Raw genomic sequence first — 65,905 nt, 5'->3', positions numbered from 1 at the left:
CCAGCGCTGGGAGCTCCCAGCGCTGTACGTTATTCCCCACAGGGAGGTGGAGTACGGACAGCGCTGGGAGAGCTTTCTCCCAGCGCTGGCGCACTTTGACTACACTTAGTGCTTCAAAGCGCTGCCGCGGCCGCGCTTTGAAGTGTAAGTGTAGCCAAAGCCTAGGATGGAAGAGTCCTATGCACCGCTACAGGCTGGGGACAGACTGGCTAAGTGGCAGTTCTGCAGAAAAGGAGCTGGGGATTACAGTGGACAAGAAGCTGGATATGAGTCAATAATGTGCCCTTGTTGCACAGGAAGGTTTTACAGCATGATTGGGCTAGCATTAGTGGGGAATGTTAGAAGCAGATCATGATGGAAGTGATTAGTCGTCCTTCTATTTTGGCACTGATGTGGCCACCTCTGGAGTACTGCATCCAGTCTCCCCTCACCCCCCCCCCCCCTCCCCCCCCCCCAACCCCCCCCCCCCCCCCCCCCCCCCCCCCTCGCTGCGGGCCCCCCCTACCCCCACGCTTTACAGAAAGGATGTGGACAAATTGGAGAGTGTTCAGCGGAGGACAACAAAAATTATTAGGAGACCTGGCATTTGATTTATGAAGAGAGGGTGAGGGAACTGGAGTTATTTAGTCTGCAGAAGAGAAGAGTGAGGTGGGGATTTGAGGGCAGCCTTCAACTACCTGAAGGGGGTTCCAAAGAGGATGGAGCTCGGCTGTTCTCAGTGGTGGCAGATGACAGAACAAGGATCAATGGTCTCAAGTTGCAGTGGGGGAGGTTTAGGTTGGATATTTGGAGAAACTTTTTAACTAGGAGGATGGTGAAGCACTGGAATGGGTTCCCTAGGGAGGTGGTGGAATCTCCATACCTTAGAGGTTTGTAAGACCCGGCTTGACAGAGCCCTGACTGGGATGATTTAGTTGGGGATTGGTCCTGCTTTGAGTAGGGGGTTGGACTAGATGACCTCCTGAGGTTTCTTTCAACCCTATTATTCTCTGATTCTAAGTAGCTGCAAGTGTCTCTTTGTGTTCACATCTGTAAAGACGCTAGGAATGGGCAACGGGATGGATCACTTCATGATTACGTGTTCTGTTAATTCCATCTAAATGCATCTGGCTTTGACACTCTTGGGAGATAGGACACTTGGCAGGATGGACCATTGGTCTGACTTAGTCTGGTTGTTCTTATGTTTTATGTACAGAAATGAGGCTCTTACAAAGCCGAAATTGGGGGAGGGGCTCTAAATTTATATCAGAGTTAGAGAGAAATATCTTCAAACACAGTGAGACTCGATGTACGGAAGAAATAACACGTGATCCCCCATCTCCTTCCCCAAAGCCTTAGGTGGGGATTAGCTGCCAACTGCTGCGGCTGCTGCTCTGAGGGGAGCGGTATAAGTTGTCTGCCTGTGGGTGCAGCCCACCAGCTGGTTCTGCTGGGGCAGATGGTGAGTTGCTGGGCAGGAATGGTGCATCAGCTGGAGTATGAAATATGAACAGGGATCTAAAGACTCTACACTGGCCTCCAGTGGGGGTTGAGGATGCTGAGGCAGTGGAATTTCAGCATCAGAGTCATCAAGATTCAAAGCTGCTTGGGGGTGGAGAGGAGGGGGATGACGCCACTGGATTTTTAGTGCATCCCTCTAACTACTCGGCCCATGACAGCCTGGCTTTGTCATTGCTCTGTGGTTCTCCTGTTGCTCATTCCCAGCTTCTGGAAAACAATGGCTGGGGACACCATTCCTGCCCATCCTGGCTGATAGCCATCGATGAACCTATCCTCTGTGCACTTCTCTAGTTCTTTTTTTGAACTCTGTTCTAGTCTTGGCTTTCACAACATCTTCTGGTAAAGGGTTCCCCAGGTTAACTGTGCGTTGTGCGAAGAAATACTTCGTTTCAAACCTGTAGCCTATTCATTTCATTTGGTGACTCCTCCTAGTTCTTGTGTTATAAGAAGGAGTAAATAACACTCCCTTCCTTGGTCCTTTGAAAGATGATATGTGAGCCCCCACCTCTCATGTCCAGGGAACAACAGGGATAAAACAACACGGCAAACAACAAGGTTCAAAGTCAATGCACCTGGGAGAATGTATCATGCTGTTTCATTCCTTACATTCCTGTCCCACTGCATGGCCATTTCCTTTCCCCTCCTTTCTCTGTAAAAGCTTTTGTGTTTTGCACAGAAACATTATTTCCACAGGAGACACCCAGGAGTGGGGGCTGCATTCCTGTGCCAAAACAGTCACTAGAAGGAGCAGACAAAGGCCTTTAAGATGAGGTGTCCATCACTGTCAAAATATCATCTCCCTCCTTCAGCTCACTGGCAGCCTGAATTTCTTCCTTATCCTACCAGAGTCTTGTCTGGACTCAGCGCTATCCAGCCCCTCTGTATGTAGTGGGCAAAACCCACAAACCTTGTCTTTAAAAACAAGCCGTCCCCTTCCTTCTTAGGGAAGATTTTTCTATGATTGAAGTTGAGCTTCAGTTCCCCTCTCCTAGGGGCAGGTTGGGTGTGGGGCCAGCTCCCAATGAGATCTGTTTTCAATCTTTGCCCCCTAACTCTGCCCCCAGCTGTCAGGAGGCTTCCAGCCCATCCACCCTGCTTACTAGCTCCACGGTCACGTGTAACCCCCTTTGCCAGCACACGTAGCCTGCAGGAAAGCTGCTCCCGCCAGCTGTGTTGGTGGTATAGTGGTGAGCATAGCTGCCTTCCAAACAGTTGACCTGGCTTCAATTCCCAGCCAAGGCAATAATGGCTTTTCTCTTTTGTTGGTTCCTTGTCTGGAAATTTCAGTCACGCTGTGTTTACAATCACATTATCAATAGAATGAGACAATAAATGTGTCAAAGCCCAGCAGGTCACACAGGAGGGAGGAATACAAGGGGCTGGAATGTGTCATCTGAGAAGACAGAACACTTGGAAACCTGCATCTCCCATCCCCTGGCTTCTGTGTGATGATTCCAAGCTGCGTGAGCTGTTTGTACCATGTTCCTGCATGATGGGGAAATAAAGTTTGGAGTCAGTTTTTGCTCCTATAGATTCCTTTGCTGTTACAATTATATTGATAAGAACAAAAGGGAAGCAAAAAACCAAAAAAACCACCCAAATTGCAATACAGTTAGGGAAAGAGAAGATCAGGGGTAAGCCAAACATTTCAAAATAAAAATTAATACTAAAATGGGAGCCGGGGGAGTGAGATCAGGTATGTGGAGATCCCCTTGATATTTGAAACCTACATCTACCCAGCCTTCTGAACACCTGTGAGGAGCAAGATGGAGTTGGGACATCTTCAATCATTGATTGTCTCTCTGTGTTCTCTGTCTCTTTCTTCTCCCCCCATTATTCTTCTCCAGTGTCTCTGCCTTTCTCTTCTTGCTCCCTGTCCCCCTGCCCTTTCCCAGGAACTCACAGTCTTCAGCATTCAGGAAAAGCCAGAGTTTCATAGATTCATAGACTCTAGGACGGGAAGGGACCTCGAGAGGTCATCGAGTCCAGTCCCCTGCCCTCATGGCAGGACCAAATACTGTCTAGACCATCCCTGATAGATATTTAAATATTTTACTGGCTGCAGCCACAAAGCGAGAAAAATTACACTTCTGGTTCAGAGGCAGTGCACACACGTAAGAATCAATGGGCTTTTAATTCCTTAGGTTCTGCCACCATATGCTGCTTCCATTTCATTTCAATCTTTCCCCAAGATTTCTCATTGTGCACAGCAACATTACACCCTTGGGAGAGAGTGGACCAGAGACTGAATTAATTTAACCTACAAAAACCAAACAAATAGAAATGTAGATCAGAAATGTACTCTCCAGGTTCCTCCAGCCCAGGGGTTGGCAACCTTTCAGAAGTGGTGTGCCAAGTCTTCATTTATTCACTCTAATTTAAGGTTTCAGGTGCCAGTAATACATTTTAATGTTTTTTAGAAGGTCTCTCTCTACAAGTCTATATATTATATAACTAAATTAGTGTATTGTAAAATAAACAAGGTTTTCAAAATGTTTAAGAAGTTTCATTTAAAATTAAATTAAAATGTTGCTCTTACACCGCTGGCCCGCTCAGCCTGCTGCTGGTCTGGGGTTCTGTTCACCTAGGCCGGCAGTGGGCTGAGTGGGGCCTGCGGCCGGGACCCCAGCTGGGAAGGGTCTGGCAGCCAGAACCCCAGACCGGCAGTGGCTCAGCCCACTGCCGCTCAGGGGTTCCATCCTCCAGCTCCTGCCAGCCGGAATCCCGGCTGCCGACCCGCTCAGCCCGCTGTCAGTCTGGGGTCCCGGCCCTGCCCACGTACAGTGGGTACCTACCTTCTCCCTGGTTCTGGCCATTCTCTTCCTCTCTCTGCACTGAGCTGAGGGTGAGAGTGGACCGAGCACAGGGCTGGGGGTGAAGGGTCTGGCCAGGGGCTAGAATGAGGGAGGGGGCTCAGGGTTGGGGCAGGAGGTTTGGGTGTGAGGGCACTTACCTGGGGAGCTCCCATTTGCGTGAGGGGTGCAGGTGGGAATGTGCGGAGGGGTGCAGGAGCTCCCGTTTGGTGCTTAGAGTGGGGGGTGGGGATGTGCGGGGTGCATGGGATATGGGGAGGCTGGGGATGTGGGGATGCAAGAGTCAGGGCTGGGGGCATGAGAGGGGGTGCAGGTGTCAGAGTAGGGGGGCTGGGTATGTGTGGGGGTGCCAGAGTCAGGGCTGGGGGCGTGGGGGGGGGTGGAGGGGTGAAGGAGTTAACAAAGGGCTGGGTGGTACAGGGCTCAGGGCAGGGGCCTGGGGGGGGTGGAGGGGGTCAGGGCTCCGGGCAGAGGGCTGGGTGACGGCCCCCCCGAACCCCCATCCCCCCGCTCCTTGTCCCGACTACCCCCTCCTGGGACCCCACTCCCTATCTAAGCCTCCCTGCCCCGTATCCCCTGACTGCCCCCCTAGGACCCTACCTGTCCCCTGACTGCCCCAACCCTTATCCACACCCCCGCACCCAGACAGAACACCCCAGACTCCCATGCCTATCTAACCGCTCCCTGTCCCCTGACAGGACCCCCCGAACTCTGGACCCATAAAACCCCCCAGCTCTCTGCCTGCCCCAACCTCTCCACACCCCTACCTCCTGACAGCCCCCCCAGAACTCCCGACTCATCCAACCCCCCCAGCTCCTTGTTCTCTGCCCCCCCCAACACCCCTCCACCCTAACTGTGCCCCCAGGACCCTGTTCCCTGACTACCCTGTCTCCTATCCACCCCCCACCCGCTAACAGACCCCGGGACTCCCATGCCCCATCCACCCCCCCGCTCCCTGACTACCCCCTCCAGAGACCCCCACCCAACCACCCCCCCAGGATCCCACTCCCAATCCAACCCACCCTGCTCCCTGTCCCCTGATTGCCCCCCGCTTATCCCAACCTCCCCCAGCCCCGGACCCCTTACCATGAGGCTTCCTGCTCATTCGGAGCCCTGCCCACACGCGCGCAGCCCCGCCCCGCCCCTCCAAGTGCTGCACGCAAGACAGCAGGGCACTGGATGAGCGGGAAGCGTCTTTCACTCCCCGCAGAGCCAAACGCTGCCCCGTGGGAGTGCGGAGCCCTGGCCCCCAGAGCGCTGTGCGCACGGTGGCAGGGCTCCGGGGGAAGGCGGGGGAGGGGCCAGTGGGTTCCCGCGCCGGCAGGATTTTTAATGGCACACTGGAGTCCCGGCAGGCCCCAGCGTGCCATTAAAAATTGGCTCGCGTGCCATCTTTGGCACACGTGCCATAGGTTGCCGACCCCTGCTGCAGCCCAACCTTCTGCTGATGCACCTCAACGCACGGCTATAAAGAGTTTGAAGCTTTCATTGCTTAAGTTCCAGGACCCTGAGGGATTTCAGCTCCCCTTTGTCCAGAGGAAACCTTCACCCCACTAACAACCAGGTTCTTGTCCATGGATCACTGTAGGGGGCTGGGTCCCTCGGTGTCTAGTCTCTCTATCTAGGACAAGCCAGGGCGCCTCTACAGAAATCCATGGCACACCCACATCTTGAACACTGTGTGCAGATGTGGTCACCCCACCTGATAAAAGAAATATTGTAATTGGAAAAGGTTCAGAAAAGGGCAACAAAAATGATTAGGGGTCTGGAGCAGCTTTCATATGACGAGTGATTAATAAGACTGAGACTTTTCAGCTTGGAAAAGAGATGATAGAGGTCTATAAAGCAATGACTGGGTTGGAGAAAGTAAACAAGGAAGTGTTACTTACTCCTCTAGACACAAGAACTAGGGGTCACCAAACGAAGAGGCAGCAGGTTTAAACCAAACAAAAGGAAATATTTCTTCACATAACACACAGTCAACTTGTGGAACCCTGGGGCACCTAGGATGGGCCACTGTAAGAAGACAGGATACTAGGCTAGATGGACCGTTGATCTGACCCAGTGTGGCCATTCTTATGTTGTGTGCTTGTGAACTGGGGTGTATGAGCACCCAGGGCCCTCTGTGGAGCTGCCCTTCTCCTTCTATGCTCTCATGTTTCGTTGACTCCAGCCTTTTCTTCTATTCATCATCAGCATCATTGTAAACAAGCTGCCCTCACCTCCTGTCCCCTCTGAGAACCAGTGTCCCGTGTAAATCACTGACCTCTCTCAGCACTGACTGCCCCTCCATGGCCTTGTCCCTCCCTCTGTGCTGATGGGACCCTTCTCTCCAGTCCTTCCTCATCAAGCAGCTCAGTGGATGGGAATCTTAGCGTCACCCTGGGGCTTTAGGAGCAGAAACCCCCTCAGAGCTTCCATGCAATTGGCACTTTGCCATCACTGCTCAGGACTGACACTTGTGCAGGGAGACTGGCGGGGCCACATGCCAGCTGGGCATGAGCAAAGCAGCAGAGGTGAAAGGCAAACGTGGGGAGCGAACCCAGGGCCTTATACGTGCAAAGCAGGCACTGTACCACTGAGCCACATCCCCAAACAGGCCTTCTTTGCTGACTGTTACGCTCAGAGCCGGCCTCTTTCCAAGGCATCCAGTGGCTTATAAGCTTCATGGGAAACCCTTTCCCCCCAGTCATGCTCTCGTGCAGGTTGCTGGTTCTTAGGGGTCACTTTGCAGCAGGGCCAGATTTGATGTGTGGGGCGGAGAGAGTGTGCGCGCCCTGGACTCAAGGTAAGCTCAAAAAAAAAAAAGGCAAGGGAAAAACTGCTGGCTGGGAGCTAAATATGCAGGACAATGGGTTGGGATTCTTCTACGCTCAGATTTGTTATGTAGCTGGCAGTCTCCCAAATGATGGTCTGTTCCTTCCCTGAAAATGCCGGCTAAGCCTCTCCTTTTCAATTTAAAGCTCCATGAAAGGGAAAAAATAATGAGGAAGAAAGCATAGAAGCTATGGATGTAGTTCAGAAAGGACCTGGAGAGATAAAAGACCAAAGGAAGGAAAGTATCAACATTTCTGCCTGGTTTTAAACCAGGGATCTTTTGCAAGTTAGGCAAATGTGATAACCACTACACTACAGAAACCAGCTGCTGTCAATTTGGGGCCCTTTTCTAAGGCTTTCTCAGTAGCTGCTACACCAGCTGATTTGCCTTTGAAGAACAGGGAAACAAAGGGCACCAAGAACTTATGTTTTTTGGATGAGCCAAGAAAAGGGAGTAGCATTGTCTCCCTTGGGTAGCCCCTGTTCAATTCCAGGTCAGAAAGCAAAACTCTTCTGCAAAAATATCCAAAAAATATTGTGTTTCACTTCACTTCATAAGTACAGTTGTGTGGCAATGAAATGATGACTCTAAAGTTTCATAAAAGCAAAGAACATTAAACAAAATAGTGTGGGAAATACGGATGTATCTGAGGAAAGGGCTTGGAATGAAGGAAGGCAAAAAATTGATGGGTCGAGAGAACAGGCCCTGTTTCCCTCTGGTTTGGAGCTTCTCTCACAACTACTGGAATAGCAAAGCTAAGCAAATGGGGTTCTATTATTGCACAGGAGATTGAAGTGAGGCTATTTTCTCCAGATAGAATTAAATGGTCATGTCAGGAGTGGGATTTGAAACCACATCTCAATGCAGAGACCAGAACACCCAAGAGATAGGGAAAAAAGAGTCTTAAAACTGGCTCTTTAGACCAGTCCACCATCCTCCTGCTACAAAAAACATGACTTATCAACTCTAGTTTTCATTAATAATTGATTAACTCTTTAGGGAGGTCGAGATGGCACATCTCTTTCAACTCCTAGAGACCTTCTACAGCTGAATTTTAGACACACTCACCCGGACCTAAAGTTACATGTTTTCTGGAGCGCCATGAGTTCTGTGGTGTTGTAATCTCCCTGCTCGTGTTTTAAGTGAACGAAAGATTGGTGCTGGCAGTCTGAGAAAGTAATGGTGAACCTCAAAATCCTGCCCTGGGGGCCAGACAGTTAAGCAACCAGCACCCACAACCTCTACTATGATAGCATCCTGTCTAGGAACAACTCACTGTTCAATATCTGGGGTGTGAAATCCCCATCTCTTTGTTGTTCTATCACTGTAGTCCCCATTTTCCTATTGCTTGTCTGTATAATCTCTGTCTGGTGCTGTGATTCTTTCTGTCTGCTGTATAATTAATTTGTTGAGTGCAAACCAATTAAGGCGGTGGGGTATAATTGGTTAGATAATCATGTTACACTATGTTAGGATTGGTTAGTTACATTTCAGTAAAATGATTGGTTAAGGTCTAGCTAAGCAGAACTCCAGTTTTACTATATAGTCTGCAGTCAATCAGGAAGTAAGGAGGGGAATGGGAATGGGAATGGGGAATTGGAATTATGTTTTGCTAAGGGGGGGAATAGGAACAGGGAAGGGGAACAGGGACACAGGCAAGTCTTTGTGGTGTCAGAGCTGGGAAGGGGGACACTAAGGAAGGAAATTGGAATCATTGCTTGCTGGAAGTTCACCCCAATAAACATTGAATTGTTTGCACCTTTGAGCTTCGTGCATTGCTGCTCTCTGGTCATGCGAGAAGGACCAGGGAATGGGAGGGTGATGGGATAAACCCTCTAACAAGTACGTCTTTCAGGGTGTGAAAAACCCCAGAACCAGTATAATTAAGCTGACCTAAGCCATGGTTAGATAGTGCTAAATGAAAGGAAAAATTGTTCTGTCAATGTAGCTATTACAGGGATGGAAAACTCCTCCCCTCACTGTAGCAACTGTCTTCTCCACAGTGCTACAGCAGTATTTTAAGTATAGACAGCCTCAGAGCAAGACCAGATTTGGCTCTGTGGATACTCAGGCACTAAGACAACAGTAATGACAATATACTAATGCAGCTGCGTGGAGAGACCCCAGTCAATTTCTAGTCCATTGCATTAATGAGGGGTAGTTGATTATTTTATCAAGAGCCAAATTTCTTGGTCAAGGTCTAGTCAATGTCTAGACATCAGAGAAAATAATAAATATATAGAAAGATTTTGCAGTCACTATGGGCATAACTATGACGATTGTTTCGTGTTTCACTCTATATATTTGGCACCACTGCCTTTCCCTTTAGTCTTGTAGTTTACCAAGGGTAAAACTAAATATCTCTTCAGATACCAGGGAGTGTTTATGTTCATTCCTGCTAGCTACACAGGGGTTTGATGTAGCTGCTTTCAATCCTCCAGCTCTGCCGGGACAAGTAATATTTCAGGCTGTTACTGAACTGAAGGAGGGAGATCATTTCTTGACAGGTTACACCTCCTCTTAAAAGTGTTTGTCTGGCTGGCAGCCCTGGTTCCCAGGTCTCTCCTGAGGGAAGAAAGTTTCTGTGCAAAATACTAAAACTTTTAACAGAGAGGAGGGAAAGGCGATGGCCACATGATGGGGCCAGTATGTACCACAACACGGTTCTTTTATGTGGGATGACTCTGAACACTGACTGATCTCCACTCCCTTGGATTTGAAGAGATGTTTAGTTTTGCACTTGGGAACCTATAAGGCTGAAGCAATTTTATGGATGGTGACACTACGATTGAAGGGTTATTTAATGTTGTAGAAATTGTTAAAAACACTTAGCTTAAACTGGAACTGCCTGTTATTAAAGGCTGGTTTCCCCACATCAGTTCCATAAGCTCTGATAGAAACACCCTGGGTTCTCTCCTGCCTTGGTGGGAACTGGAGGGAATCATCCCCTGTTGCCCTTGGCTCCAGGCTGGTTTTTCTGGGGAGCGAATGTGGAATTGATTTGTTTGCTGTTGAGAAGGGAGCCAGGCCAGTTCTCAGGGAACGAGAACTCCCAGCATCTTCCCAGCCCAGCCCAGGCTGCTGCCCTGTCCCAGCCTCTGTTCCCCTGGGGGCCCTGCGTGTTTGACTCTAGAGCAGGCCTGGAGCAGCAGCTGAGGCAGAGGACAGCCTGGGCCGGGCAGATGCTAGGAGCAGAGCACCAGAGGCCTCTACTGGCTCCCTCCTCAGCAGCAAACAATCAGTCCCCAACCGCACCTCGGGACAGCAGCCTGGCGCCAAGGGCAGTGCCCAGTGGGGGTTTCTCTTTGTTTTCTTCCGGGGGTGAGCAGGGACCTGGGGGTGTTTCTAGCAGGGCAGTTGGAACTGAATTGGGGAACCAGCTTTTAATAACAGGCAGCTCAAGTTCAGACTAATTTTGTTACAATTTTCTTTATAATGTAAAATAATTCAAAAGTAAACAGGCAGGAATTATTGTAACTCTTTTCTCCCGTTCATAGAAAGAAACGGCTTTTTGGCTTTTCATGATACGGGAGTCAGGTTCATTCACTGTTCAGAAGCAACATGCTCAGAAGCCTGTTGTGTTTCATTTCTTAGGCTCCGCTGCCATCGTGTCGCCATTTCCTTCCCCTCCTTTCTGTCCAAAGCGCAGAGCCCAGTCCCTCCAGGGAGAGAAGGACGTCTTTCTTCTTTTCTTCCTCAACAGCCCCCTTCCTTGGAGAGCTCCTTGTTGGGGTCTGGGTGGGGAACAGTCATTTCTGAGGATTAATTTCACACCATATTTGGTGTTGATATATAGATTTTACAGCCAGACTAGATCACTATGTACCTCTGCTCTGACCTGATTCAGAACAGAGTCCAGACAATTTTACCCAGTGACTCCTACAACCACCCCAAGATCTTCTGGCTGAACGGGGAGGGTTCATTCAGAAAGTCATCGTGTTTGGATGTGAAGGTGGGAAATGATGGGGAAATTGGCCCCTCTTTCAAGTTTCAATGTTGTAACTTCTACATCTAGACCTGGGTGGCCAAACTAAGCCTGAGAAGGAGCCAGAATTTCCCAGTGTAACTGCCAAACGTGCACCTTTGTATGCAACTACTGAGTCAGTTGTGAACCTTCCCATCATTATCATTATCCCTTCGAAATGATGATGGTGATGTACACTTGGCTCGATATCCCAGTGTGCCCTGGACATCTACAGGCTGCATTAGCCAATCCAACCATTCGGCACTTGCATATGGGCACCTCTGTATTGTGTCTGAGTCTTGTACAGCTATGAAAGGCTGGTAGATGCCGATATTTTCCCGTCTTTTTAACCAGCACTAATACCAGGCCAGGCCAGGGCTGGGAAGAGAGAGAGAGCAGCAGGTTTCCCCTATTGTGTCCATCTGTCTTTTTCTTGACTAGCTTCACCTCTGCACCAACTTGTACTTTTCTTGCGTGAGCCTGGCTAGCTCAGTTGGCAGAGCATCAGACTTTTAATCTGAGGGTCCAGGGTTCAAGTCCCTGGTCAGGTGATAAACTTCTCACTACGATTGTAAGAATCTGACTTTCTGGAGTCTTCTTTGGTGTTACTCTTTCTCTTCAGGATTTTGCCTTTCCTAAGAAGGGCCTTTGTGTGGGGGGGATTGAAGGGGCAACTTCCTGACAGCCCCTCTGTCCTCACAGGCTGGAGGAATAAAGTCCTCTGGGCATAGAGCATGTTCCTCCTCTGCACACACACACACACATACATTCCCTCGAGGAGGCTCTTACCTTCTAAACAGGGACGGCTGTTTTCTAGTAAACTCACTAAAAGGGAAGGAGAAAAATCGAAAGAGGTTCCTCTGGAAGCTCACGTATGTGAACCCGAATAATCTCTCAGTCCTCAAAGAGAGACCTCGAGAAGGAGACTTGCTGAATCAAAGCCACAGGAGTCTCTGAGGTTTCCCTGGCCCCTCGCCCCCGTCCTGCCTGCCTGATGTCAGCATCTCTCTGTGAGGTCACCACCTCCCCACCACCTTTGACCAATAGTCTGAGGTCCTGCAAAAGGCCTTTGTGATGTCACTGCCACACCCCTCCCTTCCTGTGCCAATGTCCTGCCCCAGCCAGGCACTTTGGAGGTTTGAGCTACTCCCTGTGGATCACCCCACTCAAGGAGCATTCGTTCTAGGCAGCAAGCCGGCTAGACAGGAAAACATCAGACGCTGCTCCCAATGCTGCACTCAGTTTTTCAGAAATTAGTCGACTTTATGGCCAGAAGAGACCATTAGAGCATCTAATCTGACCCCCTGCATATCACAGGCCTCCTGTATGACACAATAGCTACTTTTGGGGTAAACACATTCCAGAAAGGCATCTAGTCTTCATTAAATGACATCAGGAGATGGCGAACCCACCACTTTCCTTGGTAGCTTTTTCCTGTGGTGAATCATCCTGACTGTTGAATATTTGTGTCTTATCTGTAATATGAATTTGTCTCTTTTCACCTTCCAGCCATTGGGTCTTGTTAGGCCTTTCTCTGCTCGATTAAAGAGCCCTTTAACACCCAATCTTTTCTCTCCATTAAGGCCCTTCAACACTTCAATGAAGTCACCTTTCAATCTTCTTTTGAAGTGGTGGCAGCCCTCCAATAGGTCAGCTAGTAGAGCAGAGGACTGGAGCCAGGGCCTCTGCTGGGCCCGCTCTCCGTGGCAGGCAGGTGGGTGGCTGCATCAGGGGCTGCAGCCCAGCTCAGAAAAGGAGGGGGCCGGACAAAGCTGGAACCTGATTTCAAGAACACTTCAGTGATGCCCGAGAGTCCTAGCCGGGGCCAGTCCCAGGAATCCAGGCCAGCCAAGAGACAAGGGACTAGCTTGTCTTGTGGCCCAACTACTGCTGGAGAAACAGAGAAGCTGCATTTTGCTTCTCTCTCTCCCCACCAGAACCTGGGCCAATACAAGAACGACCTCCCCTGCCTTGGCTCACCTCAGTTTCTTGTCATTGCAGAAAGTCAGCTGTTGTCATCCACTCTGGCCACTTGATGCCTTTTCTTACCTGCCAAGTGAGGGCGGGTGAGTGCACAGGCAGCCAGCGCTGTTTCAAGCTGTTCCCCCGGATCAGGTGAGCTGCAGCTCAGCGAACCCGAGGGTCTGAGGGGAGCTACTTTGCAGCAGAGGGAGACCAAGCAGCAGGTCCAATGCCGGGGGCTGGCAGATAGAATCTCAATGGAGTGTGTTGGTCGAGATCCCGGCTCCTGCTCCTTTGCAAGGTGTGCGTTTGCTCCGGGTTTTAGCCCGCTAACGCAGCATAGGCTTGCTTTGCCCTGGTTTGCTGTATGAGTTCACAGTGAGAGATTGCTAGTCACAGCTCAGGGGGTGGGTTTGTGCACATTAGGAGTGTAAAGGGAACCGTCTTTGAACAGAATTGTGTGTTAAGGGGTCTTGCTTTGACTTCTTCCACTGGAGTCATTTCGGGGAAGTGAGCCTCACTTAGAGTTACCTCCTTAGGGTGTTCGTGGCGTGGCTGGGAGCTCGTCACGGTGAGGTTGAAAGCGGTGGGGGCAGAGATGCACGTGTGTCACACAGTCTTGGCATTGGTTCTTGGCTCTCTGTGAGCTAAGATCAAGCATAGTAGCTGGTCTTATCAGTTTAATATCTGATATGTCCTTTATTTGAGGATTGTATATTAAATTGATTTTTGAAACAGAGGGCTGGACTAGGAGCTTGCTCTGTCCACTCCATGCATCAACCTGGTATTGCATTGTCTCCAGGCCTGGTGCACCTCCTTTTGGGGAGAATGTTCTGGTTAGAAAAGCAGAAAGAGTTTTACTGTGGTAATACTTCCTGAAAGTGGATTTATTTATTTTCCCCCCAAGTCATTGAAATGTCCAGAGTTTTGGTTTCTTGATGAGAAAATATTGTTATGATTTCTTGGGAGCATTTTGTGAGTTGATAAAGGTGAGGTTCTTTGTTGCCCCAGCTGAAAAATAAGAAGATATATTGGAAGTGGAAAGATTCAGAAAAAAGGGCAACAAGAATGATGAGGGGCTATGGAACAGCTTCTGTAGCAGAAGAGAGCCATGAGATTGGGACTTTTCAGCTGGGAAAAAGAGACAACAAAAGGGGGATACAATGGAGGTCTATAAAATCATGACTGGTGTGGAGAAAGTAAAGAAGGACGTGTTGGTTCTTCCTTCTCATAACACAAGAGCTAGGGGTCACCAAATTAAATTAACAGGCAGCAGGTTTAAAACAAAGAAAAGGAAGTATTTCTTCACACAACCCACAGTCAATCTGTGGAACTCTTTGCCAGAGAATGTTGTGAAGGCCAAGACTGGAACAGGGCTCAAAAAATAAAAACAAAAAACAACCACCGCCAACAAAAAAACTAATTGTTTCCTGTGTTGGACCAACTGCCAGTGGGAAGAGCAAACACAGCAAAGGCTACAAGCAGGTGAAAAGAGAGGAAAAAACTCAGGCAGCTCCCCTGGAGACCAGACAGAGCACCCGGAATAAAGTATGCTAGAGCAACCTACAGAAGAGAGCAGTCCTAAAAAACAAAAAAAATGGGGGGGGGGGCATGTCAAATAACCACAACCCCAGAGAAAAAGAAAACTTCAGCAATGAGAAAGAAAGAACGGTAGAGCGCTCTAAAGGCCAAACCCCCAGCAGTTTATCTTTCCTTCACCAAGTACCAGGGGAGAGCGCAAACGCAGTCCCCCACTACCACAAATTCTGCAGTTGAGTTTCCTACATTTGGGGAAATCACAGAGATCAACACACCCGCAGTGCAATGGATAAGCCTCACCCTGGGAAAACCACCTTGGTGATCATGGGATCTCCCCTGCCAGGTAAGTTTAAGCTCCTACTGCCCAGCCGTCACCCGCCCTCGCTCACCCCACACTCTCAGCCCAGGGTGGGGGACACCAGGCCCACGCCCGCCGGCCCCACCCACACCAGCCCCCACTGTCAGGATCTGCCCCCACGTGGCCCCACTCTTCTCCACGCCGAGTCCCAGGTGCCAAACTCAGGCCCTGCTTGGCAGCCCGCTGCCTCTCCCACGATGCTCTGCTCGCACACATGCTCCCGCGGCTCTGGCCCTCCAGTCGGGCCCCTCCCCCTGCCTGCCCGGCCCTGCGCACTCCCCTGGCCAGCCCGGGCTCTTCGGCGCTGAGAGCCGGCCGCCAGCCCCACCAGGGGCCCTTGCCAAAGTGCCGCCCGGTCCCCGCCGGGGCCTCTGCTGGGCCCGCTCTCCACGGCGGGTGCGTCAGGGGCTGCAGCCCAGCTCAGAAAAGGAGGGGGCCCGACAATGCTGGAACCTGATTTCTAGAACACTTCAGTGATGCCCTAGAGTTGTGGGATAGCTCCCGGAGGCCAATACCATCAAATACCAGCCACACTAACCCTAATCCGAAATGGCCATAGTGATTTGAGCGCTACTCCCCTCATCGGGGAGGAGTACAGATATCGATATTAAGAGCCCTTTATATCGAAATAAAGGGCTTCGTTGTGTGGATGGCTGCAGTGTTAACTCAGTTTAATGCTGCTAAATTCAAAATAAACTCGTAGTGTAGACCAGACCTTAGTGTTCAAACATCTCCTATCTTCTTTGGTGAAAATAAGATCTGAGTTTCTGTCAAATACACAGTACAGAAGTAGCTGAGTGCAAAACCTTCAGCCAGGCATGTTTTGCTCCCTTCCTGCCTCCGCCCAAGCGGCAAGGCAGAAGCGGACGAGACAGGCCGGCTCGAAGACGCCTCCCTCCCGCTTCCCTGTTGGCTGCGCAGAGCTCTTGGCCTGCTCGTGTCTCGTCAGGGAAGTGCGGCCATGCGGCCCAAGCCTGAGTCAAATCCGCAGCCTGGCCAAGCACCATCGCACACCGGCACGGAGCCTGCAGCCCATCATCAAGGTCAAGAGCAATGTAAGCACCTGTCAGCGGTGCCACCTGGCACATCCCTGCCCCTCTCTAGAGCCCCAGGGGGCAGCACTTGCAGCGTCCGGTCCTGGGGGAGGCCTCAGATCCCTGTTGCAGGGGGTCCCATTGTTATGCTTATAAGAAGCACGAAGAATCTTTTTCAGGGTGCTGGCCCCTTCCGCAAACGCCACTGGAGTCCAGAGCCCCTACACCCCCACCGCAGGGGCCAGCTCCCGCCCCAGGCTAGTGCCCCAGCCCCATGGTGCCCGCAGCCTCCCTCCCAGCCCCAGAGTGGGCGGCATGGCCCCAGCCACCCTAGCCCCGGAGCACCGAGAGGGCAGGTTACGCGGCCCCGACTCGACCTGCCATTGACTCACGTAGCTCTGCGCTCCGTCAGCTGGGCTGAAGGCAAGAGGCCAGCCTGTGAGTGGTGAGGGCCTCCTGTCCCGGCCTGAGGCAGCAGTGGACCGCTCACAATGACGTCCTTTTTGTGTGCAACTGCTGCAAAAACCTCCCAGACAGAGAAGCAACAGGCCAAAATGCTACTATACAGCTGCCAAAGTAGCTCAGTTGGGAGAGCATTAGACTGAAGATCTAAAGGTCCCTGGTTCAATCCTAGGCTTTGGCAGGCCCTTTCATCCCTGTTTGTGCAGGGTTGGCTTGTTTTCTGGGAGGGCAGCAGCACCTTCATCTGATTTTGAGCTCCTCAGCAGGATAACAGAGAGTATGGGTGTCAAGGTTTCCTCCCCCACTCTGAAGTTTAGGTTACAGATGTGGGGACCTGCATGGACCCTTCTAAGCTTAATTCCTAGCTGAGATCTGGTAACACTGCCACCAGCCAGAGATCAGTGTCTGGCACACTTTCTGTTTCCCCAAAACCTTTCCTGGGGAACACAGATCCAAACTCCTTGGATCTTAAAACAAGGAGAAATTAACCATCCCCCCTCCTTTTTCCCCCACCAATCCTTGGTGAGTTCAGACCCAATCCCCTTGGGTCTTAAAACAAGGAAAAATCAATCAGGTTCTTAAAAAGAAAGCTTTTAATTAAAGAAAGAAAAGGTAAAAATTATCTCTGTAAAATCAGGATGGAAAATACTTTACAGGGTACTCAGATTCAGAGGGACCCCCCCCACAGCCTTAGATTCAAAGTTACAGCAAACAAAGGTAAAAATCCTTCCAGCAAAAGAAACATTCACAAGCTGAGAAAACAAACATAAGACTAATCCGCCTTGCCTGGCTATTACTTACAATTTTGAAACATGAAGGACTGATTCAGAAAGATTTGGAAAGCCTGGATGTACGTCTGGTCCCTCTTAGTCCCAAGAGCGAACAACAACAACAACAAAGAGCACAAAACAAAGACTTCCCTCCACCAAGATTTGAAAGTATCTTGTCCCCCTATTGGTCCTCTGGTCAGGTGTCAGCCAGGTTTACTGAGCTTCTTAACCCTTTACAGGTAAAAGAGACATTAACCCTTAACTATCTTTTTATGACAATGGGCTTCTCCCCCTAGTTGGCCTACCTGACCTATAACAATGAGAGATGGGAGCTGTCTTTCCCACATGACTTATTTGTCGACCCAAAATGGCGGGAACAGCGTGAGGCAGGACGGCCCTCGGAGATGGTGCCAGAGGGGGCAGGGACTTGGGAGGAAAGCGTCTCTGCAAAGCTGAGTGACGACAGTGCTGGGGAAGGGGCATCTGGCACGTGGAATGTGGCAGGGAGTCAGAGGCCCAAGAGGAGACACTTGATGTTAAGGTGTGAAAGGAAAGATCCATGGTAGGAACTGGCTCCCTTCCTCTGGACCACACGGTGTTTGGTGTTGGGGCGGATTTTAATTGTGTCAGCCAGCCTGAGAACCGCTGGTCCCGTTTTCTCGACCTTCAGAGGAAATGTTTTTACAATGAGCACTACCTGGCGCAGGTCTGTAGTGAGGTCAGCTTAGAGGACGTGTTTCTCTGTAGCAGAACCAGTGGAGGGTGGGCGGTAGCCTCCTATTCCTCTGACCCGAGCTCACAGCAGCCACAGAGGGGATACACCTTTCTGCAGGGACAGGCCAGGAGTCGCACTGACCAGATTTACGTGAAGGAGAGCACGTCGACATGGCTAATCTATGGGGCACTAGGTGAGTGGCAGAGGCTTCAGGTGCTGAGAGTTTGCCTGACCCCTCAGGGACACAGTGTGAGGGGGTGTCCCAGGGATCTCTATGAAAGGAGCAGAACAGGATTTACTTGGGGTGGGGAGAGAATTGAGAGTGTCTCAGGGGGTTGTACAGAGGTGTTGCTCTGGTGAGAGACTGGCAAAAACACAGGCCTCGCTGTGAGCAGGATTCGAACCTGCGCAGGAGAACCCTATTGGATTTCGACTCCAACGCCTTAACCACTCGGCCATCACAGCTGTGAGCACAAATCTTCCCCAATGCCAGAGAAACTGGTAAAGAATCACAATGCCCAGGCGTGAAGTTATCTGAGCTACAGAATTCCCACCGCAAACCTGGCCCCCAAAGCACAGGAGGGATTGGGGGTTTGTTCGCTTTGCTTAGCCATGTGCAGTCGCACAGAGAGCGCGTTTAAAAGTTTCCCCTCCCACAGAGCAGGAAGGGGAAATGATTCTCAACTTGAAGCCTGGTGTGAATGAGGATGTCTGGACCAGGGGGCCAGGGACTGGCCTTTGCTAGAGAAACCACTGTCAAGTTTTAGCCAATTAGGACAAGTCAGCAAATAAAACAACCTCAGGTCTCAGTAACTGCTGCAGGTAGCAAAGTCCTACAGGGAGCAGTTTCTGGCACTTCACCTGCCCAGCTCTGCTCCCCGGCTCTTCTCGGGCTCCTGCTCTCTCCTTAGCTCCGCCCCACTCTGGCCCAGGCAGTTCCAGCTCCCACGGAGGATGGGACCCCCTGGCCTGGTGACTCCCTCATTACACTGCCTGGCCTGTCAGTGCGGCTAACTTGGAGCTTTGGCCTCTCCCCATTGCCCCTGGGGACTGTCAGTCTCAGGGTCCTGATTTCCCATTGGCCCTTCCCCCTTCTATTGGTGCTGGGAACTAGCCAACCTACGCCCCCCCACACACACACACTAAGTTGTAGTAAAGGGCCAAGAGCCCCCTTACACAAGCCAGCCCCATGAGGGTCACTGATGTGCAGAGAAGGCAGCATGAGCTGGTCCCATGGTGTAACGGGCAGCACTCAGGACTCTGAATCCTGTAATCTGAGTTCAAATCTCAGTGGGACCTTGTGCTGGCTTGTGGTAAAGCCCTGGAGCTCCCAGTGCTCAACTTCCCTGTCTCCAGTTATGCAAGAGCCAGTCTGTCCCCTTCTGCTGGGTGACTCACACCTTCTGGAGCCAGGTCTCTGGCTGGGTTGGCCACAATGGGCTGGGGCTCTAGAACTCGCTACCCTGATGGTTGGGATTCTCGCTGCTTCACCTGATGCCCACAAGTTTGGCCCTTGTGCTTCCTGCTGCACTTTTCCTGGGGCCACATGGTGCTTGAAGAAAGGAGGGCCAGGGCTGGGATTGATAGTCAGGGCTTGGCAGGAGGGAGGAAGAGCCCCAGGCTGGAGCCCCACACACCTTCCATCCTCCTCTGGGCACCTAGAGCAGAGGCGGCCCAGCTCTGTCTGCTGGACACCTCGGCAGAGTAGGTGAGTTCATGTAAATACAGTCTGGTCCCAAAGCCTCCCCCAACCCTGGCTCATCACTAGCTGTCAGGGGAGAGTCATTCACACCTTGCATCCAAATCATCATTTGAAATTCTGAGGTTGGCCAACATTGCTGAAGCCAATGCACCGACATTGTCAGCAAACACAACAGCAAACACAACCAGGCTTTGTCCAGACTTTTCAAACCTATTAAACTTTCTCAGGTACAAGTATTTTTCATACGTTGGACCTGCTTTTAAAGTGTGTGTTAATGTTGCAATTTCCATTCAGATTTGCAACCAATGACAACATTGGCAGCGCTGCATGTAACTACCTGACCACTGGGGGGTGTTGGGGAAATTCGAGGGAGGGGTGCACAGCCCCTTGGCTGGGGGGCGTATAGGGAATGCCCGGTCTCACTGAACTGAGTCTCCTACTGCAGCACCTCAGTAGGTTACATCAGAGAGGAGCTGCAGTGTCTAGGCAGTGGGATGCCTGTGCCTTTAAGAGCCCAGCCCTGGGAAGCCCATGCTGAGAGGTGCTGCCTGTGGGAGGGGAAATAGAAAAGCCCCTCTGCTCCCCCCACCCTGTTTTTGCAAACACTGGAGTCTCAGCCCCCCAGGGTAACCGTTACCCCTCTGCCCCTGCCTGTGCCGGGGTTTAACCCTCTGGCAGCGCCTCCCCCTGGGCTTAACCCGGCTCCTTCCCCGCTCCCTGACTTTGCCCTTCAGCCCCTCTCCTAACTCTGCCTCCAGCTGCTTGACCCCCCGACCAGTCAATTTCCACCCGCTGCTCAGACCCTGGCCACCCCCCTCCTCTGATTTGCCCCCTTTGCCCCTCTTTAATCCCTGTAAAAAGTAGGGGGCGCTGGGTCCCATTCTCGGGGGGGGGGAACGGGGTGCCTGCCCCTGCCTGCCCAATGCTCAAAGCGCCCCCCACGATCTTGCGGATGTTTGCCGAGTGCTGCAGGGTCACCTGCAGGGGGAGAGAGACGCGGTTAGGAGGTGATGCAGCCAAGGGTGCCTCACCCAACACTGAGATGCAGCCACCTCTGGGGTGGGTTGCACAAGTCAGCAAATGAATTTGGAACAGGAAACGCACTGAAAGGACCAAGGCCGCTGCAGGAGGTGGAGAAAACCAGAAAAACCAGGAGCCCTGGATCCCAGCCCTCCCCCTCTCTACCCCCTAACCCCCAATCCCCTCCCACATTTGAGGGGAGAACCCAGGAGTCCTGGCCCCCAGCCTTGCCCACCCCCATATTCCATCCAACAGCTGCCCCCCCCCCAATTGCGGGGCAGCGCCATGGGGCACACCGGGGCCTGCCTGTTTGCTCAGTACAGACAACACCAGTGCCCCAGGGTGCGGAGAGATGATGCTAAGAGAGAAGCAGGCAGCAGACACCCCCATGACAGAGAAAGAAGTGCTAGGGGGCGCCGTGCTGCAAGGAGTGAGGGGGGTTGGCAGGGAATGGGAGGATCTCCCCTCACAGCGGGTGCATCTGTCTCCCCCGCAATTCCTCCCCAGCCCTACCCCGGCCCAGGCTAACCCCGGCCCAGCTACCAGGGTTACATTTGGCCTGGATTCCCCAGCTGCTGGGGGAGGGGCATGGGGCTGGGGAGCATGAGCCTCTACTCCCCCTTCCCCCAACACAGCTGCATGGGCACTGACCAAAGGAGCCTGCAGCACTGCTGCCTAGAGGAAACTGAGGCACCAGCCAGTGACAGACACATCATGGCTCTCCTCATCCTCATCCTCTTTTCCATAGACAACCCGGGGTGGGTGGGGGGGAACTCAGGGCAGTTGCATAGTTAACCTGTGGAACTCCTTGCCAGAGGATGTTGTGAAGGCCAAGAGTATAACAGGGTTCAAAAAAGAACTAGATAAATGAACAGGGGACAGGTCCATCTCGGGCTATTAGCCAGGGTGGGCAGGGATGGTGCCTGTAGCCTCTGTTTGCCAGAAGCTGGGAATGGGCGGCAGGGGATGGATCACTTGATGATTCCCTGCTCTGTTCAGTCCCTCTGGGGCCCCTGGCACTGGCCGCTGTCAGAAGACAGGAGGATACTGGGCGAGATGGACTTCGCGTCTGGCCATTCTTATGTCTCCCTTGGAGCAGCAGCGACACCCAGTGAGCAGTCAGAGTAATGCACAGGTGTCTCCGTTTGCGCAGCAGTGACACCTCGTGGTCATTCAGGGTAATGCACAGAAGGTGTCTCCGTTGGCGCAGCAGTGACACCTCGTGGTCATTCAGGGTAATGCACAGAAGGTGTTTCCCTTGGTACAGCAGTGACACCCAGTGGCCAGGTGGCGTAATGCACAGCATGTGTCTGCCTTCTAGGAGCAGTGACACCCAGCGACCGGTCACGGTAATGCACAGATTGTGTTTCCCTTGGAGCAGCAGTGACACCCAGTGACCAGCAGGGGTGGCATCAGACTCTTCTCGTTTGGTGGGGGACTGAGATGGGCTAGACAAAAAAAATTGGGGGGCAGGCTCCATCCTTTATGGGAGCAATACAACCTTTATTAAAATAAAATAGTAAACAGGGTTTACTTTAATAATCTAAATCTGTCCAAATTTTAATACTATGAGCTCAGATCTAGTGTGAGTCGTCTCTTGGTCTATCCAAGGACGTGATCAAGTGTCTTGATGTTTTTGGTCTTTTGGCCTCGAGATGAAAACCTTGTCTGAGTCTTTGGAACCTTGAGATAAAAATATTATTTAAATCCAAAGTTCTTAAAGATCCCATCAACAACAAAAACCTAAATGAAAAATTGAAACAAAAAACAATGCTTAATTTAAAACCCAAACATTAAGAAAAACTTTGTTTTTAAAAATAAAAACTAACAAATGCCATAAATTAATAATTTCAACATTTTATCAAAAAGGTGTGCTACAGCAGGATGAGAAAATAACATAAAATAAATAAGCCTGACCACTAAAACCTCCCATAAAGGATTCACATCCTTGAATACTGGCCAAATCTGTATAAAATATGCAGAACTATGTCAAAACTGGTGTTGCAGGTCAGCCATTTGAATCCAGAAAATGTCAATTAAAAGCTCCATTCCAATTAAAAAAAACAAAACAACCCAATACAGTCACAGCCTGAAACAAACCTACACAGAAGCAAAATTAAACCTGTGCCAACACTGGAACAAACGATGTAAATTTCTAATTCTAACTTCTTGTTTCTCCCAGGAGGAAAGTGTTTTGCATCTCAGTAACCAGGCTGTCACTGCAGCTTTCCTTTCACTAAATAAGATTTTTACCAAATATAATTTGCCCTCAGTTTTCTCTATGAGAAATTGAAATTTTATCTTTGCACTAATATCCCAAATGTGCAAGTCCATCCCCTCAGAGCAGCCCCACACCCTGAGCCCAGGGGAGAATCTCAACTGGTTTGTGCATTTGTAACCCTGGGGCCTGAAGCTGATGAGAGAAAGGGAAGTGAGCGATCTTGGAGCTTTCCGATACCACCTACTGGGAGCAGAGGGACTTGACTGAGCAACGTTCTGGCTAATTTTCACCTTGTTCTCTGCCAACAGGCTCCACTGGAGAGCTCGGGAGTGACTTGACCATGGCAGCACCCTATGTACATTTTGGAGCCATTGGGGTGAAATGTGAGTACTTTTGGGGTTGGGACCCACATGAGAAGGGATGTGCACAAACTGGAGAGAGTCCAGCAGAGGGCAATAAAAATTATTAGGGGGCTGGGGCACATGACTTAAGAGGACCTACAGGCCATATCCTGTATGTTAAGCTAAGGCAAAGTGAGCATCTCTATAGTGTGACCTTTTACTCAGAAAGGAAAATTGACCTTTATCTTGTTACTCAAATAGAGAAGTACCCACGCCTGTCTAAGACCTTTACCTAGACCAATCGACAATGGAGAATGGCATAAGGGGTTTTTCAGTGTTGTACCCACAGAATTAACACGTACACCACAAGGGAACTTATGTGCATATGTACATGTCATCAACACGCACAAACATACTAGCCTATGAAGTAAGCGTACCCTAACGTTTTGTGGGTAAAGAATGAAATTTGGGCATAGGAGGAAGGATTTCTGGTGCTTGTGCCCTATAAAAGAGGTAACTCACCTTGCTAGAGCACTTCGCTCTATCATTCTGACTTACTTCCTCCACTCTCTCTCTATCTACTATCAGTAGGCTGTACTTGTTCTTAAACTTTAAGTTTCACAGTAACTCAGCTAAGCTCGGTTTCCCTATGTTTTTATTCTTTGTTTATTAGGTTTCGATTTTAAGTTTAATTTATTCAAGTAAACCCAAAGTAACATTAGCTTTTTCTAAGCACTGCATCTTTCACTCAAGAATTGATAAACCTGAACTGCAAGGCTGGTCCTGTGTCTCTTACCACCAGGTTATCAAGGAAGGGTGTGAGTATATTAACCAAAACTTTGTTGCATATAATGCCATATGTATCTTTTGAATAGCAGTAATGCAACTGTAACTTTATAACTCAATTAAATTAAATAAAATGTAAGCTAATAAATTAAATTTTCATCATATTTTCCAACTTAATATTATTAGTACACCCTAAATCAGGCTACATGGGACAGAGAGTTGGAGTGCAGGGGGATGAGAGCACTGGCTAGGGGGTGCAGACTTTGGGGTGGGGTTGGAATGAGAGGTTCAGGGTGCAGTAGAGGGCTCAACGTTAAGGCAGAGAATTGGGCTTTGAGGGCTCTGGAACAAGGCCAGGAAAAAGAGAATTGAGGCATGCAGGGCCGTCCTTAGGATTTATGGTGCCCTAGGCGAGATTATTAAACTGGTGCCCTTGTGCCTGATCTGCTCTTAGCAACACAAATATAAGCATACAGTATTGGAAAGCTTGCCACATTCACGTTATTAAAACCAGTTTAACTTAATGAAGCACACTGTAATGCTGATGCACTAGCACTAAAGAAGTAGCACTATAGAAAAAAATCTGATTTGACAGAATGATGCAAATAATATAATTTTTTTAATTTGTCAAAATGTTATTGGAAATTTATATGAAGAGGTATTGAAACAAAAATTTGTTTTTAATTAAAAGCAATCTTTCTGGCTTTTTTGGCTGCAAAATCAGTTTAATAAGATGGGTTTCCAAACAGTGGGAAAATATAACCCTAGTTTTACTGCTAGGTAAAGCACAAAGTGACCAAAATGAAGTCAGCACAGAATCATCTCATCTAGATTAAGGTAGCACAGAAATGTCACAGAAGTCCTATTGTGCCTTAGTTTGTTTGGAAAGACATTAGCAATAGCAGCACATTCACATGATAAAATACATGATAAATCACTGCCTCTAAAGTTCCATCAAAAACTGACATTTTCACAGCGCTAGCATGATCTGCTGTACAGATTCTTCACAAGGAAGTGTCCCTGGCCTTTTTAACTCATATTAACTATGTATTTACTTTATGAAAGTTGGAGAAAACATTGTGAAAACGTAAAACATTGGCTGCCCAACTTCTGGGCTGGCAAAGGCTATACTGACTCACAGGATAAAAAAAAGCAGGAGAATCTTAGTACAACATATGGTCAGTCTATACCAGGGGTCGGCAACCTTTCAGAAGTGGTGTGCCAAGTTCACTGTAATTTAAGGTTTCTCGTGCCAGTAATACATTTTAACGTTTGTAGAAGGTCTCTCTCTATCTCTATATTATATAAATAAACTATTGTTATTATCTGCGGTCCTGGCCACCGGTCCTGCTCAGGCCACTGTCAGCTGAGTAAATGAAACCCCAGACTGGGTGCGGGCTGAGCGGGACTGGTGGCTGGAACCCTAGACAAGGATCCCAGGCCCTGCTCAGCCCACTGCTGGTCTGGGGTTCTGACCACCAACTCCTGCCAGCCAGGATCCCAGTCGCCAACCCCCCTCAGCCCGCTACCAACCTGGGATTCTGCTCACCCAGGCTGGCAGGAGGCATAGTGGGGCCGGCGGCTGGGCTCCCTACTGGCAAGGGGCCGGCAGCCGGAACCCCGGAGTAGCAGTAGGCTGAGTGCTGCCGGCACCCCAGACTGGCAGCAGACTGAGCCACTCAACCCCCCACCGGCCCACTCAGTCCGCTGCCGGCTAAGTGAATGGAACCCCAGGCTGACAGCAGGTTGAGTGGTTCAGCCGGCTGCTCAGCCCGCTGCTAGCCTGGGGTTCCTTGGGGGTCCCCAGGCCAGCAGCAGGTGCTGAGTGGGGCCGGCGGCCGGTATCCCAGCTGGCAATAGGGCAGCAGCCGGAACCCCAGAGCAGTGATGGGCTGAGCCGCTCAGCCTGCCGCTGCGTACCACCAAAAATGAGCTCACCTGCCATCTTTGGCACATGTGCCGTAGGTTGCTGACCCCTGCTCTATACACCAGTAAGGAGATGAGCATATTACAGTTGTTGGAGGGCTCTTATCAGGAGTAACAGGCTATAGGAAAGTCAGTCAACATTTTTTGTTTCTCTGATGAAAACTGGCCCACTCCCTGCCTCAAACCAAACCTGTCATTAATAATTGTCAACAACTTAATTTTCTGTTTTTGGCTAAGATATTGATTTAAAAAAAATTGAAATTGGATTCAGGATTGTTAGCAAGAATTTTTGGCAAACAAAGTTGTTAAATGACAATCTAAATGGCAACACAGCACTGCTTTCATGCTTGGCTCACCCCCCAGCCTGCTGGTCCAACAGCTGCAGTAGACCCCCAAAATCCACCTCTTGGAGTGCAGAGTGGCAACAGCAGGAGCAAACCCTCAGGTCCAATCAAACGCCAATGGGCACCACCACCAGCCTTATGGACCATGGTGAAGTTAGCACAGCATCTGATCTCAGGGACAGGTCATCCCTGGAGCCACAGCAGCTCATCCTGCCCTGTGCAGCTCCCCCCGGATGAGATGGATCGCTGCCAGCCCGGGGGAGAGACGCGCTCCCCAGCTAGGGTGACCAGATCCAGATGTCCTGTTTTTATAGGGCCAGTCCCGATATTTGGGGCTTTGTCTTATATAGGCACCAATTACCCCCACCTAGAGTGACCAGACAGCAAGTGTGAAAAATCAGGACAGGGGGTGGGGGTGGAGGGTAAAAGGAGCCTATATAAGAAAAAGACCCCAAAATTGGGCCTGGCCCTATAAAATAGGGATATCTGCTCACCCTACCCCAACCCCCTGTCTTGATTTTTCACACATCTGGCTAACCCCAGCCCAGCCGCGTGTGACATTCCAATCCTGGCTCACTGCCCAGGATGTGAGTTACTTTCCCTTTCATTCCTCAGCAGGCAGCCAGGCAGCCTCCTCCCCCCACCTATCCCCCAGCACCTCACCCAACCCAGCCCTGATGGAGGGGAGGGAGGAGAGAGAGGGATGCTCCTGGGGAGGAGGGAGAAAGGAGGGGGTGCTCCATGGGGCAGGGCGGGAGAAGAATGGATGTTATGGGGGACAACAGAGGATACTGGTTCCAGAGCCGCAAAGCCTGCCTCACCTCACCTCAGCCGGGGGGAGAGTCACACTCACAGGTGAGCTCCTTCCCCAACCCCTTCCCAGAGACCCCAGCAGCCAATCCCCTCCCTCAGACTGTGCTGCATTCGGCTCTCTCTAGGATCCAGCAGCCCGGCTCTTACGTGCTCCACTGCTTCCCATCTGTCCAGGCTCCCAGCAGAGCGGTGCCCCCAGAGCTAGTGGTGCCCTAGGCAGCTGCCTATAGCTAAGGACGGCCCTGGAGACATGAGAGAGAGATCAGGCTAGAGCAGAAAGTGGTTGGGGGGGGGGGTGAAGGGTTTGAAATGCAAGGAGAAGAAAAATCTTCCTCCTGCTCCCTCTCATCAGAGCATCTAAGAACCAGGTGAGAGATACCTCTCCCCCACTGCAACATCAACTCTGGTGCGCTTGGGCTGAGAGAGGAACTTCTCTCCCCAGCAGCTCCAGCACACCTGGGCTGGGCCATGGACATCTCCTCCCACAGATCTGGTGTGCTTGGCCTGGGACAGGGGAGGGGCTCCTCTCCTCTCCATTGGGGACATGGTGGGATGAGAGATGAGACAGGGTTTACGGGAAATCATTATTTGCCTGATTCATGTGCCAGTCCTAGTCCTTGCTGACCCAAACGAACGGTTTATCCTGCATGCTGATGCCAGTTTGGAGGGTATGGGAGCACTCTCCTACCAGGAAGTGGAAGGTAAATGTAAATCTGTGGCCTTTGCCAGCTGAGGACTGTCTGATAGCAAAACTCGCTATCCCATCCACCAGCTGCAGTTCTTGGCCTTGAAATGGGCCATGACTGAGAAATTTCCAGACTATTTGTCCGGTGCTCAGTTTCAGGTATGGACAGAGAACAATCCACTGACTTATGTGTTAACAAGGGCTAAGCTGGATGCTACAGGGCAGAGATGCTGGGTCCTAGAGAGAGCCGAATGCAGCACAGTCTGAGGGAGGGGATTGGCTGTTGGGGTCTCTGGGAAGGGGAGGGGGTTGGGGTTGGGGTTGGGGAAGGAGCTCACCTGTGAGTGTGACTCTTTCCCCCGGCTGAGGTGAGGTGAGGCAGGCTCTGCGGCTCTGGAACCAGTATCCTTTGTTGTCCCCCATAACATCCATTCTTCTCCCGCCCTGCCCCATGGAGCACCCCCTCCTTTTTTGCTAGCCATAACTTCAGCATTCAATACCAATGAGTTGGTATAACAGGGAGTGTGATTTATCAGGACCACCAATTCTTGACTCGGGGGAGGATGTAAGCAGGGTCAGAATGAACTCTACGCTGCCATCTGTTGGTGATGTGATGCAAAGGAATTTAGTTGCTGATGTGCATGGTCACACCCACCCCGCATTGCATGATGGGGGTGCTTGTCGAAATGGTGATTTTGGCTGCTGTGGGATCTCCAAACTCTTTCTTATTAGGGCAAGAGTAATTAAGTGTAGTAATCCTGGTGACATGAATGAAGAACAGTAGAATGGTACTTAGCAGTTCTTGATTTCAGAACTCACCCAAACCAAAACAAAAATCTTTAGACAAGGCACATGGGTTCCAAAAAATAGCAAGTTAAAAGTTTAGAGTTTAGCAATCTCTAAACACACATTTTATGGTTTTCTTTTCTGTTTAGTTTAAAAATAGAATTAATTGTTATTCCATTTTAAATGTGTTATAGCATACACTGAAAATCTTCAGTGCAGAAATAGCAATTTTAGTTATACTTAAACAAGGTATCTTTGAGGATACTTAAAAGCTAAAGTTGGTAGAAATATACTACTGAATGAGAACCTGGTAGAAAAGTTTTGCTGGAAGAGTTAGCAGAGCTAGATTGTTAGTCACAGGACAGTGGGTGGGTTTATGCAAATTCTGGACTCTGGGACCAGGGGGGCCGGAGGGGGGGCACATGTACCACTTCTGCAACTGACGTTTGCTACCTCACTCCATAACAACACACCTTTTACCTCTCAGGACCAAAATACACCGTGAAAGAGATCTAACGGCATAAGTTTGGGTAAGCAACTGCAGCACTAACAACAATTTTAAAAGATTCAAAATGGCCTCTGTCTTTCCACACCAGGGACAGCAGAAAGGACATCAGCCCCACCTGCAAGACACCAACAAACATCCATTTCTACCTCCCACCACAGCAGCCGTTAGGAATCCATACCCCTTAATGGTGAGTACTTTTCAGGAGAGGGTGACGCTCTCAGGCCTCAAATGCAAGGTACAGTTACTCTGTCCTTGATCCAAAATCAACAGGAAAATACACTGGATTACTCCTGCCCCAATAAAAAAGAGACTGGGGATATCGCAGCAGCTGAAATGACCGTTTGGACAAGCACTCCCATCATGCAATCCGAGGTGGGTGTAACCATGCAAATGACATCAGCCCCAAAAGGCCTTGACAACACATCACCAACAGATGGCAGGGCAGACTTCATATTGACCCTGCTTCAACTAGATTGTGGCAAAGATTCCAAAACACCGAACGTTAAAACTCACCAAACGCGGGTCAATCCATCCTCATCTAACCGCTCGTTATACTCCACACCCGAACGTAGCCCTGATATTGGCAACATACCCTCCTAACTCAGTATCTGTACGTTAACCTTTTACCCCCCAGTCAGGGCTATTGCAGATTACGTATTCCTTATGCCACCCGATCTTAAACCGAACTTTGCACCCCTTGGGTAAGCTGTACGTTGTTCCCTGAGAACCAGAAACTTCTATGCCGAAACTCTGTACTGTACACTTTTTTTTTCTTTGAACGTCATCTTAATAAAATGTTGACTTTTGTTCGAGATCCCGGCTCCTGTTCCTTTGCAAGGCGTGTGCGTTTGCTGCGGTTTTTAGTCTGCTAATACAGCGGGGGGCGGGGGTGGCGATTGAGCCAGAGGCGCTTGCCTGCTGCAGACACGGAACCAAGGCTGAACCTCGTCCCCCACAAGCTTGAAAGCTTAACTGAAAACTGTTTAAGAAGTGCTCCCGTCTCCGGCACTCAGCTACCCAGCTCCCAATGGGGTCCAAACCCCAAATAGATCCCTTTTACCCTGTAGAAGCTGTAAAATCCTGTGACCAGGGCAGCTGCCTAGCAGCCTGCGCATCTGCCTGCCAGCACGAGAGCGCGTACGGCACTAATCCGGATAGTGGCGGCTAAGTGGCAGGGGGAGGGTGTGAAGAAGCAGCAGAGTGGCCCAGCGGGAGCGTGCTGGGCCCATAACCCAGAGGTCGATGGATCGAAACCATCCTCTGCTACGCGTGTGCTTGTTTCTTTTCCCTCTGGACCTTCAAGCGAGCCGGTGACCAGCAGAGCACCAAGAGCCTAGGCCATGAGGCAAGAGGTGGCTGAGGCGAAGCGGCGGCCTGCCAGGGAGCTCCCCAGCACCTCTGGCTGCCTGGGCTGAAGGCAAGAGGCAGGCCTGGGCGTGGTGAGGGCCTCCTGTCCTGGAATGAGGCTGCAGTGCTTCCTGGTCCCCTTTTCCCACCACACCGGCAGGCGGCTGCTGCGGGAGAACACGAGGGAGGCTCTGGGGGCGCTAGGCAGCGCTGTGTGTGTGGCTGTCAGGGGAAAGAGCCGAGGCTCCTGACTCGACCTGCCATTGACTCGCGTGGCTCTGCGCGCTATCAGCCGGGGCGGGGCGGGCCAGGCCGCGGACGTGACTCAGGCTTGGGCCGCATGGCCGTGCTTTCCTGACGAGGCATGAGGCAGGCCAAGAGCTTTGCACAGCATACAGGGAAGTGGGAGGGAGGCGTCTTTGAGCCGGCCTGTCTCCTCCGCTTCTCCCTTGCCGCTTGGGCGGAGGCGGGAAGGGAGCGAAATGTTCCTGGCTGAAAGTTTTTGTGCTCGGCCTTGAGGATTAAGCCTGAGCCTCCGGCACGGCTGCTGGCAGATGGGTTTCTGAATGGCATCCAGCCCGCTCTTTGGACCATCAGCTGAAAGCACTGAGGCCAAGAGGCAGCAAAATGGGACCTTTGAGGCTCCCCTACAGGCCTCGGGGAAGCAAGGAAGCAGCACAGGCTGAGTATCGTCCCTGGGTGGGCTCAAACCACCATCCTTTTGGTTAACAGCCGAACGCACTGACCCATTGCGCCACAGAGGGGCCAGGCTGTATTGAGCACAAAAGCCAGGAATCAGCTCAGGGTACGGTATAGCACATGCATGCAGTGGTTAGACAAGCAACAGCAAGGAACTGGACTGGTATGGAGCAAAAGTTCTGTGGGAAGGAACCGAAAAGAGCAATGGGGCTGTGGTACAGCGCTCGCATACACTTTCTTTGGCCTGTTTTGCTGGAAGAGTTAGCAGAGCGAGATTGTTAGTCACAGGACAGTGGGTGGGTTTATGCAAATTCTGGACTCTGGGACCCGGGGGCGGGGCACATGTACCACCTCTGCAACTGACGTTTGCTACCTCACTCCATAACAACACACCTTTTACCTCTCAGGACCAAAATACACCGTGAAAAAGATCTAACGGCATAAGCTTAGGGTAAGCAACTGCAGCACTAACAACAATTTTAAAAGATTCAAAACGGCCTCTGTCTTTCCACACCACAACAAGAAAGCACAAAAACCATATACCAAAAGAATACTAAGCAAAAAACCAATCCGCATGCAAAAGTCATACACACACCCATACACACAAAACTATGCCAGGCATCCACCAAAATCACACAGGACCCACATGCACATCAACACGACAGACAAAAAACACTGACGTACAGAAAGCCAGCCAGGGTTTGAGTCTCACAGCGAAGAGGGTGAGCACACAGGTGGTTTGGGGAGCAAAGACTGAGGGGGAGTCGGGGGCAGTGCTCTGGGCTCTGCCTGACCCCTCCCGACACAGGCGGCTGGTGGAGAGCAGAGCCTGGTAGATCTGTGGAATCTGCCCTGCTCTCTGTAAAGCAAGGGGACCTCGGTATCTTCTGAGCTGCAATTGTATTTTCTGCAGGGCAAAAAGATTGGCAGAAGGTATTTGCTTAAAGAAAACTAGTGCTCTAGGTGAGGTTTGAACTCACAACCTCAGCATCACTCCATTCAGCACTGGTACTAGAAGTACTGTGCGCTAACCACTGATGAGCTGCCAAAAAAATTAGTAACCAGTTTCCTCCTCCTCCTGCCATGAGGGGGCCGTGCACCCCGAAACTCCTGCCCCATCCAACCTCCCACATTCTTTGATGTCATCCCCCCCGAGATCCCTACCCCATCCACCCTCCTTCCCTGTCCCCTGACTGCTCCCTGCCACCCCATCCAACCTCTCCTCTCATGCCTGATGGCCCCCTGGGACTCTTGCCTTCATTCAATTCCCCTGTGCCCTGCCCTCTGACCACCCTGGCCCCTATCCACCCCGCCCGAACTCCCCTGCCCTCTTCCAACACCCCCTCCCTGCTCCCTGCCCCCTTACCACGCTCGAGGCCGGGCCGGGGGCACTGGACCAGGCCGGGGCTGAGCCAGAGCCACTTGGCAGGGCCCGAGCCCGGGACAGGGGAGAAGTTTGGCTGGAGCCAGGCTTGGCAAGGTAAGCTGGGGTGGGGGAGTGAGGTCGGCTCCAGGGAGGCATGGCAGGGCCCAGCCCAGTCCTGCTCCGGCTGAGCGCTCCGGCTCCGGCCAAGCGCCTCCAGCCCTGGCTCCGGCCCCAGCCCCAGCCCCAGCCCCCGCCCTATCTGAGTGGCTCTTGGCCAGGGCCAGCGCCGCTCGGATGGGCCCAGAGCCGCTCAGCCGGAGCAGGACTGGGCTGGGCCCTGCCATGCCTCCCTGGAACCAGCCTCGCTTCCCCGCTCCAGCTAACCTTGCCAAGCTGCTTCTTGTTTCTGAGCCCTCCCGAGTCCCAGCATTTTTTCACCTGTCCTCACCACAGAGGTGTCCCACATGCCTCAGCTACCCAGTGTCCCTCTTAGAGACGCCGAGGACTGGAACTGATTTCAGCTGCTGGACAGCTCTGCTAGGTCTTTATTCATTTGCACAGGAAAATGCTGAGTGTTTAAATTCATTTCAAGCCCCCCGCCCCCATTCAGAGAACTCCTGAACATACTGGAGATGGGTCTGGAAATTGATTTTCATTCGAAAAAGATTTTAAAGGGAATCACTGTATAGCCCAGAGCAGGAACAGTTTTTAACCTGGGGGTTAGTAAACTTTATACAAACACCACAGCTTACAAACTCCCCACCCCCGCTCTGTGTCACTGGAGCACAACAACAACTCTCCTTGGGGCACACACAGCTCCCCAGCTCCCTGCCCGTCAGTCTCTCCAGCATTGCTCCAATCCCTTAAAGCAGGGTCTCAACCACAATTTACCTTAGGGCCAGGGCCAGTCCTCCAGTCCTCCCAGTGGGCCAATAATGTCACTCATACTGCCCAGAACCCGCCCCCCAAAACTCCACCCTCCACCTGCCTAAGGCTCTGGGAGGGAGTTTGGGTGAGGGGAGGAGGTCTAGGGTGCAGGCCCTGGGCTGGGGCTGGGGATTGGGGTGCAGGAGGGGTGAGAAGTTGGGCTCTGGGAGGGAGTTTTGGTTGGGGAGGGGTTCTGGGGTGCAGGCTCTGGGCTGGAGTTTGTGGGTGGGAGGGGGTATGTGGGGAGGGGGTGGGGATGCAGGCTCAGGAAGGGGGTCAGGGGTGTGGCGCTTACCTGGGGCTCCAAGGTGGGGTGGGCTGAGGGTCCTCCGCATGCTGCTGCCCCCAGGCATCACCCCCACAGTGTCCCATTGGCTGCAGGGGCTCGGGGCTGGGGCAGCGCGTGGAGGCACAGCCCCACCCTGCCCTGCCATGGGGAGGGGCCGGCAGCCACTGGAGCGAGCAGGCAGATGCTGCTCAGCTCCGCTGCACTGACGGGGCCCCTGGGGGGAGCGCCTGGGGGTGGCAGGCGGGGCCAAGGGAGTGACCCGGTCCCAAAACTGCTGGAGCCCCACGGGCGAGACCTGGGAACCAGGACTGCCAGCCAGACAAACACCTTTAAGAGGCGGCATCCCTCTCCCTGTCAAAAACTGACCTTCCTCCTTCAGTTCAGTGACAGCCTGAATTGTTCCTTATCCCGCCAGAGCCAGAGGACTGAAAGCAGCAACATTAAACCCCTGTGTAGCTCGCAGGAATGGACATAAACACTCCCTGGTATCTGAGGAGATGTTCAGCTTTGCCCTTGGTCAACTAAAAGGCTAAAGGGAAAAGAGGTGGCGCCAGGTATAAAGAGTGAAACACGACACATCATAGTTATGCCCATGGTGGCTGCAAAATCTTTTGATGTACTTCTTCTTATCAGCCGTGTATTGTTTTCTCTGGAGCCTAGGCCTTGACCAAGAAATTTGTATCTTGATAAAATAATTGACTGCCCCTGGTGAAGGCAATGGACTTGACACCCACTGGGGTGTCCCTACACAGGTACAAGTACTAACAACAGTGGCTGCCTTTTAGCCTTAGATTTTAATCAGGGCAATAAATTGAAACAAACCCCTGTTACATCATTTCTCAGCCCGAGTCCTTCACCCACATTCCCTAGAGCATTGGGCCACCATGTGGATGATTCATTTCCGACCTCAGTTTCACACAGAGACAAAATTTCCTTTGCACAGATCCATGAACAGCAAAATCATCCTGTGGCTCTTGTCTGAGCCAGGGCATTCGATTCCAGTGAACCTTTCTCTCCTGCAATGGCGATGGTCAGACAGAGGGGACGTGACACCTGCATCCCTGCCAGGGAGATATTGGCTCGGCTCTTTCTTTCTGCTGCTGTTGTTAGTCCATGAAACATCAAGGGTGGAATGCAAGACTGAATTCACGCACCAGCCCTCAGTGCCCCAGAGAAATCCTGCCCCCTGCTATTGAAATGATGTGCTGGAGATTTGAATGGGAAAGGGACTGTCTGAATTGTCAGAGTGGGGAATGAACAACAATCTACAGCAATGCTATTAACACAAACATACTCTCATCCTGCTCCAGCCGGAAGGGAAATGGGCAGGAATTCTCACTGTTCAGCCAAGGACACACTTACACTAATGCAGCCATGAGTGTGCTGGGGAAGCTGGTCTGAGCAAACAATTTGAACTGACAATTCAGTTAGACCAGAATCATCATGTAGTAAAACTGGCGCATATCAAGTAGTTGTGGCCAAGCGGTTAAGGCGATGGACTAGAAATCCATTGGGGTCTCCCTGTGCAGGTTCAAATCCTGCCAACTATGCAAACACTGATCTGTTGTTATTATTGCACTCTCAGTACCTGAGCATCAACAGTGCGAACTGTAGCCAGATCTAGTTTCACTCTGTCTACACTTAAAAGGCTGCTGTGGCACTGCTATAGCACTTTGGAGTAAACAGTGACTGGAGTGTTTTTCCCATCCCTGTAATAGCTACATGGACAGAACAATTCTTCCTTTTCTTTAGCACTATCTAACCAGGGCTTAGGTCACCTTAACAATATGGGTTTGGGGTGGGGGTTTTTCACACCATGAGAGACGTCGCTCTACCAGTTCAGTGCCCAGCGTACACCAGCCCTTAGATCCCTCTTGGTATTTCATTGCAGGCACTGACCTGTGAGAGGAAAACATCAGCTCACAAACACAGAGACTGAATTCCCCACATTTAATCTCGCTGCACTTTCCAGAAAGTCACAAAATTCAATTCATTCTTGCTAGGAGAGAGCAAAAATAAGTGACACTAAGTTTTTGGCTTGGTTAAATAAAATTAAGTGTTTAATCAATATAGTAAAAATCTGTACTGATTCCTCTAACTAACACCACAGCGTGAAATAGGAACAGAGCCAAATCTTGTCAGTGATGATTAATTTTGCAAATGATCTTCTCATTATTAATTTCCACGCCGCCCCCATTGGAGGTCTGGGCATCTCCAGTGTCATAGCTCTGCGTTCACCTTCCCCTAGAATTGTTCTCGGACATTCACCTTCCTCTGCAGCATGGGGCTCGGGTCACTTGCTGGAGGATTCCCTGCACCTTGAGGTCTTTAAGCCACGATTTGAGGACTTCAATAACTCAGACATAGGTTAGGGGTTTGTTACAGGAGTGGATGAGTGAGATTCTGTGGCCTGGATTGTGCAGGAGATGAGACTAGATGATCATAATGGTCCCTTCTGACCGTAAGTCTATGAATCTATGAATCTATTCCCAAATTTGGAAAATGGTGCAGTTCAGAATGTGAACAGTGACCGCGTCTCCTTCCTGCACCTGCTCTACATTGCTCCACAGCAGTTTCTCCACCTGCAGCGTCACCCCAGCACTGCAGTGCAGCCGCCCAAGGTTCAGCAGGGGCCCCTGCCAAGGACCGTGGGTACAGCTAACAGCCCAGTGTGCCTGGCCGTGAGGCAGCTGTAAAAAAGCAGCAGCCCCCCCCAGAAGTACAGAGCCTGAATTCCCCAACTTTAACATCATGACCCCCAGTAGATAGCCACACGTGTCAGTTGTATTTTCACAGGGAGATGCAAAAATCAAGTGACACCAATATTTAAGTTGAGTAAATAAAGTTGAGGAGATAGTTATTAACCTCACAAAAATATACTAAAGATCCCTCAACATAACACCTGAAGGTGAAATATGAACAGAGACAAACCTTGTCAGCAAAGGTTCATTTCCCAAAAGATCCTCAAAATGTTACTAATTCCCACCCCTCTTCCACAGGAGCTCTGTGCAGTGTTACTGTTCTGCAGGCAGCTTCCCATTCAATGCTGTTGTGGGACATTCCCAGGCCTGGAAATGTACCAACGACAGAATTTGAAGAGCAAACCTGGCTCCCCGCACCAGGTGGGATTTGAGTGTTTTGTCCCTGTCACTTAGTCTTTGTCAATAGTACAGACGCCAGGGGCAGGACTCCAGGCTCTGCTTGAGGGATCCTGGCACAGGGGCTGCGGGGGGAGAAAGGATTGTAGATTCTGACCTGCGCTCTGGAGAGGAGGTAATAAGTGAAGGGGGTATTTTTGAATGCTCCCCTGCCTCAGGGTCCCCTGGGCTGGAATTCTACATTCCGCAGGGCAAAATGAAGGGGTGATGCCATGTGGTTAATGAAAACTGGTGCTCCAAGTGAGGTTTGAACTTACAACTTCAGCAAAGCTTCTCTTAGCACTGCCCTATAAGTACTGTGCACAAACCAATTGTGCCACTGGAGCACCTGTTAGTTATCATTCTCTCAGTTCCCTAGGTTGATAAAGCCAAGGAGTGGAGCTGACAGCAGGTACCGACAAGTGTTGGTACTTGGTGGGGTGGATTCTTCTTAAGGGTTCCAGGCCTTTTGTTCTTCCCTGTGTAATAACAGAGCTGGTTAAGACTCAATGGAGAGTCTTGCTGCAGACCAACAGATCTGAAATCACTGAGAACCAGCTCTAAGCATTAGTCCTGCTTTGGGACAAGGTCTCTCATGCAAGAAACTGTCCAGTCTGCGCTAGCAGTGAGGCTCCCTCACTAACAGCTGAAATCAGGGAGAGCTGTGTGAAGTGCAGGACCCCAGGGTGCCTGAACAGGGGAGAACAACACCCCAGGGCTTTTAAAAATGGGAGGGTTCTGCCTTGCCACTTTGTAATGACCGTAAAGGCGAGTGAGGGCGGGGAGGGGACGGAGAGCAGTGAGCGGGAGGCGAGGTCTTGGGGGAAGAGGCAGCTCAGGAGTGAGGCCTTGGGGAGAAGGGGTGGGGTAGTGGCATGGCGTTGAGCGGAAGGGATGGGGCTACTGTTCGGGCTCTGGTGGCCGCTACTTTTAGGGAGCCTGTTCCGCTCCTGGTGGGACCACAAGACGTCCCAAAGCAGAGAGGGTGGCCAGCAGAGCGGTGACAGGGTGGAACGGCAAGTGGCCGGCAATGTGGCCAGACAGCGGAGGGAGAAAGGGTCTTTCCCCCCCGGAGGTGAGAGGTGAACTCTGGGTTTTCACTGACCCAGGACAGCAGCTGTGGGTGAGGTGCAGTGAAGGGAGGGGCACATCCACAGAGCTTCTGGTGTCTGGATTTAGGAGCCCGAGGCAAAAGACCACTGCTGAGCGCACTGTGGAGGGGTGTTTTGCTCATAGTGTTGTGTTATGAATCCTGATTGTGGTATTTTCCCAAGTTAATACAAGGTGATTTTCCTTCTTTTTCTTAAAGTTTCTTTTCTACACTCAGTGGTTGTGAGTGGGGAAAGTATCGCCTCTTAGAGGCACCCAGTGGCCAGGGTTAGTTTCCCCAGGTTACTGGGTGGGGGCTTAGGCAGATTGTGTGTTGTATTGTTGAAGAGGAGCCCCAAGCACGCAAACAGGGAATTGTAACTTCAACCTTCAGAGTAAGAGCCAGAGGTGCTGCCAGCTGAGTTAGCCAGGCCGCTGAAACGTATTAACGCTTTCACCACAAGAGCAAACAGCGGGTACTTCTGTGCTTCTCAGCAGATGGGAAAAAGCCTCTTGGGGGAAATGTCTCCTGCCCCACGGCCAAAAGGAGCCCCTTGAGTGGGAATGGTCAGAGGCCCCACTTGGGGGCTGGCCCTGCTTTCCTACCACCTTGTGATGCTGGCTGGCCACAGAACGAATGCTGGTCTGTGGGTGGCCTTCAGTGAGGGTTCGGCATGGCAGGGAGCAGAGAGCAGGCTGGCCGGGTGTCTTTGTGGCTGTCTGCTGGCCACACATAGGCATGGTTCTCCCCTCCTCTGGCCCTGCCCTCGGTTGCTCTGTGGCTTTTAAGCCTTCCCTTGGAGCTGTCAGCACCAGCCGCCTCTGCTCCAGGTGCCCAGAGGAGGAGAGGTGCTGGGCTCCAGGGTGGGACTCTACCTCCCTCCTGCCTAGCCCTGACTGTGAAGCCTGGCCTTGGCCCTCCTTCCTTTAAATGCCATGTGGGCAAGAGGAAGAGTGTGGCAGCTGCAGGGACCAAAGTTGTGGACATCAGGTGAAGCAGCGAGAAACAACCATATGGTCAACCCACAGGACTCTCTAGCCAGGCTGTTAAGTTCTAGGACCCCAACCTATAGCCACCATCCCATTGAACCAGCCAGACCAAAGACCTATCTCCAGTGGGCATCAGTCACCCAGCAGGAGGGAAAAAACTCACTCTAGTTGACCCTGAGAGAAGGTAGCCAAACACATTGAGCTCTAGGACTTTGTAGCAAAGCAACATATCTCCAAGAGGTCCCACTGAGATTTGAACTCAGATTCCACGATTCAAAGTCCTGAGGACTGCCCCTTACACCATGGGACCTGCTACTGTTTTGTTTTTTAGACCCCTGTGACTCTCAGCTGACTGGTTTGCACTCTGCACTTATTGCTTCCCACCAGAGGCTTCCTCTCGCAGGACTCTCTCTCCTTCTCCAGCGACTATAGTTCTGCACTACCGGATCTGTGGGTCCTGCCCTGAGACCCCACATCCCCCTGCTTTGTCTCCGTTCCCTGCAGACTGCAAAAATGTCAGGGGACGCTGCTCCTCCCTTCACTCGGTGCTCCCACTCATATTGGCCAGCTGCAGCCTCATCTCCTGGAACTCGGCCAGCTGTCGCTTGATCCGATCGTACAGTCACACGCTGACTGGCTCCCCTGTCTGGATGGTCTTGTGGAAATCCCACAGGTGACACTGCAGGACTTGGCACTGCTGGTTTCTTTAATGTTATGGTGTTTCCCCAGCCGCCAGAACAAAGCCACCAACTCCTCCCTGACTGACTCCCACCAATCCCCCCGGTTGCCATAGAACCCTCTGATGCTTTACCGTTCTGCCAACACCACCAGGCCTCACCCCCCTGCTCCTTTATCTTGCAAGCTCTGGATGTTCAGCTTCCAATATCCTCTGCCCTGGGTCAGGGAATTGCCCACATTGAGCACACGGTGAGAGCTGCATGAGCCGAAAAGTCCATTGGCACCACCCTGCACTGGGCTGTCGACGTGCTCTCCTTCACGGAAATCCGGTCAGTGCAACTCCTGGCCTGTCCCCGCAGAAAGGTGTATCCCCTCTGCGGCTGGTGTGAGCTCGGGTCAGAGGAATAGGAGGCTACCGCCCGCCCTCCACTGGTTCCACTGTGGAGAAACACGTCCTCTAAGCCGACCTCACTACAGACCTGCGCCAGGTAGTGCTCATCATAGAAGAGTTTCCTCTGACGGTCCGGAAAACAGGACCAGCAGTCCTCAGGCCGGTGCAACAATTGAAATCCTGCCCCCCCCAACACAATGCAGAGGAAGGGAGTCAGTTCCTTCATAGGACTTACGCCTTAACTGGAGACCTTACACACTAATAGAGCCATAACCAGTGCTGCAGAGCACAAATCCCACCAGTAATGCTCTCCCTGGTGGGAGCTCCAGCCCCTTCTGTACTCACACCATGAATATGAAGAACAAGACTCCAACCCCATCATTCTTCACTGGCCTGGAGAACCAGAGAGATGGGCCCTTCCACCAATCACCCTCTGCCCATCAAGCTACCCTAGAGTTATTAATGTGTATTTCCTGAACACCCACCATGTCCAAGTCCAGCTGATCCAAGGCACTGAACATCAAGTGCCTCCTCCCTGGGCCCCCAAATCCCTTCCACATGAACCACTTTCACAGATGCCCCTTCAAGGGTACTGCCCTGGCTCAGCTGCACAGAGGAATTTTCATCCCCTATACCTGCCTGTCACTGCCCAGCACCCCTTCTTGCACCATTCCCAAGAGCTACCCTCCCTCACTCTCTTCCTGCCATATTTTGTTCAATTTTTTTTTGTTCAGTTTTGTTCAATATCTTCATTAACGATCTGGAGGATGGTGTGGACTGCACCCTTAGCAAGTTTGCAGATGACACTAAACTGGGAGGAGTGGTTGATATGCTGGAGGGTAGGGATAGGATACAGAGGGACCTAGACAAATTAGAGGATTGGGCCAAAAGAAATATGATGAGGTTCAACAAGGACAAGTGCAGAGTCCTGCACTTGAGACGGAAGAATCCCATGCACTGCTACAGACTAGGGACCGAATGGCTGGGCAGCAGTTCTGCAGAAAAGGACTTAGGGGTTACGGTGGATGAAAAGCTGAATATGAGTCAACAGTGTGCCCTTGTTGCCAAGAAGGCTAATGGCATTTTGGGTTGTATAAGTAGGGGCATTTCCAGCAGATCGAGGGATGTGATCATTCCCCTCCATTCAGCACTGGTGAGGCCTCATTTGGAGTACTGTGTCCAGTTTTGGGCCCCACACTACAAGAAGGATGTGGATAAATTGGAGAGGGTCCAGCGGAGGGCAACAAAAATTATTAGGGGGCTGGAACACATGACTTATGGCGAGAGGCTGAGGGAACTGGGATTGTTTAGTCTGCAGAAGAGAAGAATGAGGGGGGATTTGATAGCTGCTTTCAACTACCTGAAAGGGGGTTCCAAAGAGGATGGATCTAGACTGTTCTCAGTGGTAGAAGATGACAGAACAAGGAGTAATGGTCTCAAGTTGCAGAGGGGGAGGTTTAGGTTGGACATTAGGAAAAACGTTTTCACTAGTAGGGTGGTGAAGAACTGGAAGGGGTTACCTAGGGAGGGGGTGGAATCTCCTTCCTTAGAGGTTTTTAAGGTCAGGCTTGACAAAGCCCTGGCTGGGATGATTTAGTTGGGTTTGGTCCTATTTTGAGCAGGGGGTTGGACTAGATGATCTCCTGAGGTCCTTCCAACCCTGAGATTCTATGATTCTATTGGGTCCACCAATAACTCATGTAGAAGAGACAGCTCCCATCCCTCGTTGTTAAAGATCAGGCCAGCCAACTAGGAGCAGAAGCCCACAGTTTTCTTTTTCCCCTATTGCAAAGCCCAAGGACTCACTTTGGGTGCAGGCACTGCTATGCTCTCATAAGACAAGCCACCATCTGTACAAAGAGGGATGAAAGGGCCTGCCAAAGCCTGGGATTGAACCAATGAACTTTTGATCTTCTCTCAAACACTCTCCCAACTGAGCTACTTTGACAACTGTTAGAAAGTATTTTGGCCTGTTGCTTCTCTGCCCGGGAGGTTTTTGCAACAGTTGCACACAAAAAGGACGTCATTGTGAGTGGCCCATGAAGACAAGACTCGCTTTTGCCTGCCTTGCTCAGCTTGACTTGCTGCCTCACCCCATTCATGCCCTAGTGCCCGGGTTCACCTGGTGGTGGAAGGGAACTGGGGCCCAGTGACACGGGGAGGAAGTTGAGCTGGACCCTGAGCTAGACTAGACCCTGGCGGTGAGAGTCTGGCCACCACTTGCCGCCCCACCCTGTTGTCCTGGCTTCCCCCACTGGGCGTCATTTCGGGAGGGAAGTGGGGCTTCTGCCTCCCCTCCCCGATTTTCACACCGCAGAGGAGTGCGAACAGGAAAACGAACGGCTGCTCCACACCCCCACCGGAGGAACCCGACGCCCTGAGCTGTGGGGAGTAAGAAGTGGCTGTTGGCTGACAGGGCCTGTCCCCGAGGACCCGGAACAGCAGCTGCCGCCTCCCCCTCGGCTCCAGGCTGTGGGAAATGCTCATTGCCTGGCTGCATGGGTGGCTGCTGCTCCGTGCTCTGGAGAGCGTCTGTATTGCTCTGTCAACCCCCCGTCTTCACTGAGCCAGTCTGGTAAGGTCCCAAGTGCCCCCTCTGGCCTGGCAGCTGAGAGTCTGTGCAGACATCGGCCCCCCTGCCAGCCCCACAGGCAGCAGCAGCGCCAGCCCCCCAGCACCACAGGGGCACTCAATGCACTTCCTGTGGGGAAATGGCTCCTTGGCGTCCAGCTGCTAGAGTGAGAGCCAGGAGAGAGCAGTGTCTGGCTCACCGTGGGGGAGAGAAGAGACCTGGTGAGTGCGGATCTCCCTCAGCCTCCACCGCAAGGCTGGTCAGTTGTATTGTCACTGTGAGAGTCGGTGCTTCCCTTCAGGGCTGTCCCTAGAGGGGTCTGTGACAAATCCCCCCTTTCCTCCCCAGGCCCTGCCCCCACTCCACCCCTTCCCCCAAGCTCCCATCCCTGTCCCCTCCTGCCCCATTCCACTCCCTCCCCCACCTCTTCCTCTCCCTGACCCCTCCAGCACCTCCTGCACCCCACTGAACAGCTGAGCAACTTTTTTTTTTCTGTTGGTTCTGCAGCCCCGTAGCTCCCATGGAGTCGCTGACTCAGCTCCTTTTGCACTCTAGAGAGAGGAGCAGAACCAGGGCTATGGCTGATCTATGGGGCACCAGGTGAGTGGCAGAGGCTTCAGGTGCTGAGAGTTTGCCTGACCCCTCAGGGACACAGTGTGAGGGGGTGTCCCAGGGATCTCTATGAAAGGAGCAGAACAGGATTTACTTGGGGTGGGGAGAGAATTGAGAGTGTCTCAGGGGGTTGTACAGAGGTATTGCCGTGTGAGAGACTGGCTAAAACACAGGCCTCGCTGTGAGCAGGATTTGAACCTGCGCAGGGGAGCCCTATTGGATTTCAACTCCAGCGCCTTAACCACTCGGCCATCACAGCTGTGAGCACAGTAATACATCAACATCAGAGAAACTGGTAAATAATCCCAATGCCCAGGTGTGATGTCATCTGAACTACAGAATTCCAACCGCAAACCTGGCTCCCAAAGCACCGGGGGGATTTGGGGTTTGTTCTCTTTGCTTAGCCATGTGCAGTCGCACAGCAGGATGCGGCTGGTGGGACAGGGATACTGAATGCTCAAGGGTCAGACCCAGGAAGGTTGAAGCTGCATAAGCTTCTTGCCCTGCAGACAGCCTGCTCAGAGAAAGGAAACTCCCGCAGAGGGGTCTGCGGTTGGGATCGCGTCATGAGAGTCTCGCGCCGGGCCGGCAGCATGTCCGACAACGAGGACAACTTCGATGGTGACGACTTTGATGATGTGGAGGAAGATGAAGGGCTAGATGATTTGGAGAACGCAGAGGAGGAGGGTCAAGAGAATGTAGAAATCCTTCCATCTGGAGAGAGACAGCAGGCAAATCAGAAGCGGATCACAACTCCATACATGACCAAATATGAGCGAGCCAGAGTCCTGGGCATTCGTGCACTCCAGAGAGCGATGTGTGCTCCAGTCATGGTAGAGTTGGAAGGAGAGACAGATCCTCTGCTGATTGCAATGAAAGAACTCAAAGCTCGGAAGATTCCCATAATCATCCGCAGGTACCTGCCAGATGGAAGCTATGAAGACTGGGGTGTGGATGAGCTAATCATCACAGACTGGCCTGCTTCCTGTCATTGTCCCTGGTTCCTCCTTCACCTGCAGATGCTTTTATTTTTGTTTATATTTGTGTAAATAAATAATAAACCCCCATTTTTAAGCAAAAAAAAAAATCCTGACTGGCAGTGTATAGAGCACTTCCACAGCATTGCCCAGTGCCCCAGCGACAAGCCAGAGCTGTGGTTTGGGAGTGAGAGGCACAGGCAGAGCGCTGACTGGGAGCTCAGGGCTGGGAGTCAGGGGCACTGGCACAGCATTTAATTGAACCAATTTAAATCTCAGGTTTGATCATTCCTGGGACTGGACCCGGCGATGTCTATCGGGCATCACTGAAGTGTTCTTGAAATCAGGTTCCAGCTTTGTCCGGCCCCCTCCTTTTCTGAGCTGGGCTGCAGCCCCTGACGCAGCCGCCGGCCCGCCGGGGAGAGCTGGACCCAGCAGAGGCCCCGGCGGGGACCAGGCGGAACTTTGGCAAGGGCCCCTGGTGGGGCTGGCAGCCGGGCTCTCAGAGCCAAAGAGCCTGGGCTGGCCAGGGGAGTGCCCCAGGCCGGGCAGGTAGGCAGGGGGAGGGACCTGACTGGAGGGCTGGAGCCACGTGAGCAGGTGTGGGAGCAGAGCATTGCCGGAGAGGAAGCAGGAGTAATCAAGTTTATTTACCTGTTGATTTTGGATCAAGGACAGAGTAACTGTACCTGGCATTTGAGGCCTGAGAGCGCCACGCGAGTCAATGGCAGGTCGAGTCAGGAGCCTCGGCTCTTTCCCCTGACAGCCACACACACAGCGCTGCCTAGCGCCCCGAGAGCCTCCCTTGCCCAAGCGGCAAGGGAGAAGTGGAGGAGACACGCCGGCTCAAAGACGCCTCCCTCCCACTTCCCTGTACGCTGTGCAAAGCTCTTGGCCTGCCTCATGCCTCATCAGGAAAGCACGGCCATGCGGCCCAAGCCTGAGTCACGTCCGCAGCCTGGCCCGCCCCGGCTGACAGCGCGCAGAGCCACGCGAGTCAATGGCAGGTCGAGTCGGGAGCCTCGGCTCTTTCCCCTGACAGCCACACACACAGCGCTGCCTAGCGCCCCCAGAGCCTCCCTCGTGTTCTCCCGCAGCAGCCGCCTGCCAGGGTGGTGGGAAAAGGGGACCAGGAAGCACTGCAGCCTCATTCCAGGACAGGAGGCCCTCGCCATGCCCAGGCCTGCCTCTTGCCTTCAGCCCAGGCAGCCAGAGGTGCCGGGGAGCTCCCTGGCAGGCCGCTTCGCCTCAGCCACCTCTTGCCTCACGGCCTAGGCTCTTGGTGCTCTGCTGGTCACCGGCTCGCTTGAAGGCCCAGAGGGAAAAGAAACAAGCGCACGCGTAGCAGAGGATGGTTTCAATCCATCGACCTCTGGGTTATGGGCCCAGCATGCTCCCGCTGCGCCACTCTGCTGGCTCTTCACACCCTCCCCCTGCCACCTAGCCGCCACTATCCTGATTAGTGCCTTACACGCTCTCGCTCTGGCAGGCAGATGCGCAGGCTGCTAGGCAGCTGCCCTGGTCACAGGATTTTACAGCTTCTACAGGGTAAAAGGGATCTATTTGGGGTTTGGACCCCATTGGGAGATGGGTAGCTGAGTGCCGGAGACGGGAGCACTTCTTAAACAGTTTTCAGTTACGCTTTCAAGCTTGTGGGGGATGAGGTTCAGCCTTGAATCCGTGTCTGCAGCAGGAAAGCGCCTCTGGCTCAATCGCCCCCCCCTCCCCCGCTGTATTAGCAGACTAAAACCTGGAGCAAATGCACATGCCTTGCAAAGGAACAGGAGCCGGGATCTCGAACAAAAGTCAACATTTTATTAAGATGACGTTCAAAGAAAACAAAAGTGTACAGTACAGAGTTTCGGCATAGAAGTTTCTGGTGCTCAGGGAACAACGTACAGCTTACCCAAGGGGTGCAAATTTCGGTTTAAGATCGGGTGGCATAAGGAATACATAATCTGCAATAGCCCTGACTGGGGGGTAAAAGGTTAACGTACAGATACTGAGTTAGGAGGGTATGTTGTCCATATGAGGGCTACGTTCGGGTGTGGAGTATAATGAGCGGTTAGATGAGGATGGATTGACCCGCGTTTGGTGAGTTTTAACGTTCGGTGTTTTGGAATCTTTGCCACAATCTAGTTGAAGCAGGGTCAATATGAAGTCTGCCCTGCCATCTGTTGGTGATGTGTTGTCAAGGCCTTTTGGGGCTGATGTCATTTGCATGGTTACAAAGTCCTCAGCTGGCAAAGGCCACAGATTTACATTTACCTTCCACTTCCTGGTAGGATACTGCTCCCAGACCCTCCAAACTGGCATCAGCATGCAGGATAAACGGTTTGTTGGGTCAGCAAGGACTAGGTCTGGCACATGAATCAGGCAAATAATGATTTCCCGTAAAGCCCTGTCACATCTCTCATCCCACCATGTCCCCAATGGAGAGGAGAGGAGCCCCTCCCCTGTCCCAGGCCAGGCACACCAGATCTGTCGGGGGAGGTGTCCATGATCCAGTCCAGGTGTGCTGGAGCTGCTGGGGAGAGAAGATCCTCACTCAGCCCAAATGCACCAGAGTTGATGTTGCAGTGGGGGAGAGGTATCTCTCATCTGGTTTTTAGATGCTCTGATGAGAGGGAGCAGGAGAAAGATTTTTCTTCTCCTTGCATTTCAAACCCTTCACCCCCCCCAACCACTTTCTGCTCTAGCCTGATTTCTCTCTCATGTCTCCAGGGCCGTCATTAGCTATAGGCAGCTGCCTAGGGCACCACTAGGTCTGGGGGCACCGCTCTGCTGGGAGCCCGGAGAGATGGGAAGAGCAGGGCTCTTACAGCATGTAAGAGCAGGGCTGCTGGGTCCTAGAGAGAGCCAAATGCAGCACAGTCTGAGGGAGGGAATTGGCTGCTGGGGTCTCTGGGAAGGGGCGGGGGTAGGGGTTGGGGAAGGAGCTCACCTGTGAGTGTGACTCTTTCCCCCCGGCTGAGGTGAGGTGAGGCAGGCTCTGCGGCTCTGGAACCAGTATCCTCTGTTGTCCCCCATAACATCCATTCTTCTCCCCCCCCGCCCCATGGAGCACCCCCTCCTTTCTCCCCCTCCCCAGGAGCATCCCTCTCTCTCCTCCCTCCCCTCCGTCAGGGCTGGGTTGGGTGAGGTGCTGGGGGGTAGGTGGGCGGGAGGAGGCTGGCTGGCTGCCTGCTGAGGAATGACAGTGAAAGTAACTCACTTCCTGGCCGCGAGCCAGGATTGGAATGTCACACAGGGCTGGGCTGGGGTTAGCCAGATGTGTGAAAAATCAGGACAGGGGGTTGCTGTAGGGTGAGCAGATATCCCTATTTTATAGGGCCAGGCCCAATTTTGGGTTTTTTTTCTTATATAGGCTCCTTTTAGCCCCCACCCCCACCCCCTGTCCTGATTTTTCACACTTGCTGTCTGGTCACTCTAGGTGGGGGTAATTGGTGCCTATCTAAGACAAAGCCCCAAATATCGGGACTGGCCCTATAAAATCAGGGCATCTGGATCTGGTCACCCTAGCTAGGGAGCGCCTCTCCCCCGGGCTTGCAGCTGCCAGCGATCCATCTCATCCAGGGGGAGCTGCACAGGGCAGGATGAGCTGCTGTGGCTCCATGGGTGACCTGTCCCTGAGATCAGATGCTGGGCTAACTTCACCATGGTCCGTAAGGCTGGTGGTGGTGCCCATTGGTGTGTGATTGGACCTGAGGGTTTGCTGCTGCTGTTGCTATTCTGCACCCCAAGAGGTGGATTTTGGGGTCTACTGCAGCTGTTGGACAAGCAGGCTGGGGGGTGAGCCAAGCATGAAAGCAGTACTGTGTTGCCATTTAGATTGTCATTTAACAACTTTGTTTGCCAAAAATTCTTGCTAACAATCCTGAATCCAATTTCAACATTTTTTTAAAAAAAAAAATCAATATCTTAGCCAAAAACAGAAAATTAAGTTGTTGACAATTATTAGTGACAGGTTTGGTTTGGGGCAGGGAGTGGGCCAGTTTTCATCAGAGAAACAAAAAATGTTGACTGACTTTCCTATAGCCTGTTACTCCTGATAAGAGCCCTCCAACAACTGTAATATGCTCATCTCCTTACTGGTGTATAGAGCAGGGGTCGGCAACCTACGGCACATGTGCCAAAGGTGGCAGGTGAGCTCATTTTTGGTGGTACGCAGCGGCAGGCTGAGCGGCTCAGCCCATCACTGCTCTGGGGTTCCGGCTGCTGCCCTATTGCCAGCTGGGATACCGGCCGTCGGCCGCACTCAGCACCTGCTGCTGGCCTGGGGACCCCCAAGGAACCCCAGGCTGGCAGCGGGCTGAGCAGGCCGGCTGAACCACTCAACCTGCTGTCAGCCTGGGGTTCCATTCACTCAGCCGGCAGCGGGCTGAGTGGGCTGGTGGCGGGCTGAGCAGGGCCGGTGGGGGGGTTGAGTGGCTCAGTCTGCTGCCAGTCTGGGGTGCCGGCAGCACTCAGCCTACTGCTACTCCGGGGTTCCGGCTGCCGGCCCCTTGCCAGTCAGGAGCCCAGCCGCCGGCCCAACTCTGCCTCCTGCCAGCCTGGGTGAGCAGAAGTCCAGGCTGGTAGTGGGCTGAGGGGGGTTGGCGGCCGGGATCCTGGCTGGCAGGAGTTGGTGGTCAGAACCCCAGACCAGCAGCGGGCTGAGCAGGGCCTGGGATCCTTGTCTAGGGTTCCAGCCACCAGTCCCGCTCAGCCCGCTGCCGGTCTGGGGTTCCATTTACTCAGCTGGCAGTGGCCTGAGCAGGACCAGTGGCCAGGACCTCAGATAATAACAATAGTTTATTTATATAATATACACATAGAGAGAGACCTTCTACAAACGTTAAAATGTATTACTGGCACGAGAAAACTTAAGTTACAGTGAACTTGGCACACCACTTCTGAAAGGTTGCCGACCCCTGGTATAGACTGACCATATGTTGTACTAAGATTCTCCTGCTTTTTTTTTTCCTGTGAGTCTGTATAGCTTTTGCCAGCCCAGAAGTTGGGCAGCCAATGTTTTACGTTTTCACAATGTTTTCTCCAACTTTCATAAAGTAAATTCATTATGAGTTAAAAAGGCCAGGGACACTTCCTTGTGAAGAATCTGTACAGCAGATCATGCTACAGCTGTGAAAATGTCAGTTTTTGATGGAACTTTAGAGGCAGTGATTTATCATTTATTTTATCATGTGAATGTGCTGCTATTGCTAATGTCTTTCCAAACAAAATAAGGCACAATAGGACTTCTGTAACATTTCTGTGCTACCTTAATGTAGATGAGATGATGCTGTGCTGACTTCATTTTGGTCACTTTGTGCTTTACCTAGCAGTAAAACTAGGGTTATATTTTCCCACTGTTTGGAAACCCAGCTTATTAAACTGATTTTGCAGCCAAAAAAGCCAGAAAGATTGCTTTTAATTAAAAACAAATTTTGGTTCAATACCTCTTCATATAAATTTCCAATAAAAATTAGACAAATTAAAAAAATTATATTATTTGCATCATTCTGTCAAATCAGATTTTTTTCTATAGTGCTACTTCTTTAGTGCTAGTGCATCAGCATTACAGCATGCTTCATTAAGTTAAACTGGTTTTAATAATGTGAATGTGGCAATTTTTCCAATACTGTATGCTTATATTTGTGTTGCTAAGAGCAGATCAGGCACAGGGGCACCAGTTTAATAATCTCGCCTAGGGCACCATAAATCCTAAGGACGGCCCTGGTGTGAGGAGATGGGGAGGGAGGAGGAGCCGAGCCTCGGCTGAGGCGGCGGTGAGAGGGGCTCCCGGAGCGTGTGAGGAGCCGGGGAAGGAGTGGGAGCCGAGCCTGGGCTGAGGCGGCGGTGAGAGGGGCTCCCGGAGCGTGTGAGGAGATGGGGAGGGAGGGGGAGCCGAGCCCGGGCTGAGGCGGAGGTGAGAGGGGCTCCCGGAGCGTGTGAGGAGATGGGGAGGGAGGAGGAGCCGAGCCCGGGCTGAGGTGGCGGTGAGAGGGGCTCCTGGAGCGTGTGAGGAGCCAGGGAAGGAGGGGGAGCCGAGCCTGGGCTGAGGCGGCGGTGAGAGTGGCTCCCGGAGCGTGTGAGGAGCCAGGGAAGGAGGGGGAGCCGAGCCTGGGCTGAGGCGGCGGTGAGAGGGGCTCCCGGAGCGTGTGAGGAGATGGGGAGGGAGGGGGAGCCGAGCCCGGGCTGAGGCGGCGGTGAGAGGGGCTCCTGGAGCGTGTGAGGAGATGGGGAGGGAGGAGGAGCCGAGCCCGGGCTGAGGCGGAGGTGAGAGGGGCTCCCGGAGCGTGTGAGGAGCCGGGGAAGGAGTGGGAGCCGAGCCTGGGCTGAGGCGGCGGTGAGAGGGGCTCCCGGAGCGTGTGAGGAGCCGGGGAAGGAGTGGGAGCCGAGCCTGGGCTGAGGCGGCGGTGAGAGGGGCTCCTGGAGCGTGTGAGGAGATGGGGAGGGAGGAGGAGCCGAGCCCGGGCTGAGGCGGCGGTGAGAGGGGCTCCCGGAGCGTGTGAGGAGCCAGGGAAGGAGGGGGAGCCGAGCCTGGGCTGAGGCGGCGGTGAGAGGGACTCCCGGAGTGTGTGAGGAGCCAGGGAAGGAGGGGGAGCCGAGCCTGGGCTGAGGCGGAGGCGAGAGGGGCTCCCGGAGCGTGTGAGGAGACGGGGAGGGAGGAGGAGCCGAGCCTGGGCTGAGGCGGCGGTGAGAGGGGCTCCCGGAGCGTGTGAGGAGCCAGGGAAGGAGGGGGAGCCGAGCCTGGGCTGAGGCGGCGGTGAGAGGGGCTCCCGGAGCGTGTGAGGAGATGGGGAGGGAGGGGGAGCCGAGCCTGGGCTGAGGCGGCGGTGAGAGGGACTCCCGGAGTGTGTGAGGAGCCAGGGAAGGAGGGGGAGCCGAGCCTGGGCTGAGGCGGTGGCGAGAGGGGCTCCCAGAATGTGTGAGGGAAGGAAGTGGGGCCCAGGATGCAGGGAGGAAGACGAGGTCCTGCTGCCTCTGCCACTCCGGGCGGCGCCGCATTTCCCTGCCAGAGTGGGCTGGGCAGGGTGTTGCTGGGCTGGGCAGGGGGCCTGGATCCTGGCTCGGGCGAGTGGCTGCTCCAGAGCTGGCTCCGGGCAATGCCGCCCCAAGCAAAAAAATAAAAAATAAAAATAAAAAAAGGGGGGGGGAGTGTAGCCCCTTAGAAAGTGCCGCCCCAAGCACATGCTTGGAGGGCTGGTGCCTAGAGCCGGCCTTGCTGATGGCTTTGGATCCAAAAGCAAGCCCGAAAGCCTGTATGAATGCAAATTACCTAGCTGATTGTGGAAGGAGAGATCTGCCCATAAGTAGCAGCATAAAGGAGCTGCAAATAATGAATACATCTGGTCAGCAAACAAGCTACTGGAAGATTCAGATTGTGGCCCTCCAGGAAAGGGAGGTGAAAAAACAAGTCAAGCCTGAAAATAAGGGGGACAGGTTAACCCTAAGGGTGTGTGTGTGTGTGTGTGTGTGTGTGTGTGTGTGTGTACAGTGCTAAAGCTAAATCTAAAGGTGTCTCTCACCACCTGAGAATAAACTTAAAGCTTAGTACAGCAGAGAAACTATTGCAAACCTGGTCTGTTGTACAAGAGGGGACACTGAGGCACACCACCTCATGAATTTCATAAATGACCAGCGAGTGGGGTAATTCACTATCTGACGATAGACCACAGTAAGGACAGCCTGGAGGTAATTATTCTGTTTTTCCTGCAATTAGCAAGGACATTTGTAAAAGGAAGTGGTATTATTATTAAGCACTAATCTGTCCCCACCAACGGGGGGGAGGGGTGGAAATTGTTTATTTTGTTTTTCAGACACTCTACAAGCAAGCTGGCACCAGCAAAAGACTAACCCATAATACCATGAATCTATGTTTTGTGTTGTTTGTCTGTGGTGTTTGTCTTGTTGTTAGCATTGTTGTGTTTCAATGAACAGAAAAACCTCATGACATGAGTGGGGATGGCTTCAAAAGGCTGACCTGGGGGAAGATGTGTATGGAAATTCAAAATGCTCGACAAGGAGGCCAGCACCTGTGTAATAGCTACCGTGGTATCTGGAAGTGAATCGGCAGCTAAGGTGGGCCCCACAAGCCATATGGGAATAATGAGAAGGGGATTTGCTCTCTGGGAATCAATGGAGGGGTGTATAAAATGGTGTAAATCCAGAGAAGATGTTTGAACGTGCCCCTCCCTGATGGCCATGGAGGAGCACACCCAATGGCCCGTGGCAAGGGGTGGACAATTGGGTGTACTGTGTATGAGGTGTTTTGCTGGAAATGTACATATTACCGGGGGCACAATTACACCAGCCCCTAACCAAATTCCACACTACACACTGATCTCTGGGCTTTGGCACACAGATAGATCTGTGACTCTTACTGCTGTGAATAATCGAACCAGCGCATACAGCCTGATTCCACACCATGTGGTTAAGTTGGTTTGGACAATAACCCATTTCTCTGAGGACATTCAATGGACTTATGATATGGACAAAAGCACGAAAACCTGCAATGGCAGCGTATTGCAACTGCCAGCAACTGGACATGTTAAGAGCTTGACCCCGTCAAAGGAGGAGAGGAGGTGTTTCAGTGGTGGCCAGGATGTTGGACCATGCTGCAGTGCTCAGGTCTCTCGGTGTTGCTGTGGATTATTACAGCGGCTGGTGTATTGCTAAGTATACTTGTGTTACGTTGCCTATGGAAATAACCTAGAAGTAATGGAGTAAGCCCCTCCCCCCTGTACTAGACAACTTGGACCCAACCTTCCCGGGCCCACTATAGTGGGAAGTCTGGAACACTAATTGGAACAGGTGTGGCACGCCCGTACGAGAGACGGTGCAGGGCACTGTACTACGCACGGGGCAGTGGGACAAATGGAATATCAACACCTTCCACCTTGATGCCTGGCCCTATCAGGAAATGTGTCACCATATGTCCTATAAAAGCAGCAAAGAATCCTGTGGCACCTTATAGACTAACAGACGTTTTGCAGCATGAGCTTTCGTGGGTGAATACCCACTTCTTCGGATGCAAGTCTTGCATCCGAAGAAGTGGGTATTCACCCACGAAAGCTCATGCTGCAAAATGTCTGTTAGTCTATAAGGTGCCACAGGATTCTTTGCTGCTTTTACAGAACCAGACTAACACAGCTACCCCTCTGATACTTGACATATGTCCTATGTTTTGCTAAGGGGGAGAATGGGAGCAGGGACACAGGCAAGGCTCTGTGGTGTCAGGGCTGGGATGGGGACACTGAGGAAGGAAACTGGAATCATTGCTTGCTGGAAGTTCAATCTAATAAACATCTCATTGTTTGCACCTTCGGACTTTGGGTATTGCTGCTCTGTGTGTATGCAAGAAGGACCTGGTAATGGGAGGGTGAAGGGATAAACCCTCTAACACTAACTAACATCTAACACATTTCAACCTCTTCTTTTCACACCATTGCTCATTCTCAGGGGCTGCTTTGTCTCCAGACAGATCCCTTCTCTTTCAGGAAGGCCTTGTTCTTTCCATCTGTTTCACTCACTGAGGTGTGGGAGTAAACACTCCCCTTCCCTCTAGTCTCAGACAAACACTAGCATTAATTGCTTGCTACTGAGGGGTTAGAAAGCATTTGTCAAGATGCCATTTCTGGGGGATTTTTCCCAAGATCCAGTATTTTGTGTTCAAACATCTCCCAGCTTCCTTGGTGAAAATAAGGCCAAGGTTTCCTTGCAGTATAGAGGCAGTTTTTCACCCCAGATGGGACTTGAACCCACAATCTCTGACTTAGAAAGCCATTGCCTTGTCCATTAGTCCACTGGGGCTCTGTGAAAAAGTGGCAATTCAATCTCCTAAATGCATATTTCTCATATTAACTTGGAAGCCAAATACCCTCTTTCTGCACCTTACAGAAATGTCTGCATCCCCTGGCAGCGAGGCTACTGGGGAGGTCGCTTACAGAGCTGAGCACCACTTTTCTGCCAGCCATCTTTAGAGAAGAAGGCTCTTTCCCCTGACAGCCACACAGCGCTGCCTAGCGCCCCGAGAGCCTCCCTCGTGTTCTCCCACAGCAGCTGCCTGCCGGTGTGGGTGGGAAAAGGGGACCAGGAAGCAGTGCGGCCTCATTACGGGACAGGAGGCCCTCGCCACGCCCAGGCCTGCCTCTTGCCTTCAGCCCAGGCAGCCAGAGGTGCCAGGGAGCTCCCTGGCAGGCCGCCGCCTCATCCAGGAAATAAGGAAAAGGTGATGAATGAAGAAGTCAAGAAATAACAAGGAAATGAAGAGGTTTGTCGAACAGGTTTCTGCCCAATTTACCATCTTCTCAGCTACCGCTCAAAGTTAAAAACCTAAAGTCGACCTATCGGCATAAATACAGATGGTTAGGTGAGAATTAAAAGGAGCTGCTGTCACAAGTGTTAGGTGCCTGCAAGCAGCATGCAGACCGTTTAAAAACACCGCAATTAGAGGCTCAGATGAAACGTTTGCCCTAAATCAGAAACGACAATAGGACGACCAGCAGAACGCCACTCTAGGTAAACGGCCGAGTAATGGAGGCTGTTAGAGGCAAAAAGTCATTCCTCAAAATTTGGAAATCAGATCCTAGTGAGGATAATAGGAAGGTGCACAAACTCTTGCCTGTTAAGTGCCAAAGTGTAACAAGTCAGGCCAATAAAGAATCTGAGAAGCAACATGCAAAAGACAAAAAAGCTAAGTATAAATCCGGTCAGTGCGACTCCTGGCCTGTCCTCGCAGAAATGTGAACCCCTCTGTGGCTGGAGTGAGCTTCTCTAAGCTGACCTCACTACAGACCTGTGCCAGGTAGTGCTCATTGTAAAAATGTTTCCTCTGACGGTTGGGAAAACGGGACCAGCGGTGCTCAGGCCGGCTGACACAATTTAAATCCCCCCCCCTCCAACAACAAACATCATGCAGCCCAGAGGAAGGGAGCCTTTGATCTTCCCTCTCATGCCTTAACTGGGGACCATACACACTAATATAGCCGTAACCAGTGCCACAGAGCACAAAGCCCACCAGAAATGCCCTCCCTGTTCGGAGCTCCAGCCCCTTCTGTACTCGCACCGCGAATGTGAAAAACAAGACTCCAGCCCCATCATTCTTCCCTGGCCAGGAGGCCCTTCCTCCAATCACCCTCTGCCCATTGATCTACCCTAGAGTTGTTAATGTGCATTTCCTGAACACTCACCACGGCCAAGTCCAGCTGCTCCATGGCACTGAACATCAAGCGCCTCCTCCTGGGCCCCCAAATCCCTGCCACCTTCCACAGGGCCACTTTTACAGATGCCCCTTCCCTGGTACTGCCCTTGCACAGCTGCGCAGAGGAGTTTTCATCCCCTCTACCTGCCTGTCACTGCCCAGCAGCCCTCTGGCACCATTCCTGAGGGTCACCCTGCCTCACTCTCTTCCTGCCATGTTGGGAAAGACAGCTCCCATCTCTCCTTGTTAAAAGTCAGGTGGGCCAACTAGGGGCAGAAGCCCATTCTATGTTTTCCTACTGCAGAGCCCAAGATCAGAGACACGCTTTCAGTGCCACCCAGAGGGGAGGCAAGTGGGGCAATTTGTTCCAGGCCCCACAGGGGCCCCATGAGAATACAGTATTGCAACTTTTTTTAATAGAAGGGGCCCCCAAAATTGCTTTGCCCCATGGCAGCTCTGCTCACCTTGGGTGCAAGTACCACTGGGCTGCCAGAAAACAAGCTGCCCCCCTGTACAAAGAGAATGAAAGAACCTGTCAAAGCCTGGGATTGAACCAGGAACCTTTAGATCTTCAGTCTAACGATCTCCCAACTGAGCTACTTTGGCAGCTATACAGCAGTATTTTGGCCTGTTGCTTCTCTGCCTGGGATGTTTTTGCAGCAGTTGCACACAAAAAGGATGTCATTGTGAGGTGCCCATGAAGACAAGACTCGCTTTTGCCTGCCTTGCTCAGCTTGACTTGCTGCCTCACCCCGTTCCTGCCCTAGTGCCCGGGTTGACCTGGTGGTGGAAGGGGACTGGGGGCCAGTGGCGCGGGGAGGAGGTTGAGCTGGACCCTGAGCTAGGCTAGACCCTGGCGGTGAGAGTCTGGCCACCACTTGCCACCCCACCCTGTTGTCCTGGCTTCCCCCACTGGGCGTCGTTTCGGGAGGGAAGTGGGGCTTCTGCCTCCCCTCCCCGATTTTCACACCGCAGAGGAGTGCGAACAGGAAAACGAACGGCTGCTCCACACCCCCACCGGAGGAACCCGACGCCCTTAGCTGTGGGGAGTAAGAAGTGGCTGTTGGCTGACAGGGCCTGTCCCCGAGGAGCTGGAACAGCAGCTGCCGCCTCCCCCTCGGCTCCAGGCTGTGGGAAATGCTCATTGCCTGGCTGCATGGGCGGCTGCTGCTCCGTGCTCTGGAGAGCGTCTGTATTGCTCTGTCAACCCCCGTCTTCACTGAGCCAGTCTGGTAAGGTCCCAAGTGCCCCCTCCGGCCTGGCAGCTGAGAGTCTGTGCAGACATCAGCCCCCCTGCCAGCCCCACAGGCAGCAGCAGCACCAGCCCCCCAGCACCACAGGGGCACTCAGTGCACTTCCTGTGGGGAAATGGCTCCTTGGCGTCCAGCTGCTAGAGTGAGAGCCAGGAGAGAGCAGTGTCTGGCTCACCGTGGGGGAGACAAGAGACCTGGTGAGTGCGGATCTCCCTCAGCCTCCCCTGCAAGGCTGGTCAGTTGTATTGTCACTGTGAGAGTCAGTGCTTCCCTTCAGGGCCGGCCCTAGAGGGGTCTGGGGTATGGGACAAATCCCCCCTTTCCTGCCCAGGCCCTGCCCCCCACTCCCCCCCTTCCCCCAAGCCCCCACCCCTCTCCCACCTATTCCCGCCCTGCACCTTCCTGCCCCATTCCTTTCCCTCTCCCACTCTCCCTGCTCCTCCCCCTCCCCCTGCCCAGCGCCTCCTGCACCCCACTGAACAGCTGATCACTGGCAAGTGTGAGGAGCTTGTCAGCAAGGCCTGTAGTGGGTGGGCGGGAGCTGGCTGCCAGTGGTCGCTGAGCACCTATTTTTCTCTCTGTTGGTTCTGCAGCCCCGTAGCTCCCATGGAGTCGCTGACTCAGCTCCTTTCACATGCTAGAGAGAGGAGCAGAACCAGGGCTATGGCTGATCTATGGGGCGCCAGGTGAGTAGCAGAGGCTTCAAGTGCTGAGAGTTTGCCTGACCCCTCAGGGACACAGTGTGAGGGGGTGTCCCAGGGATCTCTATGAAAGGAGCAGAACAGGATTTACTTGGGGTGGGGAGAGAATTGAGAGTGTCTCCGGGGGTTGTACAGAGGTATTGCCCAGGTGAGAGACTGGCTAAAACACAGGCCTCGCTGTGAGCAGGATTTAAACCTGAACAGGGGAACCCTATTGGATTTCGACTCCAACGCCTTAACCACTCGGCCATCACAGCTGTGAGCACAAAACTGCCCGAATGCCAGAGAAACTGGAAAAGAATCACAATGCCCAGGCGTGAAGTCATCTGAACTACAGAATTCCCACCGCAAACCTGGCCCCCAAAGCACAGGGAGGATTGGGGGTTTGTTCTCTTTGCTTAGCCATGTGCAGTCGCACAGAGAGCGCGTTTAACAGTCTCCCCTCCCACAGAGCGGGAAGGGGAAATGATTCTCAACTTGAAGCCTGATGTAGGGTGACCAGACGTCCCGATTTTATCGGGACTGTCCCGATATTTGCTTGTTTGTCCCACGTCCTGACCGATGTTTGGTCGGGACACTGGACAAACAAACAATTTTGCCCTCTGCTCCGGCACACAGGCAGATCCTGGAGGGACACTCGCCCCCCGCCCCCGCCCCCTCCTTCCACCATTGGATCCCTCCCCAAATCCCCGCCCTGGCCCTGCCCCCAGCCCCACCCCCTCACTGCCCCATTGGATCCCTCCCCAAATCCCCACCCTGGCCCTGCCCCCAGCCCCACCCCCTCACTGCCCCATTGGATCCCTCCCCAAATCCTCGCCCTGGCCCTGCCTCTTCCCCAAGCACGAGGCATCCTCCTCTCTCCCAGGTCTGCACACGGGCCATGGCCATGGCCGAGAGCGCAGCATGGAGGGTGCTCCAGCCCTGGAGCCTGCGGGGCAGCGCAGTGGGGCTGGGGGCAGTGCGGAGCGGGCAGGACCCATGTGGGCGGGGGGCGGAGACACACGTGGGGCAGACACGCTCCTGCCGGGAGGGCCCGGGCCCGGCTGCCTGGTTCTCCCCTTGCCCGGGAGCTGCAGGAGGGACCTGGGACGCGGCTCGGCTGCAGAGCTCAGAGCCCAGGCTGGGCCCAGGAGCGAGGGGACGGGGGAGATGGGGGTGTATCGGGGGTCAGAGCCGAGAGTTGGGTGGAGACGGGGCTGTGCCACTGCTGCCTGGCGGTGGGGGGGGAGCCTCCGGATTTTTTTTTTGCTCCACCCCCCACATCCCGATATTTCATCTTTGACCTCTGGTCACCCCAGCCTGGTGTGAATGAGGATGTCTGGACCAAGGGGGCAGGGACTGGCCTTTGCGAGAGAAACCACTGTCAAGTTTGAGCCAATTAGGACAAGGCAGCAAATAAGAACAACCTCAGGTCTCAGTAACTGCTGCAGGTAGCAAAGTCCTACAGGGAGCAGTTTCTGGCACTACACCTGTGCAGCTCTGCTCCCCGGCTCTTCTCGGGCTCCTGCTCTCTCCTTAGCTCTGCCCCACTCTGTCCCAGGCAGTTCCAGCTCCCACGGAGGATGGGACCCCCTGGCCTGGTGACTCCCTCATTACACTGCCTGGCCTGTCAGTGCGGCTAACTTGGAGCTTTGGCCTCTCCCCATTGCCCCTGGGGACTGTCAGTCTCAGGGTCCTGATTTCCCATTGGCCCTTCCCCCTTCTATTGGGACTGGGAACTAGCCAACCAACACCCCCCCACACACACACACACACTAAGTTTTAGTAAAGGGCCAAGAGCCCCCTTACACAAGCCGGCCCCGTGAGGGTCACCGATGTGCAGAGAAGGCAGTATGAGCTGGTCCCATGGTGTAATGGGCAGCACTCAGGACTCTCAATCCTGCAATCTGAGTTCAAATCTTAGTAGGACCTTGTGGTAAAACTCAGGAGCTCCCAGTGCTCAACTTCCCTGTCTCCAGCTGTGCAAGAGCCAGTCTCCCCCCTCCTGCTGGGTGACTCACACCTCCTAGAGCCAGGGCTTTGGCTGGGGTGGCCACAATGGGTTGGGGCTCTAGAACTTGATGGTTGGGATTCTTGCTGCTTCACCTGTTGCCCACAAGTTTGGCCCTGGTGCTTCCTGCCACACTTTTCCTGGGGCCCACATGGCGCTTGAAGAAAGGAGGGCCAGGGCCGGGATTGATAGTCAGGTCTTGGTAGGAGGGAGGAAGATTCCCAGGCTGGAGCCCCACACACCTTCCCTCCTCCTCTGGGCACCTAGAGCAGAGGCGGCCCAGCTCTGTCTGCTGGACACCTCGGCAGAGTAGGTGAGTTCATGTAAATACAGTCTGGTCCCAAAGCCTCCCCCAACCCTGGCTCATCACTAGCTGTCAGGGGAGAGCTCATTCACACCTTGCTTCCAAATCATCATTTGAAATTCTGAGCTTGGCCAACATTGCCGAAGCCAATGCACCGACATTGTCAGCAAACACAACAGCTGGGTGAAGAACCCGGCTTTGTCCAGACTTTTCAAACCTATTTTACTTTCTCAGGTACAAGTATTTTTCATACGTTGGACCTGCTTTTAAAGTGTGTGTTAACATTTCAATTTCCATTCAGATTTGCAACCAGTGACAACATTGGCAGCGCTGCATGTAACTACCTGACAACTGACCGGGGGGGGGAGGGGAAATTCTGGGGAGGGGTGCACAGCCCCCTGGCTGGGGGGCGTATAGGGAATGCCCAGTTTCACTGAACTATCTCCTATGGCAGCACCTCAGTAGGTTACATCAGAGAGGAGCTGCAGTGTCTAGGCAGTGGGGTGCCTGTGCCTTTAAGAGCCCAGCCCTGGGAAGCCCATGCTGAGAGGTGCTGCCTGTGGGAGGGGAAATAGAAAAGCCCCTCTGCTCCCCCCACCCTGTTTTTGCAAACACTGGACTCTCAGCCCCCCCCCCCCGGGGTAACTGTTACCCCTCTGCCCCTGCCTGTGCCGGGGTTTAACCCTCTGGCAGCGCCTCCCCCTGGGCTTAACTCCGGCTCCTTCCCCACTCCCTGACTTTGCCCTTCAGCCCCTGTCAGGGAATGGGAAGATCTGCCCTCACAACAGGTGCATCTGTCTCCCCCCCGCAATTCCTCCCCAGCCCTATCCCGGCCCAGCTACCAGGGTTAAATTTGGCCTGGATTCCCCAGCTGCTGGGGGAGGGGCATGGGGCTGGGGAGCATGAGCCTCTACTCCCCCTTCCCCCGACACAGCTGCATGGGAACTGACCAAAGGAGCTTGCAGCACTGCTGTCTAGAGGAAACTGAGGCACCAGCCAGTGACAGACACATCATGACTCTCCTTAGCCTCATCCTCTTTTCCATATACAACCCGGGGTGGGGGGCTAAACTCAGGGCAGTTGTATAGTCAACCTGTGGAACTCCTTGCCAGAGGATGTTGTGAAGGCCAAGACTATAACAGGGTTCAAAAAAAGAACTAGATAAATGAACAGAGGACAGGTCCATCAAGGGCTATTAGCCAGGGGGGGGCCGGGATGGTGCCTGTAGCCTCTGTTTGCCAGAAGCTGGGAGTGGGCGGGAGGGGGTGGATCACTGGATGATTCCCTGCTCTGTTCATTCCCTCTGGGGCCCCTGGCACTGGCCGCTGGCAGAAGACAGGAGGATACTGGGCTAGATGGACTTTGCGTCTGACCCAGTCTGGCCGTTCTTATGTCTCCCTTGGCGCAGCAGTGACACCCAGTGGCCAATCAGGGTTACACACAGAGCATGTTTCCCTTGGAGCAGCAGTGACACCTGTGGTCATTCAGGGTAATGCACAGAAGGTGTTTCCCTTGATACAGCAGTGACACCCAGTGGCCAGGTGGCGTAATGCACAGCGTGTGTCTGCCTTCTAGGAGCAGTGACACCCAAGGACCAGTCACGGTAATGCACAGAGTGTGTTTCCCACCAATCTGGGTAATACACAGAGCATGTTTCCCATGGAGCAGCAGTGACACCCAGTGACCAACAGGTGGCATCAGACTCTTCTCGTTTGGTGGGGGACTGAGGTGGGCTAGACAAAAAAAATTGGAGGGGCTGTGCCCCCCATCACCTGGCCCCACCCTTCACAGGGACCATGCCTCCCATGCCTCTGCTCCTTCTCAGTTAAAGGCCAGGGGTTAAAGCAATACAACCTTTATTAAAATAAAATAGTAAACAGGGTTTACTTTAAATAATCTAAATCTGTCCAAATGTTAGTATTAAATCCAAAGTTCTTAAAGATCCCATCAATAACCAAAGCCAAAATAAAAAATTGAAACCAAAAACAATGCTTAATTTAAAACCCAAACACCAAGAAAAACTTTGTTTTTAAAAATAAAAACTAACAAATACCATAAATTAATAATTTCATCAAAAAGGTGTGCTACAGCAGGATGATAAAATAACATAAATAAGCCTGACCACTAAAACCTCCTATAAAGGAATCGAATCCTTGAATACTGGCCAAATCTGTATAAAATATGCAGAACAATGTCAAAACTGGTGTTGCAGGTCAGCCATTCGAATCCAGCAAATGTCAATTAAAAGCTCCATTCCAACTTAAAAAAAACAACCCAACCCAATAAACCAAAATAGTCACAGCCTGAAACAAACCTACACAGAAGCAAAATTAAACTTGTGCCAACATTGGAACAAATGATGTAAATTTCTAATTCTAACTTCTTCTTTCTCCCAGGAGGAAAGTGTTTTGCACCCCAGTAACCAGGCTGTCACTTCAGCTTTCCATTCACTAAATAAGATTTTTACCAAATATAAATTGCCCTCAGATTTCTCTATGAAAAAGTGAAATTGTATCTTTGCACTAATATCCCAAGTGTGCAAGTCCATCTCCTCAGAGCAGCCCCACACCCTGAGACCAGGGGAGAATCCCAACTGGTTTGTGCATTTGTAACCCTGGGGCGTGAAGCTGATGAGAGAAAGGGAAGTGAGCCATCTTGGAGCATTCCGATACCACCTGCTGGGAGCAGAGGGAATTGACTGAGCAACGTTCTGGCTAATTTTCACCTTGTTCTCTGCCAGCAGGTTCAAGGGCGACTTGACCATGGCAGCACCCTATGTACATTTTGGGGCCATTGGGGTGAAATGTGAGTACTTTTGGGGTTGGGACCCACATGAGAAGGGATGTGACAAACTGGAGAGAGTCCAGCGGTGGGCAATAAAAATGATTAGGGGGTTGGGGCACATGACTTACGAGGACCTACAAGCCATATCCTGTATCTTAAGCTAAGGCAAAGTGAGCCTCTCTATAGTGTGACCTTTTACTCAGAAAGGAAAATTGACCTTTATCTTGTTTCTTAAATAGAGAAGTACCCACGCCTGTCTAAGACCTTTACCTAGACCAATCGACAATGGAGAATGTCATAAGGGGTTTTTCAGTGTTTATCCACAGAATTAACAGATACACCACAAGGGAACGTATGTGCATGTCATCAACAAGCACAAACATACTAGCCTATGAAGTAAGCATACCCTAATGTTTTGTGGGTAAGGAATGAAATTTGGGCATAGGAGGAAGGATTTCCGGCGCTAGTGCCCTATAAAAGAGGTAACCCACCTCGCTAGAGCACGTCGCTCTATCATTCTGACTAACTTCCTTCACTCTCTCTATCTACTATCAGTAGGCTGTACTTGTTCTTAAACTTTAAGTTTCAAAGTAACTCTGCTAAGCTCGGTTTCCCTAAGTTTTTATTCTTTGTTTATTAGGATTTGATTTTAAGTTTTAACTTATTCAAGTAAACCCAAAGTAACATGAGCTTTTTCCAAGCACTGCATCTTTCACTCAAGAATTGAGAAACCTGAACTGCAAGGCTGGTCCTGTGTCTCTTACCACCAGGTTATCAAGGAAGGGTGTGAGTATATTAACCAAACCTTTGTTGCATATAATGCCATATGTATCTTTTGAATAGCAGTAATGCAACTGTAACTTTATAACTCAATTACATTAAATAAAATGTAAGCTAATAAATTAAATTTTCATCATATTTTCCAAATTAATATTATTAGTATACCCTAAATCAGGCTACATGGGACAGAAAGTTGGAGTGCAGGGGGATGAGAGCACTGGCTAGGTGGTGCAGGCTTTGGGGTGGGGTTGGAATGAGAGGTTCAGGGTGCAGTAGAGGGCTCAATGTTAGGGCAGAGAATTGGGCTGTGAGGGCTCTGGAACAAGGCCAGGAAAAAGAGACTTGAGGCATGCAGGGCCGTCCTTAGGATTTATGGTGCCCTAGGTGAGATTATTAAACTGGTGCCCCTGTGCCTGATCTGCTCTTAGCAACACAAATATAAGCATACAGTATTGGAAAACTTGCCACATTCACGTTATTAAAACCAGTTTAACTTAATGAAGCATGCTGTAATGCTGATGCACTAGCACTAAAGAAGTAGCACTATAGAAAAAATTCTGATTTGACAGAATGATGCAAATAATATAATTTTTTTAATTTGTCTAATTTTTATTGGAAATTTATATGAAGAGGTATTGAACCAAAATTTGTTTTTAATTAAAAGCAATCTTTCTGGCTTTTTTGGCTGCAAAATCAGTTTAATAAGCTGGGTTTCCAAACAGTGGGAAAATATAACCCTAGTTTTATTGTGCTAGGTAAAGCACAAAGTGACCAAAATGAAGTCAGCACAGCATCATCTCATCTACATTAAGGTAGCACAGAAATGTTACAGAAGTCCTATTGTGCCTTATTTTGTTTGGAAAGACATTAGCAATAGCAGCACATTCACATGATAAAATAAATGATAAATCACTGCCTCTAAAGTTCCATCAAAAACTGACATTTTCACAGCTGTAGCATGATCTGCTGTACAGATTCTTCACAAGGAAGTGTCCCTGGCCTTTTTAACTCATAATGAATTTACTTTATGAAAGTTGGAGAAAACATTGTGAAAACGTAAAACATTGGCTGCCCAACTTCTGGGCTGGCAAAAGCTATATAGACTCACAGGAAAAAAAAAAGCAGGAGAATCTTAGTACAACATATGGTCAGTCTATACCAGGGGTCGGCAACCTTTCAGAAGTGGTGTGCCAAGTTCACTGTAACTTAAGTTTTCTCGTGCCAGTAATACATTTTAACGTTTGTAGAAGGTCTCTCTCTATGTGTATATTATATAAATAAACTATTGTTATTATCTGAGGTCCTGGCCACTGGTCCTGCTCAGGCCACTGCCAGCTGAGTAAATGGAACCCCAGATCGGCAGCGGCTGAGCGGGACTGGTGGCTGGAACCCTAGACAAGGATCCCAGGCCCTGCTCAGCCCGCTGCTGGTCTGGGGTTCTGACCACCAACTCCTGCCAGCCAGGATCCCGGCCGCCAACCCCCCTCAGCCCACTACCAGCCTGGAATTCTGCTCACCCAGGCTGGCAGGAGGCAGAGTTGGGCCGGCGGCTGGGCTCCTGACTGGCAAGAGGCCGGCAGCTGGAACCCCGGAGTAGCAGTAGGCTGAGTGCTGCCGGCACCCCAGACTGGCAGCAGACTGAGCCACTCAACCCCCCCACCGGCCCTGCTCAGCCCGCCACCAGCCCACTCAGCCCGCTGCCGGCTGAGTGAATGGAACCCCAGGCTGACAGCAGGTTGAGTGGTTCAGCCGGCCTGCTCAGCCCGCTGCCAGCCTGGGGTTCCTTGGGGGTCCCCAGGCCAGCAGCAGGTGCTGAGTGGGGCCGACGGCCGGTATCCCAGCTGGCAATAGGGCAGCAGCCGGAACCCCAGAGCAGTGATGGGCTGAGCCGCTCAGCCTGCTGCTGCGTACCACCAAAAATGAGCTCACCTGCCACCTTTGGCACATGTGCCGTAGGTTGCCGACCCCTGCTCTATACACCAGTAAGGAGATGAGCATATTACAGTTGTTGGAGGGCTCTTATCAGGAGTAACAGGCTATAGGAAAGTCAGTCAACATTTTTTGTTTCTCTGATGAAAACTGGCCCACTCCCTGCCCCAAACCAAACCTGTCACTAATAATTGTCAACAACTTAATTTTCTGTTTTTGGCTAAGATATTGATTTTTTTTTAAAAAAAATATTGAAATTGGATTCAGGATTGTTAGCAAGAATTTTTGGCAAACAAAGTTGTTAAATGACAATCTAAATGGCAACACAGTACTGCTTTCATGCTTGGCTCACCCCCCAGCCTGCTTGTCCAACAGCTGCAGTAGACCCCAAAATCCACCTCTTGGGGTGCAGAATAGCAACAGCAGCAGCAAACCCTCAGGTCCAATCACACGCCAATGGGCACCATCACCAGCCTTACGGACCATGGTGAAGTTAGCCCAGCATCTGATCTCAGGGACAGGTCACCCATGGAGCCACAGCAGCTCATCCTGCCCTGTGCAGCTCCCCCCGGATGAGATGGATCGCTGGCAGCTGCAAGCCCGGGAGAGAGGCGCTCCCCAGCTAGGGTGACCAGATCCAGATGCCCTGATTTTATAGGGCCAGTCCCGATATTTGGGGCTTTGTCTTATATAGGCACCAATTACCCCCACCTAGAGTGACCAGACAGCAAGTGTGAAAAATCAGGACAGGGGGTGGGGGTGGGTGGTAAAAGGAGCCTATATAAGAAAAAAGACCCCAAAATTGGGCCTGGTCCTATAAAATAGGGATATCTGC

General features: G+C 52.0%; 1 protein-coding gene and 10 non-coding genes across 11 annotated transcripts; 6 read left to right on the top strand and 5 right to left on the bottom strand.

Moving 5' to 3' along the window:
* The first annotated feature begins 11,573 nt into the window (after positions 1 to 11,573).
* Positions 11,574 to 11,646, top strand: TRNAK-UUU. Its single transcript has one exon. It is a non-coding gene; the product is annotated as a tRNA-Lys (tRNA).
* A 2,035-nt stretch (positions 11,647 to 13,681) lies between these two features.
* LOC123358886 lies at positions 13,682 to 13,875 on the top strand. Its single transcript, XR_006575790.1, has one exon. It is a non-coding gene; the product is annotated as a U2 spliceosomal RNA (small nuclear RNA).
* A 908-nt stretch (positions 13,876 to 14,783) lies between these two features.
* On the bottom strand, positions 14,784 to 14,947 carry LOC123358881. Its single transcript, XR_006575786.1, has one exon. It is a non-coding gene; the product is annotated as a U1 spliceosomal RNA (small nuclear RNA).
* A 1,611-nt stretch (positions 14,948 to 16,558) lies between these two features.
* Positions 16,559 to 16,631, top strand: TRNAF-GAA. The gene has a single exon. It is a non-coding gene; the product is annotated as a tRNA-Phe (tRNA).
* Positions 16,632 to 18,318: 1,687 nt separating this feature from the next.
* TRNAS-CGA lies at positions 18,319 to 18,400 on the bottom strand. Its single transcript has one exon. It is a non-coding gene; the product is annotated as a tRNA-Ser (tRNA).
* A 762-nt stretch (positions 18,401 to 19,162) lies between these two features.
* On the top strand, positions 19,163 to 19,234 carry TRNAQ-CUG. Its single transcript has one exon. It is a non-coding gene; the product is annotated as a tRNA-Gln (tRNA).
* A 15,929-nt stretch (positions 19,235 to 35,163) lies between these two features.
* TRNAS-AGA lies at positions 35,164 to 35,245 on the top strand. The gene has a single exon. It is a non-coding gene; the product is annotated as a tRNA-Ser (tRNA).
* An 8,096-nt stretch (positions 35,246 to 43,341) lies between these two features.
* TRNAS-UGA lies at positions 43,342 to 43,423 on the bottom strand. Its single transcript has one exon. It is a non-coding gene; the product is annotated as a tRNA-Ser (tRNA).
* A 324-nt stretch (positions 43,424 to 43,747) lies between these two features.
* Positions 43,748 to 46,877, top strand: LOC123358876 (DNA-directed RNA polymerases I, II, and III subunit RPABC2-like). Its single transcript, XM_045001029.1, has 2 exons — positions 43,748 to 44,207; positions 46,866 to 46,877. Exons 1-2 carry the CDS (start codon positions 43,758 to 43,760, stop codon positions 46,875 to 46,877), a joined length of 462 nt encoding a protein of 153 aa, XP_044856964.1. The 5' UTR covers positions 43,748 to 43,757.
* An 8,985-nt stretch (positions 46,878 to 55,862) lies between these two features.
* On the bottom strand, positions 55,863 to 55,935 carry TRNAF-GAA. Its single transcript has one exon. It is a non-coding gene; the product is annotated as a tRNA-Phe (tRNA).
* Positions 55,936 to 57,458: 1,523 nt separating this feature from the next.
* On the bottom strand, positions 57,459 to 57,540 carry TRNAS-CGA. The gene has a single exon. It is a non-coding gene; the product is annotated as a tRNA-Ser (tRNA).
* Positions 57,541 to 65,905: the final 8,365 nt, after the last annotated feature.

The sequence above is a fragment of the Mauremys mutica genome, unplaced genomic scaffold, assembly GCF_020497125.1.
Source record: "Mauremys mutica isolate MM-2020 ecotype Southern unplaced genomic scaffold, ASM2049712v1 Super-Scaffold_100099, whole genome shotgun sequence".
Taxonomy (NCBI): Eukaryota; Metazoa; Chordata; order Testudines; family Geoemydidae; genus Mauremys; species Mauremys mutica.
Note: the sequence above shows the minus strand (reverse complement) of the source record. Positions and strands in the feature narration are given on the sequence as shown.

Bases quoted from the DNA above. Each gene is read 5' to 3' on its own strand.
- LOC123358876 (XM_045001029.1), top strand. From the start codon at position 43,758: ATGTCCGACAACGAGGACAACTTCGATGGTGACGACTTTGATGATGTG.